General features: G+C 37.5%; 1 long non-coding RNA gene across 1 annotated transcript; it reads right to left on the bottom strand.

Annotated features, from left to right (window-relative positions):
• Positions 1-33,703: 33,703 nt before the first annotated feature.
• LOC134478196 (uncharacterized) lies at positions 33,704-41,228 on the bottom strand. Its single transcript, XR_010050682.1, has 4 exons — positions 41,099-41,228; positions 39,196-39,253; positions 38,704-38,864; positions 33,704-35,031 (listed from the first exon to the last, which is right to left on the bottom strand). It is a non-coding gene; the product is annotated as an uncharacterized LOC134478196 (long non-coding RNA).
• Between the last annotated feature and the right edge of the window lie 30,861 nt (positions 41,229-72,089).

The raw sequence follows: 72,089 nt of genomic DNA, 5'->3' as shown, positions 1-72,089 counted from the left end.
GGAGCTGCCCCCAGAGCACTGCCATTTTGCAATCAAACTTTTAACACCACATTATCATTTTAAAGGACAAATCTCCTGGTTGAAATGGAGAAAACGATTTTCACAACTCAAGGTAATTTTCCTTATGTATTTATTTCACAGGCTTCAAAACATACACTCAACAAGCATTAGTCTCTGGTTTCTACTTTGTAATACATGCCCTTCTCAAGGTACATGTTAAAAATAAAGTTAATTCAGTCTGATTGCTTTTATTCCATTTTGTAATACAGATCTAGTTTTGTGCAATTCTGGGAGTTTACCCCAATCCTTCTGTATGCTATAGTTTTTCAGACTATTCTGTATTATAAATCTATCAAGAAAGAGAGTTATTCCTCTAGGACCTATGTACATTTATTTGCAGACATCATATCACTTTGCTAGTATATTTTCTGTCCCATGTGAAATGCTGGTAAGTACTTTATGAGAAATCTTATTATGCTACTGAACCTGCTGTCATTACTAAATGCTAAGACTTTTCCCCCATGTCTTACCCTCTGTAATTGTAGATGATATTATATTATACTACATCATTTTATTATAATTATAGATGACACAGATTTAGGTAGCCCCCCATGACTTATCCTAGATTGAATTACTTTCTAATAGCAAACACTGTTGTGACTGGATTCTATTGGCATTTGCTCACATTTACAAATCCTAAGTTACATATTCTTTGGTTAGTCTGACAAATCCTGGTCAGTTTAAGACACATCTGAGATGAGCTGATTCCCAAATACAACCTGAATATAGATCTAAATCTATTACTACCCTGGCCTCTTTACTTGTGTTTGTAATCATTTGGAATGAACCACAGTGTAAAACAGAATCTGATGGCTGTGTTTTGAAAGCTCTTTACCACAGCAGGCAGGCTCAAAAGATTCTCACTTTCAACGCTTTTCTTGACATCTGCCTTCTTTGCAGTCCTGCAGCCCTAGAAAATCTTTAGAACATGTTTCAATTGCATGCAGTGAATTGATCTCTTTTCAGTTCTTAAAAACTACATATGTGTGTGTTAACTGCATGTACAGTAGAGATAGATCCAATGCCTTTCATCTTCTTAAAGGTGATTATATAATTTTGTAATTGCCTCTTCATGAATGTGGCTACCTTTTATAGTGTAGTCATTTTATATTAACCTTATCATCCTTTTTTCCTCAACATGATTTTCACAAATAGATATCTTTATAATGTTTCCTCTGAGGTACAGAGAAACTATGGTATGCTAAGGTTGATGGCTGGTGTTTGAACTCCTTTTGGGAGAGAAGAGCATAAGTATGACTGCCTATGCTCTTAACCAGTTCTAGAACATTGAGATGTTATTCAAGATATGTGTAGTTTTGCTTCAGTTCTTAGAAGAATATAGCCTTCTTCTTGTTGGCAAGTTAAGTGAGATTATAAATAATAAATCTCACACTTTAGGATAGAACATATAGTTTGATAGGATAGAACAAATATAGTTTATATTACAAAGCCTGTCTTAGGCTTTCAATAAATATGGAATACAGACCTCTGTCAAATTGAAATTCCAGCATCCTAATCCCTCCATTCACTGAACTCTCTTCATTCTCCAGACTCAGCCTCAAAGCTACATCCTCCCTCAAAGATGTCTACAGCAAAGCTTGTCCATCATCTCTGCTGAAATTCTGTGGTAGTTTCCCTGGACTCGGGCTCATCCATCCTTGCTATTGTCCACAAATCCCCAGTGACTTTGGTCCTTCTTGAATACATTGCTACCCTGTCCTGTGCTGATACTATAGATTCTTAGATCATATCAATCGCCTCTCTATGACCTTCAGCTTTCTGATCTTTCCATCACGATGGCGTTTTCTTAGCCTCTCTTTACCTGGTTGGTGCCCTGTTACCACTGAAATCCTATTTCAAGGCTACCACTCCAGGAGGATTTCTCCTGGAGCTTCTTCTTTTTCCCAGGCCACTCCTCTCTCATCCGTGTTCTCTTCCAAATCTGTGTCTTTTCTTCCAGAAAAGTGATAAAAAAAAAATACAGCTGATTTTGAATTGTGAGCATTTGTGTTGGGGAACAAAAAATACCCACTTGCTTATTCTTTGTCCCTGGAGGTCTTGGCAGCATAATAGAAGAGTTGAGGAGATACAACAGAGACAATCCAGTCCATAAAGCTGACATATTTGCTTCTTTGCCTTTTGTAGAAAATTTATTTTCAACCCCTGTTCTTGATCAAAAGCTCCCAAAAGACAAAGTTAAGTGAAGAAGAGAATTTGGGTTAACAGGAAGTGCCGCAGTACCTGGCATCAAATTCAATCTCCATTCATTATTTAACACTGTGATACTGCATTAGTTGTGTGACATCCCTCTTCCTCATTTTCTTATTGTTCATTAGGGATACCAATAATAGATACCTTCTGATTAGCAATTTGATTAGGTGATTGATTTGATCTAAGAATCTACAGAAGTTTTAACAATTTAATGCCAGTAATATAAAGAGACTAGTTTATGGCACCTCATGAGCACTACAGATGTGACAGCCAATATTTTCAATAATTGATGATTTCCCAGTGCCTGGATAAAAATATATATAGCCAATAAAGATAAAATAAAATAAAATACCCTCTCTTTGGTATCACCATAGTTTATCTAGATTTTCTAATAAGATATACTGTTTCTGTATTGTATTAAAATACCCACTTTCTCCTGAATCTTTCTCCTGAATCATTTGAAAACATGGATTGTTTCCTGTTCATGTGCGAACCCCTAGAGTGGCAACCACCATGCCTCTATCAGCGGTTGTACAATAAGTGACCAACAAGAGATGAACTCAGTGCAGTGGGAGAGATTGCTAATCATTAGTTTTTTAAATTCATTTTTGTTTTGTATTTCTAGAGCAAGTAGTCTGTGGATGAGATTTTGCTGTAGATGGTACAAAGCTGCACCATGGTCCCTTACTTCAAGAATATTGTAAGTTAATAGTGAAGAAAAACTGATCCAAAACACAGACCTGTAGCTACTATTCAACCCAGCAAGTCTGCTAAATGGTGAGATGCTCCAGAGGAGGAAATTACCATACACAACACTGCACAAAAAGGTGTCATGAAATTGCATAAACTGCTGTTTCCCTTTAACAGAACAGTCAGGAAAATAATGCAATTAATTCTATTTTTGGTGGATTGTTGACCACTAATTTTGCTATATTATAAATTAACCTTGTGAATATTTCTACCTAGACTAATAAATCTACTTGTGAATTTGATCAATTTGATGAAGGGGTATAAAAAACCTGGAGGGTTTTTTTTTAAACTTTGGTTTGCTTGGGATGTATTCCTTCAAGATTTTAGCAGCATGTTAGGGAGTGGCTTAAAAATTACTGAAGTTCCTTAATGTCATTAAGATATCAGCATTTAATAAAGCATTCCCGGTTATCAGCAAGCAAAATTAATATTGTGCAGCAAATCTAAATCACAGAAAAGACCAAGGATCAAACTTAATATGCCACCTCTCCTATGAAGAAGGCCTCAGCCAACTGAAATGTTATGATCGCTTAAAATAGCTCATCATATTGGTATGTGTGGATCCCACATTGGCTATTATGGCATGCTCTGTGTGCGTGTGCATGTAGATGCATGCGTGCACGTGCGCGCGCGTGTGTGTGTGTGTGTGTGTGTGTGTGTGTGTGTGTGTGTGTCTGTGATTCCATGATAGCTCTTCACTTCTTTTTTCCTGTGTAGAAATGGTTTGACCCAAATGCAAGCATACCTGGCAAGATGTGTTATACTTCACAAATTGCTAATCAGACCAGAGAATCCAGGAGCACAGCGCCAGCTCAGCTCAGGCTTGCAGTGTCCTGCAATTAACATTGTCAAGTCTTCCCTGACTGTAAACAGTTACCTCACATTACCTCAGAGCATGAGGCTGTGTTTGCGCATGAGAGCTGGCCACTGCAGTCTAGCTTAGCTGAAATGCGGGCTTCTGGAAGTCATTTTCTACCACGTGCATGCTTCAGTAAATCTGCAAAATAACTTAAGCAAAGAGACCCAGTGTGATTTTCCTTCTTTGGTTTTTTTTCTCCCCACCCCCACTCAACTAAGCTGTAAAACTAAGTCCTCCTTTATCACAAAAGTCTCCACTCTGTAATCCAATTGACTTTCAGGGTTTGCTTTTGCACATGTTTGTCTCTTCCTGTGCCACTAAATCGTATCAGCTGCTGTGGATTTGGGGCCGATGGTGATTGCTGAGGTGGGGGAGACGGAGGCTGCATTTGTTGGCTGCTTTTGCATAGACATATGGATCAAGGATTATAGTTTTTGATGTCACTGAAGTTTGCTAAATATATAGATTATTCAGCTCATTTTTATTTTTAATTTGATTCAGATATAAATCTTGAGATCTGGGCACTATGGTATTTCTTGTTTTACACCACACAGAATTTAAAAACATGGCCAAAATTATTGAGTATTGATGCATATATTGAAAATAGTATTATCTAAGCTGAATGGTTTGGGAGGCAATGTTTTGTTGAACATCTTAGTCTCAGTAAAGATTGGATCCCATTTTCCTGAAATGCCCTTTCCCCTTCAATGCAGTCTTGTGCACTTGTATGTAGCATAAATTAGCTTGCCTGGATGAGCCCTAATGACTTGGATTTTAACCCCGGGCAAGCAGCTAACCAGCTGTGTGACTTGGCAAACCACTGAACACTTTTGAGCCTTCCAGGAAAATAGAGACTATGAGATTATGTGAATGTAACATCACAAGTTTTGTTTTGGCTGCATATAACATATGATATACTGTACTTTAAAAAATACTAGGACTACTATACACAAACAAATATTTCTAACTGTCCTGGAACTAGAGTTCTCAGGATTTTCTTCCTTTATGGTTTTTCCTTCATACTTCTTTCTCTTTTCATTCTTTCATAATATCTCTGATTGCTCATTCCTTTCCTGAAGCCAGGGATTGGCGGTTTTTCCATAATGAGATAGATCGGAAGTATTTTCAACTTTGCCAGACACAGAGTGTCTGATGCCATTACTCAATTCAGTCACTGCAGTGTGAAAGCCGCCCTCAATATCATAATTCCATCTAGCTGTGTTCCAATAAAAATTTATGTATAAGATACTGAAATTTGTATTACATGTATTTGTCGTATGTTACGCAATATTAGTCCTGTCTGGAATTCTTTAATCATTTAAAATATAGAGAAAAATACAAAGGAGACTATTTTTTAACTTTTGCTCTTATAAAAACAGGTGATTGCAGTCTTGATTTGGTCTGAGGTTCATAGTTGGCCAACTGTTAGCAGAGAACTGAGCTTGATGCCATGGCAAGGACTTTTAGAAAAGCAATTGTTTGCTTCAGTGCAACATATGAGTCAGAATATGAAAGTGTTCATCCAAATTCCCAGGTTCCACCTCCGGCTGAATTTCTTCATGGATAAATTAATGAGTGTTTTCAAATCTGATCAGTAAAATCTACTTCTTTCAAACTACTAAACTTCAGGCAATGGAAATTCTAGTTGCTATTTTGTACATTTCCCAATTTGGGAGTCTCTGTGAAGAACTACCCAGGTGCATTGAGGCTTTAATGTGTCAGACTAGAAAGGTAATCTGAAGGTCACACCAGTCACCTCCTTTTTTATACACAAGGTGACCGGTCCAGTCAAAGTTGAAGTTGCAAAGAAGCATATTACAGAGAAGGGGCACTTTTCAATACACTATTCCTGGAAACTCTTCCAGATTTAAAAAAAAAATCACACAAAATCTTGGGCTCTCCCATAACTCTACATTTCAGGTGTTGGGTCAGTTATTTCTCCCTCATTTTTGAGTTTGATGATAACACTGGGAATTTGAATAAATGAAATGGCCTCCAGAATAGACCCAGTTTTCTGGTAAAGTTTTTTTTTTTTTTTTTTTTTTTTTTAAAGAGTACCAGAGATAGAACTCATGACCATGTGCTTGCAAGGCAGGCACTTATGCACTGAGCTAAATCCCCTCTGGTAAAGTTTTGAGCAAGCAATAAATAGTGTTGTATTTGATTGCTGTCTTTGTTCATATCATTTATACTTATAATTGTCTATTAAACACCTTTGCACTACTATCATCAGAAACTTGTTTTAAGAGCCACAATCACCCTGAAAGGTTCTTTTTGGTTTGGCCAAGGAGATCTTTCTGTGATCAGTTTTCCATTCTAATCTGGAACCAGGTCTCCCCAAGAGTTCAGAGCTTCAGCATCCGCTCAGGCCACCTTTAAAATCCTGCAGTTTTTCATGCTCATACAAACAGACACCTGGATGGAAAGGTGGTGCATATATTATCCACATCTGTCTGCTACAAATCCTGCTCAGTTTCATGCTTTTAGGACAAATTCCAGGCAAAGGGCCACTGGGAGAGGCTCCATTTCTCTGTACCCCATGCCCAGCTCTGTCAGTTAGGCGGCAGAATAATTTCTTTCATAAGCTCTGTCTTAGCCAAAGAAAACATACCCATGCCCTGTGGCATGAGCCCTCTGAAGGGAAAGGACTGTGTTCTGAATTATACTCCAAAGGGAACTGACCTGAGATCAGATGCCTTAAGACCTGGAAAGCAGTGAGACAGGAATATACCAAAGATGGACTTTATCATTTGGTATGGTTGGAAAATCAATTTTCTGTATATGTAACTACAGTATGGATAAAACCCACCTCTCAGACTCCAGCTCTCCTTTCCCAGTGGTATAAATTAGAAAGGTTGCATTTGTATCTCAGTAACAACACTAAAGAAACAAGCATCTCAACGTTGAAGCCAATCATTGAAAAAGGATATAAAAACAAACTTTTAATAAAGAAATGGAAAGATGTCATTTACTTGCACTGATTAAATTAGCAAAAATATAGACTCTTTTAAGGTGCCCTGTTTTCCTTCCTTATGCATCTAATGGAAAAATTGTTCTGGATCCAGGATTTTATTATTATTGTTATTATTTGAAATGCCACCTTAGAAAAAATATTTCCATTCGATACCCACCTTACTAGGAGAGACTCAGTATAAAAATAAATAGTTGAAAATGTGCTGTGACTGAAATAGTGTTAGCCAAATTAATGCTAAATTTCCATCTGGACTTCAGCACACTACCACCCAGAAACATTTTCTGGATCTCGTTTTTGACCACTTTTTTTTTTTTTTTTAAAAAGAGATTCCACCTTATGATCTACTACGGTAGGATCAGGTGATTGCTTAAAGGCAGATTGTTGCTTCCTCAGACATGTACGCTGATCTACTATCTCCAGAAGGCAGAGATACATCATGTGATTGTCGTGGAAAGGAAAAGCTTCTAGTGGTTTTCTTTTCCCTACATTAGCTGCTGCATATTTTAGCAGTCTTGTCCTTAGAATACGTACATTCAGTGAGGATAGAGCCTTTGTCAGCAGGGCTTGTACATCTTTTCAGCTCTTCAGGGTACCTCATGTAGCTTTGTTTCTATAGCTTTTATGGAAAAACAAATATCAAAACAAAAATAGTATCAAAAAGAAAGTCTAGGCTAACTTGCTGGTGATACTGTAGAATAATATTTGTATCTTAGCATGGCTTTATTACTAGCCCTTCCAAATTGTTCACTGAAGTTTTCCAAGCTTCTTTTGAATTAAATAAACTCTTATATGGAGACAAAGAAAAGACAGAAGAGATGTCATAAATTAGGCCTGGTCCCAAGTTTAAGTACTAGCTTGCTGTATGACATTGTACAACTTGTATAACTCTCTGAGTCTTTAAAAAATAAATAAGTACAAGTAAAAATGAGACTGACAATAGCTGTCTTACAAACTGCTTGGTTTTACTTAAAGTTTCTTGAATATTTGTTAATAGCCTTTAGGAACATCAAAAATGCTTTACAGCAGCAATGCTTCTTTTCCCAGGATGATTAACACAAATTATTTTATAGCATATAGAGACTGTCAAAAATTCCAATTTAAAGATAGTGGGCACAATTTAGGTGCCAGACACCCTAGTGTCTGGTGTTTTATAAATATTGTCTTGAACCTTTACCAAAACTTGAAAAGTAGATAATTCTATTCAAATTTTACAGAAGAAATAAACAAATTTCTGAAGACTGATCTATCCAGTGTTGCATGCCCAGTAAATGTAAAAGTTCTGTAAGATTCCACTGCTGATATCAAAACTCTAGGCACTCATCATTACTGTTCACTGTGTGAACATGTAGCCAGAAGAAAAGCTTCCCTTTTGATATCATTTCAGGGCATGCAGACAGTTTAATGTACAACATGAAGATAAGAAATTTTTTCAGTGGGCCTGAAGACTTGTGTGATAAAATATATTAGTAGTATCTGGCAATAGTGGTTTATTAGCTACTTGGTACACTATAAAAATATATATGCAGGCTGAGAATATAGCTCAGTGTCACAAGCACCTGCCTGACAAGTCCAAGGTCCTGAGATCAAGTTCCTGTGCCCCCTCCCCCCAAAAAAACACAAACAAAAAAATAGGCAGAGATGTATGTGTGTGTGTGTTTGTGTGTTGCTAATAGATAAGAAACTGAAAAAATAGAGGTATAATTTACTCTCTACTTACACATTTTTATTTATTGGCAACAGTTATCACTACTTTAATTCCCCTTCCTAAATACAAGTTCTATAGGAAAAGGCAAGGATTCAATGATAGAGCAAAAAACAGCTTGGTCTCTGTCTTCAGAGATTTGAGAATCCGATAGACAAAGTTAGATTTGTGGGTTATTCAGAAGAAAATGCAGTTTGGGCCAGCTTGGTTGAGAACTTAGAATAATTATGTTCTGCAAGGATTTATCAGAAAGTAGTAAGCTTTCATTATGAATGTATTATGGGGAGGAATTAAGGAAGGCAAGAAGAGTACCATGGCTAACTTCTCAGTTTTAAAGTTTACAACTGAGAAAGATAACTTTAGAGAGTGGTATTGTCTTCTTATAGAATGGCAGTGAAGATTATGTGAATGAAATGAACATTTATGCTAATTTGATGCAAATACAGCCGCTCTATAAATTATTTTTTATTGGAGGGGAAGGTGTTCCAACACAATCACAGGATGATTAATTTGTAAACAGTAGTGGTTTATTTCTTACAGTTATGGAAGCTAGGAAGTCCAAGGTCCTGAATCAGCAGGTTCAACTCCATAGAAGAGGTCACTCACTGCTATCTAAATGGTTCCTTAATGCATCCTCCAGGTTAGAAGCTTTCACTGTTCTATTGCATTAAGTCTTTAGTATTAGCTTTAATTTCATTTTTTTTTTTTGGCAGGTCCTCTTAAGTGAAAAAAAATAAGTGAAATTTACAATTATATCTGAATTTTTCCACATTTAGACAAATTTTTACATTTGTTATATGATACTGAGACGTTTTTTAAGATTTTTACTTTTCCAGAGAAGCTCAAGAAAAAATTAGGTGAATTACTTGGTTTAGGAAGAAATACTGTTTGACTTTACAGAACATAAGTTAAATAATAAAATCCTTTTCCAGGTACAACCTGTGAAGGCGCCTTTAGCGTAAGGACGCTGAAATACACCCAATGCTGCCAGTGAGGGACAAATCCTACCCATGCATCACTGGTTGGCCAAAACCACAGGGTGGGGGTATGAGTCCACAGGTAAGTCTCCTCCTGCCTGAACACCCACAAAGAAGCAGTCAATGGGCTGGGAGACCGATCCAGAAACCACAAACCCAGGGAGTCCGTCAAAGCCCCTTTACAGAGTTTAAATTAAGGGAGGGGCTGCAGTCCTCCTTCACACATTTCCTTAGGTTACACGCTGACGCAGAACTGACATTTATGTGCCTCTAAAGAGGTCTTATTATCAAGTGAGCTTGGTAGCATCCAACCAACTGACAAAAAAGCCAAATTCACCTTCTGAATTACCTAACGGCTCACTTTGGACACTTAACGTTTTGCATTTCCTTTACCCCCAGTAACATGAACAAAAACAGAACCATTCAAGTAACTGGCTTCTAAATCAATGCATTCATTTCTTGGGAAATAGAAGTTAAAGTCATAAAACAATTAAAAGGTCATCAAGTCATTTTCTTTAACAGTAACAGCCAGCTGCTACTGCGGAACTAGATTCTACTGTGCTGGGATCTCAATTTTTCAACCTGACTGGCAGTATTTAAACTGTATTGGAATATATTCAAGGAATCTTTCTACAAGTAAACTATTGTCATACAAGGGGAAAAGGTGAGATTCTAAAAAAGTTTTAGAGGCTATATTTTACATTAAATTATAATACAGAACTTGATGATCATGCATGACTCTTACTTCTTGGCCTTGAGACAGTTTTGATTCATTCTGAAAATCCTGGTAGAACTGGGGATAACTTCAATCTGTACTATGAGTGTAGTTTTGAATATGATACCTCAAGGCTGCTGTCAAAGGAAATTTTCCAGAACTTTCCATGTCATGCCGTGCCTGGAGATCAGACAAAGCTTTCAATGGAAAATTATTCCAGTATCTCTGGTTTCAAGCAGGATCATATGTCTGGCAGATTAACCACTGCATTCTGTATACGCAAGTGCATATATGCACTCACATAAATATAGACACATAAGAATACCTGAACACACATGAGCATACATACACACACACATGCACAGTTTGTCCTGGTGACAAGCCTACATCTTCCATAGGTACAGTCCATCCTTCTAGGTAAGTGACCTTACTTATTTTTAAAACTGTAAACAACTAGAAAGTTAAGTAGCCTCTGCTAAATATTTGTCTTCCTTTTTTCTCCTATCAGAATAATTTGGAGTTCTTAGTTTTCTTCCTAAATTATCATTTTCACTGTAGTTATCTACGGTGCTGCCCACTGGTGAGCAACACAGCCCTGCATTCCCATGGAGATGAAGGAAGCGATGCCTGTGTACCGCGTGTGGGACAGGGAGAGAACTAAAATGCACAACTGGGATCTGTTTATTTGAAGTCTCTCAGCATATCAAAATTTTAAAATAATTTTATCATTTGAAATCCTTCTGCATATGGCATTTAAATTTAGAAGCATTCAAGCATCCATGTGACAACTTTTCTCATTAATTTTGTACTTGACATTTTGCTACCACATGGAGAAGCTTTTCCTGCACATATGGTATATTGTCAAGCTTCTTACAAAAATAAAGTATGCTTGTCTGTGGCAAGACAAGAAAGACACACAGGATTCCTCCACATAAAGCGAGTCATTAAGGTGTACTAAAATCTAGTGCATAAAGAAATCCCAATATGAAATCAGCAAATGCTGGAGTAAAATTTAGGAGGTAAGAACCTGTGCAGCTCAAGCTCCAACAGTAACTTTCCCATGTTACACACGAGCACAATTTTCAAAATACATTATATGGCTATTATTTAGTAATGTTGGTATGGGGAAATACCCTCCATCTGGTGACGAAAGATGTAAAATAACAAAAGAAAAAGTTATTTCTTCAATTATAGAGTTAAAATACACAATTTTGTTTGAGTCATGCTGTTCTATTATTTTTGAAAGCAAAACAAGAATATTGGATTTAAGGGTAGATTCTGTACTTAAGGGAAGGGAAAAATGAAAGTTTATTTACATTTGGGTACCTCCTCTGTGTGTCTTACAGGCATTTTCTTACAACAAAACATTAAAATTCCTTTTCCGAAAATGCTATTCTTGGCTTAGTGTTTTATTGGATGTCGTTTTTCTTTGCAACTGCAGCCTCCATCCATGGAATATAACAGGTAACTTTCGGAGGAGATTGACAGTCAAAGGTGTTTTTAATTGGAAGAGGAAAGGTGGTTTCAATTTAATGAACACGCCTGACTCCTACCCTCCTTCCCCTCCTCAAAACTGACATTCAAAATTGAGTTTGGTTTCAGCCACATGCTTGTCTTCTGCTCTTTCTCTCACACCTGCCATGGGGTAGATAGAGGTGTGAAAAATGTGAGTCCACTCAAGTCATGAAGTTTTAGAAAGTGGTTACGGTAATAGGTGTCAAACAGAGTTGTGATTGTAAGAAAGAAAAATATGACTGCTTCCATTTGAATGTTTGAGTTTTGGATATATATTTGGTTTTTGCCACATGTCTCTGTTTTTCTATTTTGTTGTTGTTGTTAATATCTGGTTCTGTGGGAAGCATGATATAATTCAATTTGTATATATATATACAGTTCTGGAAGGGGAACCAGAATAGACAGCATCTAATTAATTTAATCATAAATTTAATGTAAAATTGAGTCATTAAAACAATACCAATACTAGCAAATACTGTATCAGTCTTTCTAAAAATTATTAAACTTAAAATGATTTTTAAAATGATCCACACAATAATTTAACTAAATTTATTAATAGTTAAATTTATTAATGGTTAAATGTTTTAAATGCCACCTATTTTTTGTTTTATGTTTTTCATTTTTGTTTCTTTGGTAAGAATGAAACAGTGAAAAGTGACCCAGCTTTGCTATTGTTTTCTTATAATATCCCAAAAAACTTTAGATGTAAATTATATACCCTTAGAGTCCAATGAAATTCTGATTGCAATATTATATATTAGGCCAGAGGACTATATATAATAAATAAGTAGATATTAAAACCTGTGGAGCTCCGGCTCACCAAGTGGGCTGCAAATTTCCTTTCACGCTATGTATATTCACATATTTGCATTTGCAAGTGGCTATGCATTTTGTTTGCTATTGATCCAGGAAAAGGCCACAGCAGTGTGCTATATGGCCTGAAACTTTCAAGCTTAGTTAACCATTTAGAACGGGTCTGTTGAACTGAATGGTTGCAGGAAGAGTTGTACTTTTCACATTGTACTCTATTTTTCAAACATGGTGTTCAATGTTAAAAGCAAGGGGAAATTATTGGAGATCAAAGTCTGCATAAGAGTGTGGGCAGGTGAGTGAGGATTCTATACATCTAACAACAAGGGGGGCAGTATGTCTAAGTCAGGGTCCCCAAAGACGAGCACAGAGGTGAGCAGAGCAAGCTGTTGGACTTCAGGGAGGAAACAAAACATGCATTTATCTTTATGTTTTACTCTAAATATGTAAATTGATGCTTGATATTTTTTAGTATAAAAAGGGACATGAATGAGTCCCACGTCCCAAGGCATTTGAAGTTGTATTCAGTGACATGCTATCAGTCACATGTCATGTTTCTCTGAGGCAAGAAATCATGGAAGCAAAAGTATCATCTGCTCTCACTCAGACAGTCATAAGGCATCGTGGATTTTAGATAAGCTTGTGTCAATGGAGTTGCTGATTACGATATATATGTTCAACTAGCACATCTCAGCTAACACAGGGCTTAAGATGATTTCCACGAGGAAACTCAGCGAGCTTGTCTTGCTGTGAGTCTTGGCTTTGCCACATAAATACATGTGTGTTTTGAACACTTGAGAGTTCATGTGTCTGGGCCTATGTAACTTCATCTCCAAAACTGGATAACGGTGTATTCTTCAGGGATCATGGACTGTGGTGGCCATTAGAGGCATATGTAAACTTGTCAGAATCTAGTACACCATTAATTTACTGACGAAAGTAGGAATTAGCAAAAAAGAAATGACAAAGCCAAAACTACTTTTACTATACACTCTGTAAAAAGTGGGATTTTTGGTCTCTTTTTTATGCTGGGATCCAACCCAGAAATGCTCTACCACTGAGCTATGTCTCTAGGCCTTTCCTTTTTTCTTTTCTTTTTTTTTCGAGACAGTTTCATCCCGTTGTGTGGGCTGACCTCACACTTACAATCTTCCCATGTCTGTCTCCCAAAGAACTGGGATTCCAGATTTGTACCACTCTGGCCAATGCAATGAAGTTTTCATCAGGCCTTATATTAAACAGGCTCCTACAGGGGAAAAAAAGAGACCTTTGAGCTGAAGGAATATATTCATATCTATACCACCTATAGAGGCTTATCTTAAGGAGTTGGCTCACTCTGTTTTGGAGAGAGCAAGTCTGACGTGTGCATGCCTATTATTAAAGTTGCTCTTGCAGTCTGAAATCTGAAGGCAGTCAAGGGGGCATAATTAAGTTCTTCAGAGACTCCTATGTCTTTTGTCTTGAAACCTTCAAAGGTTCAGATGATGTTTGCTATAAATTAATATGCTTCACACAAAGTATACTGTAGGCTTAAATGGAAATTACATCATAGAAAATACTTCCACGGCACATATTTGAACATCACGGTTTTAGAAATCTGGCACATAACATCATCAATAAGCTGAGAGTTCTTTTGCTCAACTTTACTAGAAATCACAGATTGCCAAAGTGCAGCTCCATCAGGGGCTGTGAGTTTTGACTACCAGTGTGCTTCAACCATAGTGTTAGAGCTCTATCCTCTCAGTGCTGATGACCTTGACTCCTACAGCTATAGTTTGGGACAGTTTTGTCAATTCCCTAACATCTGAGGCTGGTAAACCCCTTTTGTAGCTTTGTGGAGCTCTTTTAGCAGCTTCTGCTGCCTCTCTGGGATTCTCTGCACGTCACTGCTAGTTTGCCAAATGCCACTGATCTTTAGCTCTGGTCAACACAGATTGGTGCCAGTCAGCTCTGGCTGATGCTGCCAGGCTCTGGTGGTCTCTGTTGCCCTTCGTTTCATTGATCAGTGCTGGTATCTGCTACCAGTCTCTGCAACTCTTCAGGGTTAGCAGCCTTCTATTGTCACTGACTCTTTAACCTGTCCTGCTCTGTGCACTCTACGCAAGATCAGAATCACAAGTAGATTTACAGGACCATCTGAGCAAGGCTTATTCAGACCTGTGCAGCAGCACAGGAAGTCAGCACCCAGCATGGAGGTTTCTTTGAGTAATCTGGAGAATATGAGGGAGTACCATTAAGGGAGCAGCAGGCTGCATGTAAGCAATTTTGTGCACTTTGTGGACCTGTTTGAAAATGTTCATGGTAATGGTGGTGGGAGGGCAGAGCCAGCATGGTGTCATCTCCAGCAGACCTCAGATTCAGGCCTGCAGTGGCCACAAATCTCCTGCAGCAATAGCAGGTTGTCTAGAACAGCTACAGCAGTCATGACCCCAGGTCAGCAGATCTCGGGGAGAAACGACGGCTTAGTTTACAGCTTGTACATCTCTATGAAAATCCCCGCGCTAAAATTGTGACTGTCCTTACTTTTAAGGAATCATAATGAACATGGCCCAGCCATGCTGGTCATGAACTCTGGAGCATGATTCCTCCCTGACCTTTGCCTTGTCAAACATAGTTTCCTAGCCACTTCTCAGAGTGGTGGAGGCGTTGCCTGCAGCAGTGGCATGTATGGCAGCTGTCACCGGACCTGTGTCTCCTGTAAGCAAGGTCTCCAGGGAAGTTGCTGGAGTAATACACAGACAGTGGGAAGTCATACTGGGTTGTCATATAAGGCCCTCCTGAGGAGGACACACAGGGAGCAGGGCTAGCAGAGTAACAGCTGCCAGGTGGGACACATCTCTTCTGGAACTGTCACAGGGTAAGAGAAAGATCAGATAGCACTTCTTTCCCACTTCGATAAAATCCGTCATCCTAGGCACATTGCAATCAATAACTATAAGCCACAAATTGAAACTCATCTATTCAGTCATGCATTCATGGCTCTTCTTTTATTAATATAAATAAGACAATGTGTCAAGCTCTTTCTGTGAGTGAATGTTTTATTCTAAGTTCCAAAAGCATAATAATAAACAGAGATTAATCCCTGAATAATGGAGGGCATATTCCAATGGTGGGAGTGAAAAAATAATACGTGAATGAATAAATAAGGAGAATCTGTATGCTGTGCAGAATAAGAATGACTGCCATGCTATTAGTGCACAGTGCACATCATCGGCAGGGCCTGAGAGCAGAAACCTAAATTAAATCAGGAAACTTTTCACACAGCTAGTATAGAGAAGAACATCCCCCCAAAATGGAAGACAACAGAATGAATATCCTTGATTTATGAATGGTTACCTTGAGATGAGGGCTTGCTCTTAAGACTCAGTAAAACAAAAGTGAAAGAAGATTATGGACAAATTTGTAGACTTTGGGCAGTGGTAGTGGTGACAGGGGTTAGAACACGGTGAACAGGACAAAGACACTGTCGCTTCCATCTTGAGTATCCCTTAAGTGTGAGTATATTAAAGGTTGTCCCCAGTTTGGAGTTTGGGGGAGATAGTAGAAAATTTAAAAGACAGGCTTGTATGCAAAATCATTAGGGCTTTTGGGCATGGTTCTGAAAAGGATTGTGGGAGCTTGCTCTCTTCTCGTTCCTGGTTTGGCATGAGGTGAACAGTTGTGCTTTGCCTATGCTTCTGCCATGCTGTCCTGCGCTCACCACCACCAGAGTCCCAAAGTCACCTGGTGGTCCACCTGATCATGGCTTGGAACCTCTGGAATGGTGGCCTGGACTAAATCCTTTCTCTTTATAAACTGATGTTCTGCTGTACTTGTTAGAGTGATAAAACACATTTCATAGGTGTAAGTTTACGAGCTTCATAAAAATGGATGAGTACAAGTATCATGTGATCTGTGGTAGACTCAGGAACAGCCCGGAGACTATTAGTTATCTGTTATGTGAATTCTTGTGAAGGTGACAGTGATTTGTCCCAAAGTGTGAGCAAGTGTTGAAGGCTACTGCTGAACTATCAGAAATGGGATTTATTGAAGGTAGAATAAAGACAATTATTTCACAGATAAGATACGGTGTGTGAGATTAATGTTGTTGACATAGCTCTTAAATTGAACGAAAAGAGGTTAGATTCGCCATTTGCAGGTATGGTGAAAAATGTGAGAGGTGCCATACGGGTAGGGAATATGGAATTTGGTGTGGATTTGTTAAATATGAGATGCCTGATGAACTTAGATGTGCACCTTCTCAGTCAGTGTTTATCTAGAAAAATCTAGAGTCCATTGAGGAAGACCAGGCCGGAGACATAAAAGCATAAGAGATTAACATTCAGATGGTAAATCATGAGTGTGAATGATGTCAGCTAGGGCAAAAGCGTGTGTTCAGAGGGGGAAGGAGCTCTGATACACCCTGTATAGAGCTCTGTAGGGAAGAGGGCAGGATGGCGGGTAGACAAAGGTCGAGAACATGGATTTAGAAGGGAGGCCACAGTCTCCCGGGGAGTGAGGTGAAGAAATAGTGTCCAAGTCCAAGGAATGGCTGACATCACCCAAGGCTGTGGAAGACAAAGAATTCGCTGATGAATTTAGAACTATCATGAAAGACGTGACTCATGTTCTAGGCAATATTAATATATTAAAACAAAAGTAGTTGTGTGTCTGTGTGTTATGAATGTTTGTATCATTTTAATGACACAATTTTTAAAAATTTGTTACCGATCATATATTACTATTTTGTACTATTTTGTAGTACCCTTGTAATGAAGTATATAAATATTTATATTTTAAATAAATAAAAATGCATTGAGAAATAATATCAAAACATATTGTTGACATTATTCATAGGTATACTTCATCCCAGGAATTTGTACACAACTATAAATTATTGAGTATGACTGGAAGATATTTTAGTGACAGGATTTAAGTTGATAAAAAATTAAAATAATTCCAGAGAGTAACTTAACTTTTGATAGTTAAGAAAATCAATTTTAAAATCTTTAAAATCTGATCAGGAAATTTTATACAGTCTTATTCACATTTGGGAGGTATCAGGGTGAAGAAATGCCGTGATAAGATCCCATGCGTATTTGAAATGCTTTCTCTTAGTGAAGGTAGGAAGCTTTTAAAGCAACAAGAACAGAGGATGGAGCACAGAGGAAAGAAACAAGCAAGCAAGAAAGTAAAAAAAAAAAAGGTGACGAAGATGTGTGTGTGTGTGTGTGTGTGTGTGTGTAATAACAGTAAGATTTGGCAAGGAAAGGACAGATTAAAAACTATAGACAATCATAGTGGTGTATGTTAAGAGAAGCAATAAAAATTAATTTGACAGGAAACTGTGGAAGGAGTAGAGAAGAGGGAAATGATTCATTTATTTTTGATATATTTCATTCAAAATTCCTGTGGCCACCGCTAGTAGTTATACCAGCAGGCAGGTTGTGGAGCGCACATCTGGAACCCAGAAGAGAATTCTAGCACAGAGATGTTGGAATCATTAGTCTAACTTGAGAAATTGTATTCAGACCCTGTGCTGAAGTTGGCAAATGATTTTCTTATCCACTTTATTCTACTATTACTACATATTCATAAGTAGCAACGTTTTATTTTTATGAAAAATTTTTTAACTGGTACTTTTATATATAATGACTTTGATAAGATATATTAACAATTAATATCATACCAAATATATATATATATATATATATATATATATATATATATTTCAGAGCTTGATCAAATATAGCCAATGAACCAAAATTTCACCCACCACACACAAGTTACTGTACAGCATTCAAACCGGGAACATTTTTTACATATGAATATTTGCAATCAATTCAATGATAGAAAATATTAACTTTGAAGCCCAATTTAGTAACATCACATTCCCAAAAGTGACCTCTGTTCTCATTAATAGACATGTTACCAAGTAAACAGACACACACGCATATGTAGAATTTCTATGGTTCTATTTTGTATTTGACCCTATAAAATTTGTGGATATTTTCTTTCTTTCTTATTAGATAGCCAATTACACACTGTTCTCAACTCACATACTGGCCAGTAAAGCCAAGAAAATTTAGTCTGACGACCTATTTAATTATTGTTGATAATTAATGCTTCTCCATTTAATAAGTATCTTGCTATTTATCTGTTCATTATTTAACAAATAGAAATTCTGTTGTTTTCTATTTTTAGCTTTAATAAAACTTGTATTTGCACAAATTATTAGTGCATATACCCTCTAGTTTTCAAAATCTGTTTTTAAATCTATTTTTCTGTGTTCTGCATTTTTAGTTGAAAATTAATCTAAAAATTAGTATTTAGGTTGTACTAAATACTAATTTTATATGGTCAATATTCATCAGAATGCTGGATATTATTGAAAAATGTGTTTTGCAAATAAGTCTTCTACAATTAAATCAATCAATTATATTGTTGAGCTTTATCATCTATTTTTCAACTATTTTATTTTTCCCTATTGGGTAAAGACATACATAATTGACAATCAGATTTCTCCATTGTTTCTTGCCAATAATCATATCACATACTTAGTTATATTAGTAGATACGTATTGACTTAATGATGTATTCTTATTAAATTTCTCCATCTTTAAACCATGGCTCTCATTTTACCCTAATATCTATTTCCTGATATTAATAGTAGTGAATTAAATCTCAGTCTGTTCCTATTTCCTAGGTACTTTTTTCTCCCTGACTTTGCAATATATTCTATCTTCTTATGATGTAATCCTGACAGCACATCTCTCAAATAGTGCATTATGGCTGGGTCATTTCATTATTCAAGTATTAGAACCAGCCTTTTGCAAGAAGAGTATATGTATTTAGTTAGTAATGTGCTTACTGAAAATCTGGTAGATGCATGAATTTTCATATTACGCTTTTTATATTCACCATGATTCTTAGTTTGTTTCACTTTCCTTTTCGTAGCCACGTAATATTACTGAAATCAGTTCATTTTACTTCCATACATACTTTAATATGCTTACTCTATTTTTAGTATTCATAGCCTATTTTTAAATTTTAAAAAGTTAATGTGCTTTAGTATTTATTTGTTACTAGTTATTTTTATATTTGTAGAATAACAGGAAAGAGAAAGTCCATGCACCTACCTCACACCATGCCCTGTGCAGTATCTTATTTTTTAAAATTAAGGCTCAAACCTCTGTTATAGAATGCTACAAATTTTGACAAATATATCATGACATTCATTCACCTTTACATGTTCAGACCAAACAGTTTTCACTTGTTTTTCTCCTTTTACCCCTCCTTCCACATCCTTGACAGGCAGTGATCATTTCATTGTTTCTATATTTTTTGCTTTTTCTGATATGCATTACTGTAAAAATTATATATTATGCTGTCTTTTCATACAGCTTTCATTCACTTAGAAAAAGCTTAAGGTACCATTCTTTTAGTGCATGGCAGTTTATTTCCTTTTATTGATAAATAGTATTCTGTTGCAAGGATGGAACCTAATTTGTAATTCCATTCAGTTGTGGAAAGAAACCTTGGTTACTTCCAATTGTATCAGAGTTCACTAGAGGAACAGACTTAACATAAATATATATGTGATCACATAGAGGAATTTCAAGGTAGCTTTCCAGTGCTGCCTGTGGAACTGAGGGTGAAAGAGTGAAAAACATTAGCCCACGCCTTAGAGAACTGGAGAATCACGTCAGAAGGGGAAAGCCTGGAGTTCACTGCAGAATGAGACTGCTTTGCCAGTCTACAGTGAAAGCTAAGGCGTCTGCACCTGCACTGGAAGCCTGAAGGAACTGGAGATAAATGTCCAAAGACAGTATGAAGATTAGATCTCCTCTACAGCAGGAAAAGAAAGACTTCCTTCTTTCCTTCTCATTCCATCTAGGCTGCAAGCCTATTGGCTGGTGCCACCTGACTGCAGAGTGAGTCTTCCCTCCCCACTGTATGTTAGTTGTTCATGGACACACCCAGATCTGCGCTCCACTCATCCACCAGGCATTTCTAAATCCACTCAAGTGTACACAGCACAGGTAACAATCATGCTGGTTAAGAACAATTGTAGAAACTGTTTTCTTTCTCTCTCTCTGTCTCTCTCTCTCTGTCTCTCTCTCTCTCTGTCTCTCTCTCTCTCTCTGTCTCTCTCTCTCTGTCTCTGTCTCTCTCTCTCTCTCTCTCTCTCTCTCTCTCTCTCTCTCTCTCTCTCTTTCTCATGCCAATGGGGATTTGACTTTAGGGCCTTTAACCTGAGCCATGCCATTAACCTTATTTTTTAATTTTCTTTTTAAATTTTGTGATGGGTCCTTGCTAAGTCATTATGTTCGAGGCTGGGCTGGAAATGAAAATCCTCCTGAATCATTCTCCAAAGGTGCTATAGTTACAGGCATCCATCGTTAACTCCAGTCACATATTTAGATACTTGTTTTGTGGTTGTTGTGATTTTTATTTTAAAGAGAATAAAACAAAACAAAGCAGAACAGAACAAAGCATATCAGAACAGAACAATGCAAACAATATAGGACTTCAAAACAAGACAACAGGAAATCAGCAGTGGCTACCACAATGTCTCTTTTCTTCAAATTAACTGTCCATACCTTCACACATATTGAATTTAAATAATAGAAAACAGACTAAAACCAACCAAAACAAAAGAATGAAAGCGTTACAGAACTTTCAAACCAGACAACAGGAAGTGAACAATGGTTACTATTATGTCTCATTTTCTTCAAAACAGTCTTCCATGCTATCATAATAATAAAATCACACAATAAAATCAAAACAATAAAACCAATGAAAATAAAAGAATAAAAGCATTATAGAACTTCAAAACAAGATGTTATCAAATCAAGAATGGCTGCTATAATGTCTTATTTTCTTCAAAATAGCCATCCATACCATCACACATAATAAAATCAAACAAAACAAAACAGACAAAAAATTAAACAAAAGATTAAAACTTCTGCAGATGCAGTTCACTGTGATTTTAAGTAAACAACAAGAAGCAAGATTGCTGAATTATATAGTAAGAGCATATTTAGCTTTGTAGAAAATACACAAACTGACTCCGAAAGCAACTGTGCTACTCTGTGCTCCTACTGGTAAGGAGTGAAGTTTCTGCCACTCTCCATCGTGGCTAGCATTTGGTAAGACCAGTGTTCAGGGGTTCATCTACTCTAATACATGTGCTCCTGTTTTACTACTGTGTCAGTTTGCTATTCTGTAATGGCATACGTGGAGAAAGATTTTTTATTGAAAGACTTCATTTGGGAGGAGAGCATCTTTCCTTTCCTTATGGATATAATTAATTTCTTTTGGGTTCTTTTGGGAGAATTATTTCCCTATCCATCTCAACACTGGATGACAGCTTTTCCTGTTTCAACTTCTATTATTAGGTGGGATTTTGTTGTTTCTATTCCCAATATCTTCCAGAACTTTGGACTATGGAGGAGTCTCACAATCAACCCTACTCAGTGGCTGCAAAGTTACGTACGGCGTCTGCTTTGGGTTGGCTTCTTTACCAGCCCTACTCCTGTGTTGATACAGTATTCCATGGTTTGATTTGCTTCACCTTCTTACTTTCTATGAGTTGAACTTTCTGGTTTTTCTCTTATCTGAAATATTTGTTAAATAAAGCATCCTTTGAATGTAGTCACATTCTGAAGCTTTGAAATTACCTGTTTTTTCTTTTTGTTGAAATTCTAAAATTTTAGTTTTGAAATTGTTCTAGAAACATTCTGTTATAACTAATAAATAATCTTCTAAACTTGGATTAGAAAGGAAGAAAAATTTAAAATAAAAATTCATGCTATCATCTTAAAAAGCCAAGTAGAAAGAGACAATTGAAACCAATTGAGCAGAAGAAATAAATTAGTAAAGATATGATATATTTTCCCCAGGAAAATGATACAGAAAATCAATGTGATGCAAAGATGAATTTTTTAAAAGTTACAAAGAAAGATTCTAACTCTAATCATCAAAACATAGAAGAGAAGCAATACAAATCTGAGAACCAAGAATGAAAGATGAAATTGTACTACAGACTAATACATATAGAAGCCATTGAAAGAACAATAAGAGAATATGAAATACTTATTACTGTAGATTGACAACGTAGATGAAATTGACCCTTTGATACGCTCATTGAAAAAATACTACTTTGATCTACTTTAAGGCCTCAGCTAAGATATCTATCAATTCCCTTTCTTGAAAAGCAAATTAAGTGAACATTACAACCACTTTCTTCATTATGTTTTAATCTCTTATTTACTATATACTTTTTTTTATTGTCCAGGATCAGATATCAACTAGGAACAGTCTCCAGGCCCTGGAACCTATGAAATAGTTATAATTATTCTCTTAAAGAGATAAACTACTAAAACTTGTTAATCGATAAATTAACTGAATTGTGCTATTACAGCAATTTCATACATTGAAACTATAGTTTAAAATCCTTCCATTAAAGAAAACTTCAACCCTAAATGGTTTTCTTAGAAAATCTGTAAACCATTTAGAAAAGAAGTAACTCAGTACTGTACAATATCTCCCAACAAGGCGGAAAAGAAGAGTAAACTTCTCAACCCATTTTATGAGTTCCATAGTACCTTGGCATCAAACTCATACATAAACATTAAACAGTATAAGTCATATTAATAAATATGTCTGATGAATCCATATGAAATAATTCCCAACAAAACATCACACATTAATTGCAGCATGCATAAAACATACAATATACTGTCCCAGATGAGATTTATCTCAGGAATGGAACATGGTTCAGCATTCAAATATCTATCAGTAGGGGACTGGGGATACAGCTCAGTGGCACAGCACCCACCTGGCAAGTGTAAGGTCCTGAGTTTGATTTCTGATACCAAAAACAAAAACAAAGCAAATATATATATATATATATATATATATATATATATGTATGTATAGTGTACTCATCAGATTAATAAAGTACAAGGAAGAAAATCAATAAATTTATCTCAAAAATGTGGAAAATAGATACAAATTTAAAGAGCTAAATATTCATTCATGTTTTAAAAATGGTTTGAAAGCTAGAAATTTTAGAGAACTTCTAGAGCGTAAATAAAAACCATATATGAGGAGAAAGAAAAGAAGTTAGCATTGTCCTTAATGTTAATTAAGACTTAATTCCTGTGCATTTGCCTTGCACTGGAGATAAGAAAAGCAAGTGCCACCTTTTGAGGTGTATTCATAGCAAACTGCATTACAAAATGATGATACTACACATCAGAAAGGCATGAAACATGAGTCAGCACCAACACCTGTAGGTCCCAAGCACGGTGAACACATAGAACAACTGTACTTTGTGCACTTTCATTTAGTTTGGTAATTTCTTAAAGACTTAAACATATAATTAACATGTGTCTTAGCCGCTTTTCTGTTGCTGGGAGACAAAATTACACCCACAGTATAAAGGAGAGAGGTTAATTTTGTTCAGTGCCTGCTTGGCTGACTCTCACGGTGGGAGAGCAAAGGGAGGAGGAAAGTTGCCCAACTCATCGCAGCCACTAAGCAAAGAGAGCAGAGCAGAGCCCAGGACAAGAATACCTGCTTCCAGGTCAAGCCTCTTGCAAGCCATCTCCATCATGTCACTCCCCACACCAGCATACTCGGCTAATAAACTCATCAATGGATTATGAGTATGGCCTCCCCCACAATCCAATTCATCTTCATGTGACATTTTTGTATAAGCCATGACACCATATAAGTCTGCAAACAAACACCTATATTTTTCTTTAGGAGAAACAGTCATTTGAGACCACGGAAAAATCTATACACAGGTAGTGTTACTGGGTTTTCTGGTACTCCTCACAAACTCAAAACAAAACAAACCAGAAGGCCTTCAACTTCTGAAGGAATAAACAAACTTGGTGCACACATACAGTGGGATATTACTCAGAATTAGAAAAAACATTGCTACATGGAATGACCCGATGAATCTCGCATGCATGTGGTACATAGTCTTAGAAGGCCAAGCAATACACTGAAATGAAATCCTGGTGAGAGAAAAAGTGAAGGGATAGAGAGATGATCAGGGATTGCCAGGGGCTGGAGGTGTGGATGGAAGCTGGACATGAGGGAACAGGACTAGAGCGTTGTCTGAGATTGTGTCAGTGTTGTTTTTATTATTTGTGGCACAATCCCATGAACTTTTCTGTTTGTCAGATTTTTAAAACCAATTGAACCAAAAAGAATAGATTTCACTATACATAAGTTTAAAAATAAAACAGTGTATGCATCCACGTATCACTTCAAAAGGTCAGTATCCCCTTAAATGTGGTGTCTGGAGTTTGTATCATTCCTACCTTCCAAAGGAGAATCCAATATTACTCACTGTGTGAGTCAGGAAATAAGGGATGGTCTGATTCATAATGGTCATTCTTGGATTCTGAAAACATCAATTTTACATCCTTTAAATCTTTCCCCAAGATGAATGGCTCCAGTAATTCCACACCTCCCTCATGCCATTTCCAGTAACACTAACATCTTAGGTTTCCCTGTGTCTGCCCCACCCTCAGGCAAAGCTCCTGTGAAGACCAATTTCTCCTTGAGAATAGGATGTTTCCACCACCTCTGTATATTGACACTCGATATGCTTCTGGCCATAAATCACTTGATGACATCACATTGTTGCTATAAATTCATGAACAAATAAGCTGTCCTTCCATTAGGGAACATAAAATGGTCCATTTTCAGACTCTGTCTGCACACTGTTTATGGGTTGCTTGCTGCTTTCAGGCTTTTTACAAGAGCACATCCACTGTTTCTGGCTGGCTCTACTCCAGAAGGCTATGTTAATATTGCCCATTTTCCAAGATATTTGATGGGAACAGAGCATAACGGACCCACATTTTCCATCAGGGACCTGCACCACATTGGAGTCTCTATTTCCTAGACAAATTAAACCCTCTGTTTTATGAGCTTTTTCAAAAGAGCCGCGCAATAGCTGATGTTATTGACTATGAACACTTCCACTCAGAAAACAAATGGTAACAGGGTGGGGATGGGGACAGAGTTTGCAAATTCTAGAGCACGCTAGGTGTTTACTGGGGTTTAATTCTGATTATTTGACTTCCTTAGAGAAAGGGAGACAATGGACCATGATACTGGAATTGAAAGTCCTGTGACCCCAGATGGTTCACCCTCCTCCAAGGTGGTAATGATAATATGAAATCGACAAATATCAAGCACCAAGAGGGGATTAGATGGTCATGGATGGCTTTCTGTCTTTGTTTGATACAGAAAATGGTGCGCTAGTGCCAGCACCTTGATATCAGCTCTGTAGATTTTCTTTCTGATTTCAATGCCATGAATTGATTTAAGATTGTCATCCAGAATATGTTGAAGTGACAGTGAATAAGTGGCTAATCCCTCATTTCTGCTCAAAGGAAGAGGTATATAGATGGCTTGACACAGATATGTATATTTATGTATACATATTATATAATTTTGGAAAAATACAATAAAACAGAATTTTTATATTTTTGCTCATTCAGTGTTTATTGATAGGTTATCAAGGTCAATTACTGTTTTTTGTTTTGTTTTAGTTTTCTTGTTCCCCAGATTGTTTTGTTTTGAGACAGAGTCTCACTCTGTGATTCAGCCTGGCCTTGAACTTACTATGTAGCCCAGGTTGATCTCAGACCCAGCCCTCCAAATGCTAGTTTTATGGGTGTTCTCCACCACACCTGGCCTTGTTCCCCAATTGAATTAGTTGGATGGAACACATTTGGGGCAGTTTTTTTATTGTTTTTATGATTCTTGTTTCAGTATTTGTGTTAAAAACTGCGATCTGAGTAAGAATAAATAAACTAGGCCAATTTTAATTATGAGGAGTACACAACATGTTGAATGTTTTCTTCTCACATTTTGCTGGCCGTGTACTATTATATTTTGCATTTTGTAGATTAGAAAATTCAGCAGTAGGAAGTTAGGCATCTAATTGACATTTTTCAGCTTGTACAAGAATAGCCCTGATTTCAAATGTATATTTATCTGATTTTAAGGAACATTCTTTAATAATAATCTATACTGTCACCATTTTACTCTAAGTTTAAGAAGAATAATAAGTAATTTATAGAATATTTATTGAAAATATAAAGAAATTTACTATTGGAGAAAAATGTTGATGTGCAATATTACCCCAGACATAGTTTTATAATTGTTTTTGTTTTTATTTTTAAACAAAAATCAGTAAGGAGGGGGCCAGAGATTTAGCTCATCCACGTAAGTGCCTGCCTGGCAAGCATGAGGTCATGAGTTCGATCCCCAGTACCCAAAAAAAAAAAAAAAAAAATCAGTAAGGAACCAGGTGTGGTAGCACATGCCTACGGTTCCAGCAGTCAGGGGCTGAGGCAGGAGAATCTCTGCAAGTTCAAGGGCAGCCTGGAATACATAGTTAGTTCAAGACCAGCCTGAACTACATGGCAAGACCTTGTCTCAAAAGAAAAACAAACCAACATAATAATAATAATGACCAGTATAGTAAGACATCTTTCCCAAGAATCAATATAGCACAGAATTTAAGATAAATGAAATTTATCAGTGGGTCTGAAAAAGAAATCGTGTGATATTTCATGGCGATTTTACCTAGTACTCCTATCATGACAAAATTGTGTTTCAAATTTAGAATATCAGCTTTAGTCAAATTTGAATTAGTGATGATTTAGGGAAACGCTACTCAGTTGAGAGTCTTCCATATTTAAGAAATCTCGCAGTATGAGACCCACAGATACACATGTGAAAGGACCTGACTGAGGAACAGCACCAAAGGTGGGGGGCTGTCCTCTGACTTTCACAGGAAGCTCACACTGCTTCAAGGGAAGGAAAATATTCCCTGGCAACCTTGAGATTGATAGAGATCAGGAGCAAGTAACAAACTAGAATCATCCCCAGACTGAAAGGCACTGAACGAATACGCTGTTGAAACAACCAAAAGAACAAAAAGATCAAGAGTTCTGGTTCTGGTAGACCAGAGTTCCTGGGTTTCTAAAATTGAAGGCAGTCAAATGTGTGTATATGTTTTATTTTTAACTTTTTTATTAATACATGTTTGCAGCACATGATAATTGTATGCATTGTGGGAAGTTGGTACATGTATATGACACATCTGAATTTTTTTTGGCACTTGGGATCAAACTCATGACCTTACACTTGCCGCTGAGCTTTATCTTCAGCCCTGAATTCATGTTTTAATCCTTATCCTCCCCCTTTTATCCCTTCCACCTCCCTCCGTCCATCTCCTTCCCTTTATCAAGGCTCTATCTCTTTGCTTTCTATTATCTACCTTTTATCTTGACCTTTTTTGTACTTTAGATTGCTTAATGGTTACAACATTCTTTCAACACTAAAATTTGAAGAGCAAGGAAAACATAGGTCCAGATTAAGTATATCCAGTCACCTTTACAAAGCAGCCTCCAGTGCCAGACCTGCAAAGACATAGCCTAAAGCTTCAGGATACTTTGGGATCAGAGGAACACTTGAGAGAAAGATAAGAAGCAATTACTCTAAGAATGGAGGGGGAGTCTTCCTAAGTCTAAAGAGAGGTGTCACTCTAAGCCTTTAAAATACAAATTGGTGTGTCTGTGCAGCACTGAAATGTTTAAGTTACACACACATACACCATGAATGACGAAAGCTGCTAATCACCCTCACACAAAATTATCCACTAACATAATTTTTTGTCTGTTTTGCTGACTTCAGATGGTCAAGAAGTCCATATTCTAACATGTTGAGCCTTTGTAAGATAAATTAAAGTCTATTTTTATCTACTTCCTTTCCGCAAATTATTCTTCTCTAAACAATATTGTATTTCTGTTGATGTTACATATTTGCAGCAATAAAACGACCATTAAACCTTAAAGGCTACTGTAGATTATGAGAAGTAAAAGTGGGCAGTACATAATACAATTAACTTAAAAGTACCATTTTCACTTTGCATAGATGTGTCTTTGTGTAGTGGTGGGAATATCAGCAAAATTCATTAAATATACAGTTTTTAGTGTCCTCTCTTATAGGAAGACTAAACTTTTCCCGATTTTAGTTGTATTTAAATGATTCTTTGGTACATTCTAGCTTCTAAATCTATGAAGATTATTACTAACCATTCATATTTCACTGTGCGGTGTGTGTGTGTGAGTGTGTGTGTGTGTGTGTGTGTGTGTGTGTGTGTTGGGAATACTGTTCTCCTTTATGAGAATATTAAAAGAAGGATATAAAATTCCATGACATCCAATTCCTTTGTAAACTTGCACTGCAGAAACTGAGGCATTGTACTGCGTTTAAGGTACAGGTGGGACTTGAGGTTATGGTTTTCAGTGAAGCTTCAGTGAAGAATAGAAATACATCATCTGTTTCTGATACACACACCACCACAACTGCTAAAACAAAACAGGATGAAAATACCAAGGACATGGGAGCAGGAGGAGGAAAGGAACAAAAAAAGGAACTAAAATGTATTAGTTATATATATATATATATATATATATATATATATATCTCAAATCTCAAAAAATATATATATATCTCAATATAAATATATATATATATCTCAAATTTGAGATATATATATATATATATCTCAAATCCACACAAGGAATGTAAACATTATGTACTGGAATCATACACTCACAAAAAATACCAATAAAAATACCAAAAATTCCACTAAAAATTGCTAACAGCAGAAGTATGAAGAATCTTAGGTAATTTCAATATATTACAAACATCACAAAGCTGACAAGTTTACTCAGATTGTCTTTGAAACAAGTAGAAATATAGTGTTCCTAAAATATAATTTGAAGATAAGTATGTAACAGAAACATTGAGGAAAAGTACGTGGATGAAATTGGCTTTTAAAAATATTTCCAACAGTAGATTTCACCAGCAATTACAAAATGACGCACAGAAATAGGGGGAAAGTGTTCAACTGTGACAGTGACACCAAAGAGATTAAAGATCAGGATTCACAGCTGTGACAGCAAAGAATGGGAATTCCCAAGGAACAGAGCACAACACAGCTGGCAAATCACTGTCTGCAGCATTCTTTTCCTAGGATACTATTAATAAAGTTTTCAGCTTAATTCGAAGCATGATTAAATCACAATCACAGTTCTCCCTGTGTTTACCACGTGGGTAGATTTTGAAAATCTGACCTTGCAGAGGTACCACTGAGTGTTTTTGTTTTGTTGTTCTGAATGTGACAATACCACTGATTTTAATTAAGCATATCTTTTAATTTACACACAAAAACTTTAAACATGAATGGAGCCCTCTGTGAGAATGTTTTTGTTGAAGTGAAGAACGTTCTATAGTATACTATTACCACAGGAAATTCTGTGTAGGTAGATTTCTGAAGCCATAGATGAATTTTTCTGCATCTCATTTTAAAACAAAATTGAATGATCACAAGCAGTTCCCATCAGGTATGTACCCAATTTTAAATTAAAATGTAATTTTAAATTAAAATGTAATTCAAGGAGGGTTATTTTTCAATATTTGTAGACAAAAGAAAATGGCCAGAACACTAGAAATGAGAGTTGCTGTTTTGTTGCTCACCAAGTTAGCTGCCGTCCTAAATATACGCCACACTGTGTTTTCTTAGAAGCACCATTTTGGCCTAAAATTTTGTTCCAAGACCCTAGGCTTTCAGCAGGAAAACCTAATATACCAATCATCATCAAGGAAATACAATTATTACTAAAATTAAAGCTGGTACTATTAAATCTTTTCATTTCAATTTGGAAATATAAGATGAAGAATTTAGTATTAACTCTGTCAGTTTCAACTAGATGGCTGGGTATTACAACTAATAGCATTAAGACATCACTAATGGGGCTCCTCCAAAAACAAGTAAAGTATTATAGTACGTCTAAGTAGACATACACTATAAGGAGTTGATTATATTTATATGTTTTCTTGCAAACTCCAGTGGTATTTCTCAAAAATTTTTAGGTGTCAACATATGGTTTCAATTTCTCTGAAATATATAGCATAGCTTGTTCTCAGAGAAAAAATGATGCCAAACAGGACTTGTAAATGTATCGTGAGGTAAAACTTAACATCCCGTCTTTCCTATAAGTCTCCTTGGCCAATGCTTGCACAACCATCTCAGATGGAAAATCCCACCATTACCCAAATGAAGTTTGCTCGAGAAACAGGTTTCCTTTCTTATGCACATGGACCTACACTCTAACTGAATTTTGAATGTAAAAATATTGACATTTGACATCTTCAGAGAATTGCTTTTATTATCAGTATCGTAGCAATTTAGACTCACAATATTGGGATACTGAAGTTAAAAATAGAATAGTTTAAGTACAAGCATTCTTTAAAATATCATTCTAAATCTTCTCCCTGCTATTCTGTTGTTGCTTCCAAACAAAAAGTGCAAAAAGTTGCATTTGTCAGAAAATTTGATTATACTGAATTTCCTGGTATGCTAAATATTTTTATAACATTGCTTATCTTTAAGATATATTTCAAATTCACTATCTGTGTGCTTTTACAGTACATTCAAAACTTTTGTTCATCATTACTCTGTCCTGTGTGTATACATACATAACACAAAAAGCACTGAAATAGGCAGAGTTTTGAAGACTAAAACTGAATTGTAAATTTAAAGACGCAGTTGGATATCTGTATGTTTTTGTATGCATTATAACCCAAGTCCAAATAATGTATGAATCCATTTTTATGCCTAATACATTCTTGTGGACATTTTCTCAAGTTATAAATTCTCAGAGAACGTGGAGTTTGTTTGGGTCACTGCTTTTGTGTTACATGCATCCCTGGGCAGTATGTTTGTACTGATTGCCAGTGATGATTCAATATGGATCATGTAAGGAAATGTGAAAAAGGTTTTTTTTCTTGACCTTTATGTGAAGAAGAAGATAATAGTGGTGAGAGAAATAAAGATTTTTTCTATGAAAACTTCACCGAAAGCCTAAATGATTGTCTGGAAGTCATAACGTATCCAGCAGTCCATTAAACTGTATTCCAAAATTACTCAAGATTTATATGCTGGGCCTCCTCCACATGATTATTATTTTGTCTCATACCAACAGTGTTTATAAAATATGCAGATAGAAACAGACTAAATACTGGACAACGCTATGCTTCAGTTACAGCAGTGCTTGTTCAGTACATTCTTTCATGAAAGCAGAAAAATGCTCCAAAAAGACGAAACTCTATTTACCTTTATTTACTCAGTACTTTTCCTGATTATAAAAGTTAAAGATGGAATATAAAAAAAATTAAAAATGCAACTCAATAAAATAAAACTAAAACGTACCTGAATCACTACACTAAATTGTATGACTATTTGTGCCTCTGTTCTTTTAACATAAATTTAGCCCTTAACCTACAAACATTTGCAGCATAGGAAGATGGCTCAAGAACATCTTTCTATAATAGGTAAATACCATTCATTGTTTCTATATACATGATATATTTTTGGAACATACTAAATCATCTTTATGAAATCTGAGTGATTTTTGGGTCACTAGGCATTGTGTTTTTATTCCTCTTCTTATAAAAGACTCAAAGTAACAAAGACTACTATTTATTGGAAGTCTACTATGTGTTCAATAAATCTTAGTGCCCTGTATCAAGTCCAGAGTCTGGCAAACTACACTGCACCGCTAAATTCTCAGCCCACTGCCCATTTTTGTAAAGCTTTCGTAAGTCAGTCACATCCCTGTTCTTGTGTGTCACTTTTATTTTCATTGACAATGATAGAACTGAGTCTTTGCAACAAAGACTATGTGACCCACAAAGCCTAAGATATTTCATTTCTCATCTTTTACCAAAAAAAAAAAAAAAAAACTATTTTGACTTCCAAGATTGGTCCTATAGAATTTTGATGATGGGGATTTCTATATATGTGGTAGACATGTTCCAACCATGACTACTGAGCACATGAAATGTGACTAGTGTCACTGGAGAACTTCTAATCTCATCTCATTTTGATTAATTCAAATTTGAACTTACATGGTCATACGTAGCCAGTGGCCACTACACTGGTACCATCAAAATGTAAGCCTATCATAGTGGAAGCCAGTTCTCTTAATAAGGTTGAAGATTAAAAAATTCTGGAAGGTTTAAAATGCAGTAGCTCCAGATTTAGTAGCTGACTTTTGCAGTCATCGTTATTTTATAATTTAATTTCTATTAATTTAGCTCTACGTGGCAAAGTATCAAAATTGTTCTTCAGTTAATGATGAAATTACTTAAGAAAATCGCATGAATGCTAAACAAAAATAATAACTTTCTTGAGTGAAAGGAGGAAGTCATATTTTGTAACACTCACATTTTTATTTCTAATTGACATCTGCTGCCTATATTATTTATTAGCAAAACTGAGTCACAAAGGCAAACAGCGCACCTCTGAGTTTCTCACAAGAGAGAAAACAGCAGACATGTGAAAGCACTTAGGAATTATCTCAATTTTATAAGAAAAGTGCAATTGTTTTCTTAGATTCAGTTACCAGTATAATTGATTATGAGGAATAAAAAGCACACAGATGAATAGTTATTTTCTCTCATCATCAACCAAGGGTGAGAAATGACTTTTATGAATCCCTAGGTATATTGACATAATTGCTTCCTTCCTCCAATAAATGAAGGAAAGATGGGTGGGCAAATAGGAGGAAATGAGGGAGAGATGGAGGCAGAAGGAAGGAAGGAAGGAAGGAAGGAAGGAAGGAAGGAAGGAAGGAAGGAAGGAAGAAAGGAAGGAAGGAAGGAAGGAAGGAAGGAAGGAAGGAAGGAAGGAAGGAAGGAAGAAAGGAAGGAAGGAAGGGAGGGAGGGAGGAAGAGGGAAAATAGGGGGAAAAGAAGAAAAAGGGAGCAGGAGATAGGAAGGGAGGGAAGAAGGAAGGACCCAAGGAAGGACGGGAGAGAGGCACAACTTCATTTTGCAATTACAATTAGTTCGTAATTACATTTTATTAAATCATATAGATTTTATTTTTTCTGATTTCATAAACTCAAAATATTTTGCAAAGTTCTGGTCCTGGTACCGTATCTCCTGAGACACCAAAGCAGTGTAGGTCATGTAACTTGGGCTGCCTTTTGGGGATCAGCTTTTATGAGCAGCACTTCAGCGGCACCTCAACCTGCAAAATCTTTCCAACTCTGAGTAACTGAGTCCTCTTGGATAGCAATAAATAAACTCTTTAAAATGAAGATACTTCAAAAGCTTACACAACCAATGAAAATGATTTAATTATGATTAATTTTAATCATCATCATAGCATAATTGTATCCGGTTACTTCTAGAGAATGACAGTGAAAATGGGTGGCTCCACCACGGCTGAAAAGCATCAGGGACAGATAGTTTTAAGAGTCAAATATGGCAATCTTGTGTTTCCTTCCACAGCTGGGAGAATGCACACACAACTTTTTGTCTTATTCAACACTTCATGAGCAGTTAATACGCTGGGAAAATCTTTGTGCTGCAACTGGTTATTCCACCACAAACCCTGGCTGTCTCTTTTCACAGCTGTGTGACTTGATCACAGTGACACAGCTTGCAGATCCTGTGTTTTTGTCTGTGAAACAGGTATTAAAGCGCCTGGTCTCACCTGGTCTTCGTTCAGGTGTTAGTGAGTTAACAGATAACCTCTCTTTGTGAGCAATGCCTGTGTGAGCTCCCACTGTCAGTAATGTTCTCTCTGGAGGTAGATGAATCCCACAAAAGCTTTGCTCTTGGGGAGCTCACATCTGCTAAATGGGTCTTCGTTTCATTCTCACTGCAGTTGGATGCAAGTGGTTTTTGGGGTGATTGTGAAGAATTCTTTGATTTTTACCCAAGTCCAGAAAAAAAGAAAAGAATCCCTGACACTAAACAAAAGACATTCATATAATCAAATTCTGGGGTCAGAGATGCTGTATATTGAGTGGCAAAGGTCTACTGCTATGTGACTGTATGACATACAACAATGCCTAGAGAAAGTGTGTGTGGAAGTGGCCAACTGATGCGCGTGGGATAGGCGAAAGCAGCGGGGAGATCTGACTTTCTAACAACCTGCTCTAACGGTAACTCATCTGTTCCCATTAGAGCTGCCTCACTCCTACAAGAGCTAACTCAGTGTCTCAAGAAAGACATTAATTCTATTCTTAATGCTGATGTTCCATGATGTAATCACCTCCCAAAGGCACCACAAGTTCACAGTGCTCCACTGAGGAATTAACTCTCAACTTGAGCTTTTAGTACAAGACTTGTCCAAACCATAATATAAGCACAAAAGAAGGCATTTTCATACCCACATGACAACACCAAAATAGAGTGCTGTGGAATTTGAGAAGAGCAGGAGCGTGGAGTCCTCTCTCACTCTGCCCCTACTGCCATCCCCTAAAGCAGGGTGCCAAATCTCAGACACATACTTGTGTACCTTCTCTTTTCTTCTCCCCTGAAGATCCTCATGCGGTAACTGTCTCGCCTGTGCTATAAGAAATGTCACACAAAGACCAAAGGTGAATAGATGTGTCTTACTAAGTTTTCCCGTTTTTTACTGATAAATTAGACTCTCATGTTCTCCAATTATACTTCTGCACAACTCTTTAGAAATTCACTCTTTCCCCTGCGTCTTTCAGTTTTCATCTTTAAAGTCCATTATATAATGTCAAACTTCCATGAAATGAACTTGTGTGCTTATCTGTTCTTAGTCTGTCTTTTGTTATAGAAGTGAACCCTACAGTGAAAAAGGATATCATGTCCAGTATGTCATGTCTCTTTCCTACTCTGTTAAGATGAAAGAAAAACAAAATCAACATTTTGGTTAATTGTTCTCACGAGTCAATGATGTCCCTAAAAATATTAGTAAACAACCTAAGGTAAATTAATGCTCTTTCTAATGGTTTATCTATATATTTTCAATGAAAATTCAGACAACAGTTTGATGCAATTTGGACAGACTTTTGTCCCAACCAGAGCACTGATCTCTTGGATTGCATAAAAAGGAATAATGAAATTGTAAAATGGACATAAAGGCGTAATAATTGAGAAAGCATTGATTAACTATTAAAAGAAGGACCAGATTTTGTTAGACATATATTTCTTACTCGTCGTTCTAAAGTTCTATTCATACTGTCTATTCCTTGCAAAAAAAAAAAAAAAAAAAAAAAAAAAAAAAAAACACTTGACTTTACAATGATTTGGAAGCCAGTTTCTGTTTGGTACAATCTGTCACAAGCAAACAGAAGCAAATAAATGTTTTCTAAATGAAGAATGACAAAAATAGCCTAATCCATCAGACCAGCCAATAACAAATGTGGTCTCAAGGTAGTCATTTACAAAATTACTGACAATGCAAATCTTGATCAGAAAAACAAATCTATAAGGCACAATTCTTTAAATGTAGCCTGTCCTACATAAATCTGTGAAGTCACCTGGCCTTGAATATATGCACACATGTGCAAATCTTTATCAATCTCCTTGCACGCCTCCGTATTTCATTTCCATATACACAGACATCTGCTGGAACCTTAGTGTTCTGAGCATACTTGAATTATAGCAAAGATTTAGACCTTTCTCTTTTTTTCCATTTGAAAACATGAAAAATGGAAAATTCAAATTGCAAAATTAATACTATTTAAATGGATTTTTGCATGAATAACTACATGATTAAATAAAAATTTGAAATTTAAAATGTATTATTTAACTACAACAACTATGTTCCATCTTAGCAATAATTTTTATAGGTGAGCAAAATAAAAGTAGCATTTGTTTTACCCATAAGGTAAAGATATGATTGAGTTAGTCTATATTATAAATTGATTTTTATAAATTATATGTTTTTATACATTTATAATTTTTTTTTACTCAGTAAAGCAGAGGTTTCTACACATACAGTAAGCTTGACATGGTCTTAAGAATGTTAACTAGCAAGAATAGTTATAAATTTAGACATTTTTGTAGCTGTGAGAGGTATCTAGGAATGGCAAAGGGGAGGAGAAAAATGTGAATCTCTTGTTTGATGTAGGAGAACTCAAGTTCATTCTGAGAACAATTCAGCAAAAGGTCATTCTAATAAGTTCCATTTAAAACTGCTTTCATTATCTTGCTTTATGATTTCACTTATAGAAATAATTTTAAAAACAACCACATTAGGGTAAAAGTAAAATATGTATACTTTCATCTAAAGTTCTACATTATTAATGTTTATACATAGTTCTTTTAAAGTAATTTCTTATTTTTGTAGAGTTAATGTTATTTTGCATGTCATTTTTCATGCTGCATTTTTTATTCTATCATGTAAGCAATTTCTTATGCCATCAAAACAAATTAACAAGTGGAAATTAATTTTTAAAACAGAATTCTGCCCCACAGCAGAAGTTGGCCGAGATTTCTAGCAAGAGGCCACATAGTAGATAGTTTCTTCGTGAGTCATGATGCTTGAGGGCTCCAAAGTACTAAAATTAGTACTCCTACACATCAGTCAACTTGGTCAAGAAGGAGGCCTCTGCCTTTACAGGACTCAGCAGTGGCTTCTTCTGTGGAATTTGGTTTCTGGAGCAGTGGCTAAGGGATGATTCTTAGAAAGACCATTCACTTTTATCTCTGAAAGAGGCTGTAAGAATTAGTGGAGAGGTGACCTCCTTTTGTCGAAAGGTTTCTGTGATCAGCAAGCATCGCTGGAGCAATTTGGAATCATCAAGAACAGTAAGAAAGAAATGCTAAGGGGCCACTGCAGTGTGCAAGGGAAGGAGAGCTAAAACAGAAACAAACGTGAGAGTCATGGTGGAAAATCTATAGTTACGTTGTTTAACAGCAATCTATTATGGATAATTCAGATTACAGGTACACTTTTAAAATAAATCTACACGTTAGCATCTCTATTACTTGGCTTATTGTTAATGTGACAAAAGCATAAACATTGTGCTGGTTTATTCATAAGATGATAAACTTACAGATGTGTCATGATTAGGAGGTCTCTGAACAAGTTGTGTTCTGTTCTGTTTTTTTTTTTTTTTTTTTTTTTTTTTTTTTTTTTTGCTAAATTCTCCTGATCCTGACAGTGTCCACGGCCCAGCTGCAGAAGAGCACTAAATCAGTAACTGTCTCTACCTTAAGGCACCCTGAGCTAATTCATGGTCATTCAGTAAAGGCCCTCTCTGGAACATTTCTATATTATGGTAATGCCTTTAGCTGTTCTCATTCTGGAAGAGGCCTTTTTCTGGTTCCTGGAGTGTTTCTACTGCTTCAAGACTAGCCTGTCTGTCCCTACATGATTAAATGTACATAACCAATCATGTAACTTTGGTCACTTGCTTTGCACCTCCCACTTCTAATACTATACAGACTAAACCCCTTCCCCATTCAGGATGGTTGCTTTGGAGGAATTCTGCCTGCAACATCCACTGGTGTGAAATCCAGGGGTAAAGATTGAATGCTGCCTTATCTCCCGGTGCAAAGATTTTCTGTTTGGTTTGGATTGATTTGGCTTTGCTTAGGAAATTTCCCATGAAATTAATACTACAGAAACTATTCCACTGATTTGACAGGTTAATGTAACAAATTCAAAAGCAGTTGATGGGATCTAAGGTGTGAGATCTTCTGTCAGTCATTTTCCCCAAATAATTAAATAACAGTACCAGAAGAGTCTTGCTAAAATGGAGAATGACTATATAACAGGAGAATTTTCCTGCGCTGGACTTGTAACAACAGCTATAACCTTAATTTTATAGATGAAGATGCTAAAAGTTGGAGATTTAAGGGACTTAGATCATACCCTGGGTGGAAGTGGGTATCTGAACTTCAGCATGTCTGACCACTACTCTATTCTTCACTATGAAGCTACAAAAATAAGACTTGCTAGTTCCCCACAGTGACTAAAAACTACTTACATACTGCAATGGATAGGTTTTAGGACACAGTATCCCTAGAATATGGCATCTTGGCTTCTGCAAAAACAGCAGAATCCGGAAGTTCTTTCTGAAACTTCCTCTCATCCTGTCTTTGAAAGGGGCTCTAAAGACATCTTGAAGAGATGGCCTCCAGATGGCTGAAGCAAAATAATATCTTCTTCCCAGAAGACACTGGGACACAGAAAAACCTGCGCTGGCAGACCTTGCTGTGTTTTCCAGCACCCCACCCTTGGCATGCTGTGGGCCTTACCCCCATTTCTTTATGACTGTCCTGTCTTCATCGAGTCATTAGAGCGCACGCATTTCCTGGTTTCTTCCAGAGGAGTCTTCATTTCCTTAGAAAGCTCTCTTTGTCACTTAAAAGTTTATGTTATGTACGTTTGTTTTGTCCTAGGGATCCCAGCCAGGCACCTACAATGGGTGAGCAAGACATACTTATTTTTCATTCTCTACAAGATCAGATAAGCAGAACCCAATTTCTAGAAAAATTTTATTTTTTAGCAAAATACTTGGCAAATGTGAAAACAACAGTGACAGTTTCCCAGTGTATTTGAAAACCTTTTTGCACATTTACTATTTTTTTTAACAAGTCCCGACAATATTCTTAAAGAATAAGGTTCAATTTCATTAAAAAGACCTGTGCTTGAGAAAAGATACATAAGGAGAACCTGGAGTCACCGTTTCTTTCCCCTGCAAGATTTTTCCATTTAGGTTTGTTAAGAGAAAGGGGGAAACAACTTACCCCTGGGAGTATACTGAGACAACACAATTTGCATATCTGAACAGCCTCCCATGGTGCCCTGCAAGCAGAGAACAGTTGAAGGATATAGAGTTCCTTTTACAAAGCATGAGCAGCGGAAATTACCACTGAGGTTAATTTGAAACAGAATGAGATAGGCACAGTGCAGTGCCTTGAGGACGCTCACAAAGAGGGCCTTCTGTGGTTCACAAGGTGCTGACAGTGTGGGAGAGACTCCATCCTGCGCAGCTGATGTAAGGAATGGCACATCCTTACATCTCAACACCTGGACAGAGCTGGGGAGATCTGAAAAGAAAGTTACACAGCCTGCTTCTCATAATGACACTGCAAAAACTCCCAAAGGCATCTGCAGCTGGTTCATTTAGGAACTGCACTCTTTAATTTCTTCCTTTTTTTTTAAAGAAAGGCTCATTTACCAGTACAAAGTGAAGCTGCTTAATAAATCCTTTCTCAGTTGCCATTTGGGGTGGATATAGTTTTGCCTATTGCTATTTCTGGGAGCTCCGAAGTCTTTGGTTGCCAGACATAATAATAGGGTAAATCGACTCACTTTAATCATATGCAGTTTGAGCAGAAAAAAGGAATTAGTTCATAATTAAACCAATTAACCACCCCTGCCACAACTTCAATTTCTATTTTTTTTTTTTTATCATTAAAAACATCTCAAGCCTTAGGCATTACTGCAGAATATACTGGGACTTTTAAACTTCAGCATTTAAAACATAGGTGTATTTACCCTTTCAAGAAAATAATTCCACCATTACTTTGCTTATCTTCTGAAATAAGCAGATGTTTTATCTTAAAATGTCAACTGATTTCTCAAAGGTCTGTAGATTAAAATGCTGGCTCAGGAAAATACAAAAGTATTTTCCTTAGCGACAAAAGGTATACCAAGGAAATGGCACAGGGAAGAGTACTTACAATCTTTGGGCAGAATCTGTTTCTCCCCAGCCCGTAAAACAGTGACACAGAGCTTCTTCAGACATAAGACCGGCATGGGAGTAAGCACAATGAATGCAATATAAAGGGATTTGGTGAATGTACAGTGCAAATCCATTCATTAGAAAATGGTTCATTATAAAGTTACCTGTGTGCTTCCTTGGAAACCACCTTAATGGTAACAGTAAGGTTAGTTATGTGAGGTAACAGTAAGTAGAAAATAGTTTTTGTATGTCATGAATTCCTAGCCTATGAAATATATGCACATCAAAAGACTATAAAGAGAAGGGAGAAATGGAGAGAGAGAGACAGACAGAAAGAGGCAATAGACTGAAGCAGAGAGAAAGGAAGAAGTGAGAGAGAGAGAGAGAGAGAGAGAGACTGAGTTTGACTTTTAGTCTGAAAGTACTTGTTTTGGGGTTAAGTGTAGGCATAGACAGCCATGCACAAGACTATACCTTTGTCTAGAAAATTCTACCTTGACTTGATATGCATTGTAATTTTTCTTCAAAGAAACAAACTCCTTAACAGGATTTAAGAATCTTACAGAGTTGATAAACAGATTTTGACAGAATGGAATGTGTACTCAGGGGAATTAAAGAGAAGTCCAGAAAGGGGGGGGGGGACTGTAAGATTTGGACATGGAAAGCAATGGAGTACAGACATTTGTGTTTCTCCACAGTGGGAGATGGAAAGTTAATAAAACTTGTTACATAAAGACATGGAGTTTGTCACTAAGAGTTAGAGGGTCACTGGGTGGAGCTATTTTTGTGAGAAATATATGCTATTTCTCCCTGAATACTTGTGTGCATTTAGCTTGACATAACTGAAGTTATATGGAGTGGTAACTACCGTGTTTGCCCCGAGTAGCACTACTTCGTTTTTTTCTGCATTGTTGCAAGCAAACTATAGGAACTTTAAAAGGAAAAAGAAATTCAAGTGGTACCTGGAGTTACCAACAGGATCTTGGCTCCAAGAATGTGTCTCCTTTTAATATTAGCTTAGGATAAAACAGGTACATTGCAACTAAGATGAAGTCACTTTTGTCCTGATCCGTATCTATATCCCGCTTTCCGATCCAAACTCAGGGGATCCAACTGGTCTTGCTGCCAACCTGTCTTTTCTATTAAAAGACTGATTTAAACACTAGCCCACCCTAGACTGTCCTTCCCCACCCCTTACAGAGAATTAGGAGAAAGTGCTGCTGGGTTTACACTCTGGGAACGTAGCTGCAGGCCAAAGATGGTTCGATATTTAAAGACTTTTTGTCCCCAGGCCTTCTCTTCCACTCTCCCTCCTCCTCTATAATCCTTCGAACTCTCCCCTCCCGCTTCTTAAACTAGCCAACCGCCATAGACTACAAGCCTTTGAATTCAACCAATGACTTTAGAGGATACCTGCTTCCCAAGTACAAGGGCTTAAATTCCCGCATCCCCATGCTAGGGGGCGTGGTACCTCCTAGTTGCAGCGTTCTGCACAAGTGAACTTTGAACTTTGTGTTGTGGTATCCACTGGCTTTCTTTCCAGCACTGACAATTTGAATCTGGGAGCTTATTTCCAACACACCCAGGGTAACACTTTCACTTAGCACCTCCAATAAACCATACCCTCTGTAACCCTAGATAGGCCTGCTTCTCCTTCTTCATTCAGTCTCACAGCAGTTTGGCACTGGTCCTTAAATGGACCGTGCTGTGTTAGAGGACCGCTGTCACGGCTACCTCCTGTAAGGGCACTGTGTTTGCTGCTTAACATATTCCGACAGTGGCCCTAAGCAAAATGCCCCTCAGTGTGGTTCATCTAGTAACCAGCAACTCTCCTGGATTTGACCTCAGGTCTAAAAACTTTCAAAGCCATTTTATTCTGCATCCAATATTTGTCTTCAAATATGGAAGGCTTCCAAGATGCAGCTAACAGTGGAAAGTTAGGGAACCAAATAGATGAAGTTTGCTAATGCTACTGTCACAGATGCACTACTGTTGCATGATTTTGTGACAGGTTCTTGTGCTTGTTTTTGTTTTGCAAATGACGCAGAAGCTTACAATAGTATTGCTGAATGCCTGTCTTTCTTAAGAATTATGCAGTTCTATCATAGCCTATTTGTTTTTGTTTTAGAATAAGCCTTTTTGCAGTACCATAAGGCATGCATTGTGCTGGAGAAAAAGATGAAGTGGGTGTTTCCATAAATATTCCGTGTATGTGAGTCATCTCATGCCTGGGCCTCGGTATGAGAAAAATACCAGTGTATCCTATATATTTTACAGTATGAGACATAGCTCTTGTTGCAAAAGAAATTTCAACATCATATTAGATAAAAGCTTACTGTGCAAGAAAACTGGATAACATACTTAATGGCACATAATCAAGTGGTATTATCAGGATATTATTACCATTACTGTTAATGAAAGATTTCTATAGCAAAGAATAATAAGAAAAACCTTAGGTTAAAAAATATGAGGGAGAAATAGAGTCATAAAGATTTAGTATTGCTTTAGTATGTACATCATCACATAAGCATTTTAGTTATTGATAAAATAAGTAGAAGAATGATTCATACCAAGGAGCCAAAGAAACAAGCTACGGAGATAACATTATGTGAGACTATGGCTGTAGCTGGAGAAAAAAAGCATTTTTATCAAATTAGTATTTGCTAAATATGAAAGTCTTTGATAGCCAAACTAAAACTCAAACAAACAAACGAACAAAAAAACTAAAGGTGAACATGGCCATCTCTATTATTATATTTCTTTCAGAGAATCATTCTGAAGCCAAGGTTCACTGATCTGGGATTTTATATAAATTGCAGTTTCTTTAAGTAGAAATAGTTTTTCTCCCAAAGCTAGTTAAAGCAGTGAGCACATACCCAACACCTGCTCTGGTTCACAGGAATAATCATGAGGTAAAAGGGTGAATTACTTGTGAACAGTTTACTTAATCATGTTTTGTTTTATTTCTGTCCAAAGAGAATTCTCTAAACTTTTTTTTTACATAAACAAATTTTAAAAGTTGGGAGAAGTTGTGCATCTTCAAAATGTCAAGAGAGAACGCTGTATCACTCACAGGTTCAGATGTAAAGCTCTGAAATTCCCACATAACTTGGTTGATGGGGAAAGAAAAGAGGTCCTCAAAAGCACAGAAATGCTTTAGTAGCCCTTTCCATGCATGCTCTGAAATGTTTGCACTGAGTGTAGCCAATGTCTATTGAAATAATGAAGTAATAACATGAATGACGGGAACCAAACCATGTGGAAAATTCTTAAGACCTTTGTGTAACTTAATAGTTTAAATTTATTAATTATGACAAAATAGTTTGGGGACTGAAACAAAGAAAATAATCAAAAGGAAAAAAGTGTCAGTAGCCTGCGTGTTGGACAAAGTTTTCCTGCCACATCTGTCCAGCTGAAACCTACACTTAAAATTATTGTTGTGCATAAAATGAAGACAATAACATTTAATTACTTGGCTAAAAGAAAATGCCACAGCATGGGAAAATAAAACTTCACAAAAGAAGGATTAGATTAAAACCGTGGGGTAGCACCCACTGCTCCTGTGAGCTCCGACAGCTTTCCAATTGCTTAAGTAGTTAGTAAGGTGACTGTAACATTGACCAGCAAATGACATAAATCCAGAATTAATTATAGGGACTTAAATAAACAAAAAGAAAAGGGAGCCGTGGATCCAAGTTTATTGTGAGATGTCGGCATAATGAAATTTTAATCAGTTTGTTTATTTAAGGAAGAATTAATAGAATATCATATTACAGAAAATATATCGGTATAATAAAAATTACCTGACTTCAGGCTATTATTTAAGTGGATCACTTGCATCTTAATTTTCTTAGACAATTTATATAGTCTTTGGTTTTTATCAGGCTTGTTTCCAACTTGTCACAATGACCAAAATTAAACATGCTTAAGGAGATCTCTTGAAGGACCACTATCATTCTATCTGGAAGGGCACATCTTCATCTCCATGGCTCCTGAAGGGTGACTCTTGCATCTAATTTGAAATAGGTCACTATTTGTAGACCCAGCTTAATTTATGAAGTGGTGAGAGCATTTATAGTTAGTTGGATGCCCCTGCGAAGGTCTACAGATGAGTGGTGAAGTCCTCCATTTACTAATTAACTTTTAACCTTCTCTGGCTGACAAACCATGATTGATTTTCATATAAAAAAATGAACCTAACTATAACAACATTTTGAGTACAACAGCCTGAGTACGGTGCAGCTGAAAACCAACTGTTTCCTACAAATACAATGTGAATTGGAGTTAGTGCTTACTGTGAAAAGAAAGTATGGGGCATTGATGTCTGAAGTTGGAATATAGATGTTTATTGTACTCTACATTGGTAACTTTCAAATCACTTTCTAACTGTGAAATGATTATTTTAAGTACACATTGTAGCTTAACATAGTGCTAAGAATTTCTTTGCTACCAAAATATATTCCTTGCTGGAATTTATCCTGAACTTTAGTATAAGAAACAATAGAATAGAATGACACACAATAAAAGCATTTTGCCTTCTGAGAACAGAATGGCATACACTGTTGTATAGATTGTTATTTGAACTCTCCAAAAATATCCACCATTGTATTAGATATTATTTTTGGTCAAGAATGCAACATTGCATAATATCTTTGTTACTTTTCTTATTTCTGGGACAAAATATCTGACATCCAGAGTTTAAGGAGGAAAGATTTATTTCAGCTTACAGTTTGTAGAGGTTTCAGTCTATAGTTGGTTGTCCAAAAGCAGAGTGACATGGCAGAAGGGCATGGTGAAGGAGGAATAGATCATGACACAGGAAGCAGAAGAGGAGAAGTGGGGAGGCTTCCTTTCCCTTTTTATCCATCCCATCCAGGCTACAAGCCTATTGGGTGGTATCATCACCACCCTCAGTAGGCCTTCCCATTATCCACACACAGGATTGTGCTAAACCAGTCAGTAGACTAAATCAGTTGTCACATACCTTTAACCACATGATCTAGCTACTCCCCAAAACCCCACCTGGGAGTTCCCTGAGGCTTTGGGAATATTTTAAGTAAAACCTGTAATACACACCCTCAGCATATTCCACTAAAGTTAGTCAATGATGGTAGGCACTGTTCTAAGTACAGTAGATAGAGTCTATGCTATTTAATCTTCCAGGTAACTTAATAAAATAGTATTTATGCAAATTACATAGACAAACTAATAAGACTCTAAGAGTGAATAACATTATGATAGTATAGTTGCTGGGAAGCTGTACACTGTATTAATCAGGTTTGTAAAATTCTCCTATATTTCACAATGTTTTAACATCTTGACTAGCAGACCAGGATGTGGGGGCTGCCCTTCAGAGCACTAGCCAGCTCCTAGAGAGAGTAAACAAATTGCTGGGAAGCACATCTTTGATACACAAACCAACCATTTCAGAACTCTTATTTGCAACCACCTCCCTTAGGACATTTTCAATGGAGAATCCCATGCTCCCCATGATGTGAATTACCCCATACTCACAGGTAGCTAAAATCCACTTGTCTTCCCAGAGTCTTCTAAAATAGCCTTATTAGCCCACATCCTGCTGAGCATCGTACTGTCCCTCACCTTTTGCTACCCACGGAAACCATACGAGAGACTCTGGCCCACTCATGTTTTTCTCCTGTCCCTTCTGTTTCTTGATCAAACCCAGTCCTTCCTAGTAACTCTGTATGATGTGATGCATCTTCTATCCTGAGAACTGTGAAAAACAATGGCTTTTGTTTCCTGATCTATTGACCACACGATACCAACATAAAAATGGAATCTCGGGTACATTAAACAATGCACATCTGGAGTTGAACCAAAGTCCTTTGCATAACCTCATCCTTCTTTTAAAACCCAATGGTAATGGTTTTCTCCTCTTCCTTGTCTTTCTCCTCCTTCTCCTCCTTTGTTTCTTCCTCCTCTTTCTCTTTCAACTTTCCTCCTTTTTTCATTTAGTTTTAATTTTTCAAGTAGTTGCAGAAGTCACAAAGTAATTTTCAAGAAAGTGTCAAGCAACGTTTTCCCCAGGCTTTCTCAGTGTCTACATCAAACACAATTATTACAGTATTTTAAAACTAGGAATTCAAATGGGTACAGTTTAGATGATTTATTCAGGCCGCTACTTAGGAATATGTTTTTGCATGTAATGTGCTCTTATGTGTAGCTCTTTGCAATTTAATCACATCCATATCTGTTGGGAGCCATTGAAGCTAGAAAGTGACCACAAGCACAAGACTGGGGTATGGCCATCCCAAGAGCAATGAGCGCCTGGGGCAGCCACCTGAAGAAGCTGCTTCAGCCCAGAGAACACCTAGCTCCAAGACAATCTGAACAGTGAGTTGCTAGGACAGCAGGGTCCCATATGACATTAAGTTGCTAAAGGTATAAATAAAAGCCCCTGCAGTGAGAGGGCAGTTCCTTTCCTCCCATCAGGAGAGCAAGGACTCCACCTGTCCCCAGCTTTGTCTCTTCTTTATTTTCTCATCCTCTAGGTGCTCTTTCTTCACCTAAGAAATTTTAAAGGCTGCGTGAATCAAGGCACATGTTTTCCAGAACCTTCAGTGCAATGAATACATTCAATGGTGACATAACCTAAGGCTCTTTCCTGCCACATCTCCCCAGTTCTTAGCCTAAGCCTTTGAGACCTTCAGCTTTGGTCTTTTTAGCCATGAGCTACACTGAAAACCAGCATTGCAAGGAAATCCGAGCTCATCACAGCAAGCAGTTTAACAAGGAAGAACAAAGAAACCTAGATGTTTGTCTGTACCAGGGGTTCTGTTAAGAGACGCAGCTGCAGTCCAGAGCACAGTCAGCCTCAACCTGCTCTGCAAAACTGAGTCTTCAAGGAAGTAGAAAGGGAGAAAAGATGGAAGGGAAAAGGAAAAAGGGCAAAAAATGCAAGTCAGTTACACTATTAGCATCTCTTAGTTCATTGAAAAGGAAGGTTTGTGCTGATATCAATTGGAGAAATTTTAATGCCCGTATCTTGTAATCTAAATAACTACTTTAAAGATAACAATATGCTATGTTAACGATATGCTGATATTAACTATTGTTATTCTCCTCTTATTTTATTATGAAATTCTGTTTTACTTTTTTCCATGTAATAAAACAAACATATAAACAAAATGGAGTCCTCCTTTAATGAAAAAAAAATTGCACAACCAAGTAATAAAGTATGACAATAGTTGTTATGCTATGTATGGTTATCTTCAAAGTAGTTATCTTCGAAGTAGTTACTCAGTAAAGACATACACCAAAAAGATTCACCCAAAAAGGAACAATCAGACAATAACTCACAATTTTTTTACAACCAACTAAGACAAACTACAAAACAAACCAATAAAACAAACTAGATGCACAGTTTATAATATCTAGGCTTTGGAAACAGTGTATATGTCCACAATAGATGAATTGATGGCGGAATACACAATAGAGTACTACGCTAAAATAAAGATAAATTTGAGACATTTCTAGATAGATGGAAAGCTGAGTTTTTAAAAGTAAATTCTTAAGTCATCTTAAATCACAGAATTGTGAGCAAATAAAGAAAATGTCTAGATTTCAAGTCACTAAGTTTTGTGACAGAGAAATGCATAATTAAGACAATGTATATCTTGGTGTATAGTATGCCTTCAATGCATATTAGTGTCTTCATTAATTTGCTAATATTCTGATCTTTTTTGCAGATAAACAGTTATAAATTCATGCATTTAAATAGGTAAATCACAGCCACATGAATTATATACAGCATAAATATGTTTGCTATCTGGATATCTAGAAAACTCTACAATGGGGGTTAAAGGTTAACGTACCTCTTTCATTATTATGCTTTGATTATCACATGCTATGGGCTTTCTCGGGATCAGAAAAATAATAAATGTGAAGCAACCTTTTACATTATAAAATATTAAACAAATATAGGATATTCTCTAATGAGCAGGTTTGTTGGCTGATATATAGGTACAACACAATAGACATTAATTGTATTTTAAAATATTGATTTTACACCATCATTTTACTGTAAAACTCTTATAATGTGTTTATATATTTTACAGTGTTATTGTTATAATTCCACTAATTTGTGTAGGAATTTATTAGCATCATTAAATTCCATTTAATAAATTGGACAGAAAATAAACTTTATATTAATCACAAATGACTAGTAAATTACAGCTCATCTGAATTCAGCATAGTTTCGTGAAAGATAATTCCTTTCTATTTTATCAGTTTGATAAAGACAAGAGAGAAGAGAAGAATTAAGCAGTGCCCAAACACTCCAGCGGCAAGTTCCAGGTGTCTTCATTTCTCTTATTTTTTTCTGCCAAGCGAGGGCAGTCTACCTTGGTGGCATCTGATAAAAAAGCTGACATGCACTTTCCAATTTTGTTTCTGACTGATTTTTGACTTTCTTTCACTATTTACTCTAAATTGCATGGCAGTTGATGTGTTTACTCTTTACCGGGCCTACTTAAACAAGATAAGCCCAAGCAGAAGATGGAAATGAAACTTTACATCAAGCTCCATTCTGCTGCATTCTTTGAAGCTCAGTGGAAAGTGTGACCGCATTGCACATCCTAACTTTTCATAAAATTAAACTAGAATATATACACACGAACCTGGGTAATATGTGCCAGAAGAGGCACTTTTTTTCCTAAAGGAGATTCTTTTTCATGGTCCACAGAAAAAGCATAATCAATTGTGCTCAAAATCTTTTTTTCTTAATGTCCGTAACGTGAAATTAAAAAAAAAAAGAAATGTTTCTCTTTGGATGTTTACTGTACTAGAGAAACAATAGCCAACTTTTTGCCTCATTTCTTTCCCAATTAGTTTGTTCCCTTCACAAATGTTGATCATCCTCAGAGCAGATTAAAAGTAAGTCCGCAAGGGAGCATGGATCAAAACATTTAATCCCATTTGGTAAGAAATTCATTTCAGAAGAAAACCATGGTCACCACAAATAGATGAATAACCAAAGACAGTAAGGAAATTCTTAAAAGGCTGCCACCCGGATGCCACTTGAGAAACTCTTGACTCCTTGGCTTCGACCCTTAGGATCCATATAGAACTCCATTTTAGAACTCTTCTGCCAAATTAAGCAGTTTAAAATTGTTTCTGTTTGGAATTTGGGCTGCTGCCATTTAAATGTCTCTGAGGGACCTAAAGATTAGAGTCTATTTTTTTTTTCAATTTATAGTGATTGTAAAGCTGAAATTGTAATGGAAGAGGTTTTAAAATATTTCAATCTGAATTAGAAAGTTTCAAATTCATTTCTCAAGGTATTCTTAGAATAGTTCAATTATGGAATGTTTAATAGCCAACTTACCTGTGCTACCACATGGTAATCAAACCAACCTCGGACCAAACATACACATTGCATCACATTACTCAAGCTAAATAGTGAAATATGTATATATGTTTGAGTTCAACCAAAAGGCATGGGCTAGCACTTGCTTAGATATGGTTGCTAGCGAATGGAACAATCATTGACTAATTGCTAAAGTTGTCTACTTTTAAACTTTATTTTTGTAGATATATGACTCACTACTAACTTATTTTCTCCAATGCTGTCAGAAAAATGTGTCTCAAATGACTATTTTTAAATGAGAAAATATAGTGGTGAAACTAAAAGGGGAAAATTCTTAAGTTGCAGTAATATTCCATTTATAGACCTACAATGCTAATAGACTCATATAAGCCAGTGGCAGTGAACCTATAGCATGCAGGTCACAGGGGATGTTCATTTCACTGAAAACTAAGAGCTTCACTATCACTGAACTATAAACATTGATCTTTTAAATATTTCTCTCCCCCGCCCCTGCCTCTGTGACAGGATCTCTCTATGTAGTGTAGGCTGGCCTTAACCTCACTTATAGAGCCCAGACTGGCCTCAAATTCAGAGCATTCCTCCTGCCTCAACCTTCCGAAGCATGTGTCATCATATTTCAGATACGTATTTAAGGCTTTTCTAGATCTATCTTTTGCAATGGGCTCACTAGTTTCTAAGTGATTGTACACAGTATATAATGTACAGTATGTCGGTACAAAGTACGAACATTTGGCAAATAAATAGTCAAAATTCAGACAGGTGCATTTAATGTAATGAAACTACTTGGAAAAATCAAGCAATTTTTGAATAGCCAAAACTACTTTGTTTAATTTTTTAAAAACTTCTGAAATAAGTTTTGCTGGTTTTTAATCTTAAAAATTCTGGCTGTAGAGTCTGTTCCATCCCTATGATTGTCAAAAAGCAAAAGCTGAAACAAACAGGAAACTACTCACCAGTATTTTATTCAGATCAATTTGTATCTTTACTTTCTGCATTTACTGATTTTCATCTTGAAGTTACTTTAGGTAACTGAAGTTTTATTTGTCTGTGCATCAATTTTCCTACTTCTATGATCAAATAAAACCTTTTCTCAGTATTTTGACATGTCACCTTTAGCAGGAACTGTATGGAACACCTCTCTTGCCACACCACAGATTTCCACCCTATCTTGTATTTGAGTGTTGCTGCAGTAAGCAGCTGACTCTAATTGGATTACAATTTGCCTTTGTTTATAATCTAAACTGTCCCTTTCCGTCCCAGCCCTTTTTCTGCCACAATTGCTAAGGTGTTTGGTAAGATCACTCAGCCAATATGATGAATCCTGCACAAATTTAGAAATTCAAATTTACATCCTTGATCAAGACAACCAGTGACTAATGTGCCACAGGAGACTGAGTTCCCTGGCCCTGAAGGTGAGGATGTCCTCCATGTGTCCCCATGGGTCATCGGATTATCAGCCAGAGAAGGGCTCCATCCTCCGACCAGCTTTCTTTTCTCTTTTAGCCTAGTCTTCTGGCTCCTTGGTTTTAATTTTTCTGAATGATTCCCCACATCTAATTATCTGGCCTCAGCCTTACACCTCAGACTAGTTTTGGACTAAACATAAATCATTATTTTTTTTATTACTACATATATGTAGAAACAATATTTACACTCCTCATGTGGAGTTGGTACACATACATAACACATCTTAATTCTTTCTTTTATCCGCTTTTTCTTCCCTCTCTCCTCTCTTTACCCATGTCTTGCGCTCCCTCCTTTCATTTATGTATATTTGCAGGACGCAATGTTTACACTTCTTGTGTGGGAATGGTCATGGACACATGCATCTTATTTTCTTTTTTTATCCCGTTCTCTCCGCTTCCTTCGCCCTCCTTCCTTTTCTTGATCTTCTGCTCCTTTGAAAAAGACCTGCCTCCCTATTTCCTATTATCTACCTTTTATTTGTTCTTCATTCATATTTTATTTATTCTTAATTCTGTCTTGGTTCTATTCTATTAATTCCATACCATTAACCTATCCTTAAATATTAATTGATTGATTCATCGATTTCGACTTTTTGAGGCAGGTTCTCATCATGTAGTTCATACTGGACTTAAAATCACTAGGTGGCCCAGGCTGGCCTTGAACTTGGTACATTTGTGCTGCCTCGGCTTTCCAAGTGCTGGGGTTTCAGATGAGCCACCACTAGATCTTACTAATATTTTTCCTTTATTTCTTTCTTATTGTGGGGAGATTTGAACCTAAGGCCTTAGGCATGCTAGGCAAGTGTGCTACCACTGAGCTATATTCATAAAAACTTCTTTCTATTCTAATACTTACCAAGACAATTTTGTCTGCATTATTCTTCATTTTCAAACAAGTTTTTATCTTTTTCAGTTAACTTTGAAGTACTGAAATAATTTCAAATGAAGCCCTATAAATTTTTCATATTAGAAATAAATTGCAGGGTTTTAGTCAATTTTGCAATTTCACTTACCATGTGTGAGCTCAAGTGGCTTTTACCATTATCTCCAATAATAAAATGAACAAAATAAGTCCTTCTTAATCAAGTTAAAAGGAATAGTTATATGCTTACACCTGTACACACCCAATTTCACACATGCACACACACACAAACACACACACATCATCATCATCATCGTTACACAGAGCCTGACACATGGTAGAACCTGAACATTCAAGCCATAACTTGTGTACGTGCTGACACCTTTCCTAATCTAGAAACATACTAACTCCATTAATGAAAGTAAACTTCATGTTTTATAGCAAAACAATACTTTCCTTGTTTGTCATGGCCTTCAGTTCCCAAAATTTTCCATGAAACCATTTTAATTTTAGTTTCCAACTAACTAAAACTGGTAGTTTATGCTTATTAATCCTTTACTGAAAGAGTTCTGTTGTCTTCTTTGTGCATGTTTTAACCGATGCCTTCTTGCAACTATTTAAAATAACTATTATCAGCTTCATTTTACATGAACACTGAGAGGTTGAATAGATTCCTCCAGGGAAAAAGTAACATCCCAAATTCAGTACACGGCTAACCATGGTTTAAGGAAGCAACTCAAATTTCTATAGTTTGTCTTACTAGCCACCACTTGTTAACCCTAAATATTTGTTTGTTGAGTCTCTTGTTAATAAAACAAAATCATGATAATTTCAGCTTCTTCTTCCTTTCAAATGCTTATCTTTATAACATTTTGATGTTATAAAGATAAAACCCCATGAGTGAGTTAAGGCAATAATTTTCTAGCTCAGATTTTAAATTGTTGCATTCCCAAGAGACAGATGTTCTCAGTACAGTGTGTATAGCACATTACTAATTCTAAAATATTTGGGTAGGTTTGCTTGCCAACCCCTAATACCTAGAAGTGCTCCATCACTTCTTTAAAAATAAGATACAACTGTCACCATGTAATTGTCTCAACCTCGACTTGTGGGCATTCTCTATGTTTGATTTGTAAAGGCAGACTCTGGGATACCCAGGAGCAGAAGGAAGAGAAAGGCATTTGGGGAACTTCCTGAGAACATGGTGGACAGACAGCAGCAGCTACTGAAGGCTCTCTAAAGGCTCGGCTCAGAGGCCAGGAATGATGCGGACTAAGGAGATACGAACCAGTAGAGATATGCTCTGCTGACTCAGGAACGAACTGGGCTGTGAGAATCTAACTTAGAATACAGTCCTGGCGCTAAAATAGGAACAGAAAAATCTCGGTGTGGAGGCTCGACCGTGCGCCATTGGAAACCGCGGTTTGGATTTCCCGCCGCCCGGCGGCTGGCTGCCTCCACAGCGGCTCGGCAAGGAGAGACGCGCAGAAGCTCAGGAACAGGAGTCTGCAAACGGAGTCGGAAACAGGACGGACAAGGAGGAAAACTGACTGGTGGCAAGGTGAGCAAGAAACTGACTCCCTACCACAGTTTGACTCCAGCGGAGGTTTTTCTGGGCTCGGGCAGTCCTGTAAGAGCAGGGCGCGGTGACAACTCCAGCCGCACATTCCCCTCTCGGATGGGATTGGTGAAAGGTGCCTGGCCTGAGTGACGCTGCTGGCGGACTCCCTAGGCTGGCCTAACCCAGATCCCAGAGCCTGATGGTGGCCCAGAGGAGCTACCGACTCCCGAGTAGGCTGCCTCCTCCGCAACTCCCTGGGGCACAGCGGTGGGCGGGAACAACTAGCCAGCGCAATTTGATCAGGCTGTGGCTGACAGGCAGGGAAGCCGGGCCTCCTATGTAAGATTACATTTTATAAGGAACAGAAAATATGGGGAAGGGAAGCAACAAAAAAGGCTCCTCGGCCCCCAATCCTGAGAAACAGGCAATAGTGGACACCGCACCAATATACATTAAGTGCCATCTAGAGAGCCTCATAGACCAATTCAGGAATGAAGTTATCAATGACCTGAAGCTAGAAGTATGCAGAATAGTTAGAGAAATGCTAAGCACCACCCGGGAAAAAGCAGATGGTGGAATGGAAGAACAGAAAAAGAGGGGAGAATTGCTTGATGGAGAAAACAGAGAAAGCATTGAGTATGTGAAGCAGGTTCAAAGAGACTATCAAGAAATTAAGAAGTCTATCCAAGAATGGCATAACAGCTTGAAGGAAACTAAGGACAGACTATCTGAATTGGAGGGCAGACTTGAAACATGGGAGAATGAAATGAAAAACTTCTTAAAAATAACAAAGAAACACACAGCAATAATACAAAGACAAGAAGATGATAAGAGGAGCCATAACTTAAGGATTAAGAACATAAAAGAAGAAGTAGGGACACAAACAAGTGAACTACAAAAGCTACTCACAGAAATAATCCAGGAGAATTTTCCTAATTTAGCAAAAGGTAAAGATACTCAGATGTATGAGGCATACAGGACCCCAGCTACCTACAACCCTAACAGAGAAACACCCAGGCATATAATAATAAAAATTCCAGAAATTCAATACAAGAACAGAATATTAAAAGCTGTAAGAGACAAGAAACAGATCACTTACAAGGGAATACCCATCAGAATTACAGCAGATTTCTCTTCACAAACCATCAAATCACGAAGAGCATGGGGAGAAATAATTCAAGCTTTGAAAGATAATAATCTCCAGCCAAGATTGAGATATCCTGCACAACTGTCCCTGGAAATTGATGGAAAAACGAGATGCTTCCAGGATAAAGAGGAACTGGGGGAATTTGCAACCACCAATTCAACCCTACAGAAAGTATTGCAGGATATTCTAAAAAAAGAAAAATACAAAGAACCCAGAAATAGTGGCGGGGAGGCCACAACGAATGGAGCAGAGAACAAAATGAAGAAGACAAACTGACAGCTACTGACAGAAAAAGAGCTCAACAGAAATGAGACAGAGAAGATTGGATGATAGGAACAGCTTTTTTTTGGAGAAAATGACATCTTAATAGGTAATGCTGATTTAGTACCATCTTGTTTTGAAGTCTCATCTAGCTTTTGTTCTTCTGTCTCCAATGGTCTAAACAGGTTGTATCTTATTGGATTTTGTTATGTACGATAGTATAAGCAAAAACCTTTTAAAGACAAGGAGATTATACAGAGACCATTGTTCATTTTCTGTTGGTCGATTCTAAATACTCTATAATGCTGTCATTCTCTTAAATGGTTTTACATTGTTTTGATATACTTAATGCTACAGTATATGAAGTTGTACTCAAAGACTTCAGGGAGGGAGTCAATATGGTAACTATTTTTGGGTCAGGATTATCTGGTGGTGAAACACTATTCTGCTTAAATGGTTATGTTTTGATCTGCCCTGTTTCGCTGTTATGCCCTCTTTTTTCTCAATCTCCACTCCATTATTTACTTTTTTATTTTTATCCATTTAATTAAAGGGAAAAATATAGCAGGATATAATATAGTAACCCGCTTTGACTTTCTATTATCTCGATTTGAAGCCCTGTATTACTCTCACCATCTTGTTTTTGACTGAGGTTCCTCTATTCTGTTTTGCTGGATAGTATCAGGTTCGAAAGTTTAGGCATCAGCTGAGAAGATAATGAGATTCATTATAACGCCCATTCTCGTTGACTTTTATCTACTTTTGAAGACCTACAATATCTCCAATGTTTTGGTTTTGTCGGTTTTATTCTTTACGGTTTTGTTCAATTGTATAACAACTAATGATATAGGCAATTCTATTAGAAATAGCGGGAGGCATTATGGTAACCATTGTTGATCACCTTGTATTATGTTTTTATATTATCTATTATGTCCACCCTTTTGACTTGACCGATTCTGTTCTGTTATGTCACATTTGGTTTTACTCTCTTCCAAAAAAGCAATAAGAACCGTGGGAGCAATGAAACCCAAAATGTGTAATAGTCATTGTACAAAAGAGAGGAAAAGAAAGTGCTCTAAACTATATAACTGCATGTATATTTAAATGTATAAGATAGAAAATGATATCACAGAGTTTTATTGGATCATTGAACAGAACTGTTTGCAGTATCATTGTTGGAATGTCCACTCTACAAGCTTTAATTTTGTGACTTGAACAATTATTTCTAAGATGGCAATATGTAATCCATTAACTAGTGATTTCCTACTGTGCATTTTTTCTCCTGTAAATCTGTATAACTTGTACCCCTTCACTGTTTATTTTTCTTTCTTTTCTTTTCTCCTTAAATTAAAAAAAAAAAAAAAAAGAAAGGCATTTGGAGTTCCAGTTAACCACCTTTCCCACTAAGAGCTCCACGTCTGGTTGAATGCCGCCAGATGCCTCACACAAACCCAAAGACAGGAACCTGGCATCCAAGTTCTGAGTGAGCAGTTTAATTTTGAAAGGGCACATGGCAAAAAGATGGCTTAAATTTTCCCATAAATTCTCAGCTTCTGATTCTTTCTAATACAGACCGGGATATAGCAGTGAAGGCTTTGCACTGTGATACACTAGTTTCTTTTCTTCAGCTCGGTTATACCTCAGACCCTAGACAGCACACCAGTAAGACTGTTCTTCTGATGAGCCAAGGAAAGTGAAGATCGGTAGCCAAAGTCAAAGAAGGAGATTTGCCTGGGCTACAAACCAGAGGGAGAAAGAATGGCCCTGGCAAGAGAGAGGCCAGCCAGCCATCAGGTACTTCTGTGATTGCACCATTGGAGGGTTTTCCCTGACTATCACCTCTGAGGTGGTTGACTGAACTGGGGAGCCTGCATGTCTGTAGTGTTCTGCATAGAGTTCTAGGGTACTTCCCTGAAGTCCTTTTTTACACTGGCATGATAAGTATTTCCACACCAATGAGAAAGTAAAATGTGTTTGTGTAGAGATTTTCTTTTCCCCTTCTTTTCACTAGTATATGTTTGTAATATACAGTAAATATACCCATTGTGGGAATAGATAGATAGATAGATAGATAGATAGATAGATATAGATGATAGATAGAGATAGATAGATCCTTTTTTAACTGCTTCCTCTCTTTTACCTACTGTAGAATTTTTGAATGAAAAATAGTTTTTCTTGCACTAAACTTTTTCAAGTGACATGAGACAAGGATAATATCATAGGACTTCTAGGTATTAAAAACAAATACAGATATTGCCTGCCTGTATATGCATTCTGTCTTCTCGTAGGAGCCAGTATTACCCTGGTCTCATAATGGTCAGTGCATTATTTGTAAACCTTGAAATAAAGTATAAAAAGTCAATTTTATCCTACTAGTCTATAGTCTCTCTCTGACAAGAGAATCTTGTTCTTGCGTGTAATAATTGCACAGTCAGTGTACATAAAAAAGAGCAATACAGGAACTATCCACTTGATATTTTTACTGCAAACTCCAAGACTTGCAATTGTACTTTTTAAAAAGTGAAAGTGAATTATCTGACCAGAAGTTTAAATAAAATATCCATTTTATTCTCTTGCAAAAATAGACACCTGAACTATTTGGGGGGAGACCGATGATGCTGGTCTGAGAGGTCAGGGAAGGCAGAATGATCGCTCCAGAGGGGACCAGGAAGGTGGAGAGGGAGGAACCAGGCACAGCTAACAAGAGGGCCATGCGACACAAACAGGTTAGAGATAAGTGTGTGCGGCCACGCGATTTCTACCGAGGAAAAGATTTTTGAAAGAAACAAAGTACAGAAGTGACTGCTGTTGGTTTAGGAGATGACAGAGGCCCAAACTGAATAGCGTTCCTGAGTCTTTTAAACGGAGTGACTCCATAAATGAAGTTTTCAGAAGGTGGGCATCACACTAGGTGGACCCCCGAGGCTGAGCTGAGGACCTCCTCTGCAGGAGGACGCGGCCCCTTCCTTCTCACCCTCTGCAACAGAGCCTCAGCCGTCAGCGTGCACACACACGCAGGTGTGCAGCGTGCGCCTTCGGGCACACTCACACTCACACTCACACTAACCAGCCTGCTTTCAGCAGTGGCCCCGACCAGCGCCCCCAGGCGAGTGCGGAGAGTGAGTTCAGGCTGCAGCCGGGACGCGCGTGGACGGAGACGCCGAGTCCCGCCGCAGCCGCAGCCGCAGCCCTGCCGACCGCCTGTGCCCGCCGCGGTGGCCTCCTCCCTCCCGGGCTCCCCAGAGCCGTCACCTGCGGAAGCCGCCCGGCCCGGCCTCCGCACCGGCCGCCTGGCTGCTGGGGTCCCCGCTAGCCGAGCGGAGCCGGAGGGCTGGTCCCTTCGCCCCTGGACACAGCCTCCTTTCACCACCTCCCCTCTATACAAAGACTGGCTTATCCCGATTTTTTCCCCTGTTGCCTTTGCAATGAAAAACTCCACGCGCAGCCTAATAAAATTCTACGCCTGCCCCACCCCCACCCCAAAAATGCCTGCCAAAAAAAAGAGAGAGGGGAGACTTAAACCTGGAACTCATTTAGCTAAAGGGACTTTAGTTAACAAGAAAGTTACCCATCATGAACTGCAGGTAACACCTTCCGTGATTCTAAATCCATTACCTGGAGACTTAGCCCGGGCTGAGTTTGATTTTATGAACTGTGAGCTTGCGATGTTGAAAGTCTGCAAATTGGACATAAATTGGACGCAAAAGACTTGGGGAGCCGAGTGATTTTCTTTCTAATGGTGTAACGGGCTTTGGCTCCTACCAAGAGATTCCTGTGTTCAGAGCAGAGAGAGGATGAAGGCCCGCGTCTACACGGCTCTTAATCCAGAAAGCCCCCGCCGCAGAACGGTTTCCCTCTGACTCAGACAGTTTTCTCTACAACAGAGAGATATTATACTGCAAATTGCTCTGAAGTGTTCTGCTAAGCAATCCTTCCATGTGCATGTGTGCGCATGTATGCACATGCTAAGCACACACACAAGTACATGCATGCACGCATGCACACACACAATAGTCTACGATCTGTAATCAAAAATGGATTTTTCTCCTACTTGCCTCTGTGATTAAGAACACCCTATGTTTTTCTGATGACCCCTTGGAATTCTTTTACAATTATTTTATAGAGAGGGAGACTGATATCATGAACAGTTTCATGATCAGCTTCCCAGGGTTAAAGAAAATCTGGATATATATATATATATATATATATATATATATATGTGTGTGTGTGTGTGTGTGTGTGTGTGTGTGTGTATCATAATTCACACATAAAAACAGATATAGATTCCTAATGGACTTGAATTAACAAAATATAGAGGAAAAAAAAGATAAAATGGTACTGAGGTGATTTTTTTTTTTAAGATGTGAAAATCAGTGTTTAAAGATTGAAAATTAACATTGAATAGTTCGTGGTATATCTGAGTGTAAGGGCCTGATCTGCTATGTATAGGGAAGCAATAGGTAGTGGATAAAAGGTTGAAATGACTCTATCTTCATGCCAAGTGTCAGGCTGCAATTTTAGGTTCTATACCTATACAATACCAGAAATTTATGGAATACTTCAAACACTAAAGTATACTAGTGTTTGAAGTATTCCATAAACTATGGTGAAATTTTCTCAAATCCATGATAGCAGATATACCGCTGTCTTTAATGCCTAAATTAACTACATTTCATTTTAATGATGGCAAAATGTGTAATTAAAAATAACTAGGTTAAATGGTTTTTTAAATTGAATGCAAAACATTATAAATAGAACTTGGCCAAAAATTTTTAAAAGCAAATCAAAACAGTTTTCGTGGGAAAACAAAAATCCTAGTTATGTAAAATAGGTGTAGTATATTATTACTAAAAATTAAAATAAAAAATCTTCATAGACTGAAATAGATCAATTTTTGGACAATAATTATGAAAAAATAAAAGAGAAAAAACATAAATATGCAGTATTTTATTTCTTAAAATATGAAAATATGTTTGCATTCATTACTCTAACCTGAGCTAAATCAGGTCTATTTTGGCCCAGGGTTTTAAAGATTCAATTCATGGTTTCTTGATCCAGTTGTTTTGGGCTGTAGCAACAGAATATACCTGTGGAAGCAGCTGTTTGCTGGGAGAAAGAAAAGAATTGGAAACCTAATATCTCCTTCAAGGTCAGACTCCCAGTGAACCAAATTTTTTTTCAGTAGGCCCCACTTCCTGAAGATTCTACCACCTCCCAAGGAACACCATAGGCTGCTGACCCTTTGGGGAACAGTCAAGACCCAAGCTACTGCAAAGAGTAAAATTGGAACTCTATGTACATGTACTGAAACTTAACTCTTATCTGGGTGGTGAATACACTTTTCCCTGGAATTCAGGTGTTTTGTGATTTGATAATAAAAATTCTGCCACCTCTGTCTTGCTACATCATTATATAGTATTTGAGCTTTGTCTACAGTTTTCTCCTGTGTTTCTCAGTCTTGGGAGTGCTTCACTGGACTCACACATAATATTCTGCGTGGCTAGTGGTGGCCCGTGTGCACAGCCAGCTCCACAGGGAGGAGTGGAGGCTGCTTCACTGTGCCCCGCTGTGAGCCTTGCAAGGTATCAGAATGGTATTTGTTTCCCCTACAACATGTGGCTCACTGAATGCCACCCCGGCCCTGGTGCCCTGTACCTCCTTTGCTATCTGGCTAATTTCTTTAGAGGCAAACTACCAAGTGGAGCACTCACAGAGCTCTGCCTGTGTTTCCAGCTCCCTGGAAGCATACTTTAGTTCCAAAGCCTGTCATGCACTGTAGAGAGGCAGGGGCAAGCAACAGTCCCCCTTGCACAGTCTACACCATTGCAAAACACAATAGCAATGATCGTTTTTCCCTTGGAGTACACACACAGTGGTTTTAGTAAACTCTTTCTTCTACCTGCATTTTGTGCCATTCTTCTGGAGGAAGACAGTAAGTTCAAAGGCTCCTGGCTAATCTCACAATCTGCTAACTCAGATTTTCTGCCTGTTAAAACTCCACATTTTTTCCCTTCGTTTAAGATGAATTTCTCCTGAAAGGTTTCCTCTGCTCTCTGCACAGTCATTTTCTGGTCATCCACAGACACTGGTTTAAATGACATGCCCAGAAACAGTGGAAGCTCAGGCTGAGTTCTCCTCTGCACAGGAAGTTTGTCCTGGCAGAGGCCTGTGGGACAGTCTAGAAACAGGAAGAGGCTGGAGTCAGGGAGCCGGTGGAGGAGGAAGTTACTGCACACAAGCACATTTTTATTTTCACATTCAATCACACAGGGCGGTTTTCTTTTGAAATGAATTGTGGATGCTCTGCAGTGAATACATAATTTCTTAGACATTGCAGTGGTGTTTTGGCTAGTTCTTGAAGGCTGAAAACCGGTGTCCTGAGAAATTGAATGTTTATATAAATATCTCATCAGGTCACTTGTAGGATACACTCCAACAGGCAGCCATACTTCAAATCCTTCCAACTTCCTTTTCTTATTTTGTGACTCTTACCCTAAAATATAACTCTTGGGAAGATAAGGGAGAAACGAGGAAGAAAGAAGAAAAAGATACTTAATTTTGGAAATACGCTGAGTATTAACTTTCAGCATGTCTTTACAGGCAGAAGACATTCATTGCTTTTTCTAGCTATAGCTGCTGATTTTAAAACCAGCTGAGGAAAAAGCAAACAAAAATTTTTATGGGATACACTTATCGCTTATTAATATCTTGAGTTTTAAGAGCAAAATGCTTTCAGGTCTCCGACATAGAATCTCACTGGTTTTAAATAATTATTGACATGATTTAAGTAAAGATGTTTACATGACTTATGCAAAGAAATTGATAAAGTTTCAGCATTCCCTTGAAGTGGATGAGTAATGTCATTTGCCTTGTTTCTCTTACTACGAGACCTAAAGATTTAAGATGAATTTTATGCATTTTTTCAAACTCGTTAACAAATGAATTGGATTTTTATAGTTTTGAGTTTCAGATGTTTGCCTGCAAAATTTGGAACTTAGTATAGGGCAAGTGAGAAAATAAATCAGTCACTGAATGGAACATAGCACAGCACATATCTGAAAGGTCTCTGCATTTTGTCGAGTATAAAAATTCAGTCTTGGCTGGGCAGGGCAAAGAAAACAAACTTTTATCCAGAGGATTTGTGCTCAAATATTCAAATAGGATGGACAAAAGAGGATCATGTGCTGACTTTCAGTCTTGGGCATATTTGTGTGAATAACACAGACCAAATATCACTATGTCTTAAATGAGCTAATTGCTATAGAGCAGAATATGAAAAAGTTCCTTTCCTAATTTGGTAAATTACTGTCACCACAACTGATACAAAAACAACAGATATTTCAAACTAGTTTTTGCATAACAGATAGCACTGTAATATCATCTTAGGGAGATGGTCTTTTTTTGATGAGTCTTGTTTTTGTTTTAAACCTTACAAAAATGAAAGAATTTTATCTGCCTGGAACAAGAAAAACCTTCAGACATCTTTCCCCTTGAATTGGACATAGCCAAGTCTGTCAGTAAGGTGAATTACTGCTGACATCTTCACTGCAAGGAAAGATAAATCAACTTGGGAAACAATATTATTCATTTGATGTGTGTGTGTGTGTGTGTGTGTGTGTGTGTGTGTCCCAAATGCAAAGATAAACCACGAGGCACTCAGGGTTCTAGAAGTCAGGTCTGTTCTCTTCTCCCTTCACAGAATAAAGTTGGGTGCTATTTTTACATAAGATCATTTTGTTGTAAGAAATTAGTATTTAAATAACAATTAAATTTCTTCACAAGAGCTGGATAATTATCTAAACAATCTGCTAAAATACTGATAGAAGCAAAATGGAATCTTATGCTGCTGGGTAAAATCTGAGTCTCTGGTGGCACTGGAAGGTGTTTCCCTTTGCTTATTTATTGATATTTACTGGAGACCCTCCTATGGCAGAAAAAGCCCGAGGGCACAGTTTTGAATGATTAAATGTGGTGGCATGAAGGTGCCTTTTCTCTATTTATTATTTTTCTTCTGGTGTCTTATAAGGACATGTAAATACAGGAGAAACTGTATTGTAAGTCAGCTGTCGTTTTCATTGCTTGAACTGCATTATAGTCTGTTGATGTCTATATATGTGGATTTTTCATCACCTAAACATGCGAGGGGCCCACTTCCATGAATACATTGTGTGTTTGATTGAGATGTTGTCTTTTATTATCATGTTCCAGGCTGTGCTTACTGGCTGAATTAAGACAGAAACATTAATATAAACATGTGTTAAAAAAGAAAACATAAGCAATTTTCCTGACTCCATTCTCTCTTTTCTGTTCATAAAATTTGGTCCCTTGGAGCAGTCTGAAAGAATTCCATATGATTTTTAAATTTATAGCTCCAGAGCAGATTATGGAAATATAAGTATACTCACACTAGGACAATACAATAAGGACAAGACGCTACATGGCCTTCAATGAGCAGGACACAAGACCACTCAGGCGTAGAAAATCTTTCTCTCAAACTACATAGTTTTACAAGTAGGGCTGAGACTCTCTGGGCTCTAACAGGGATGTAGCAGGCAGTCATACACTCAGCCTTAGTCGGGCAGGTTTTCTGGTGGAAATCTGCAAGAAACAAGTTTGTGCAAAGTTTACAAGGGAGAGCTGTGGAAAAGTCCCTAAAAGCACAGTCCTGAAGGCAAAGTATTTATTTTTTAAAAATCAGTCACAGAAAGATGCAAAAGCACCAAGGTAGGGAGGGTCTAGCGGAACTTCCTGATGGCCCCCACGCTTTGTCAAACTGCTCAGTGTCTGTAGCAACAAACCTGTGAGCTCTCAGCGCTGAATCTTCTTGATCCCTATCCCTGCTTCTTGACTGCCTCATTGCTACAGAAAGTTACTTCACCTCACAATCACTCCCAACAAAGCATGTTTCATTTTTTCCTGATGAAAAAGTAATTCCATGATTTATATGTAATTTTGAGGGAAAAGTCACTAACATGCTACTTTCAAAGATATCAAGTGTGGCTTGAAATACGTAAGTCTTACGAATATTACAGTCTCCATACAACATACACATTAATGTGTTTCAAAATAGCTTTCAAATTAATTCTGTATTGTTCACTTTTTCTCATATACAATATTTTCTACAAAAATGAGTTTTCATATGAATGCTATTTAATTTAAGTAGGTATAATTTCGAGATTATGAATTTTTGGCTAGTATGACTTACAACTTTTAGGAATATATGATATGCATCACAGCTTTTATTTCTAAAACTATGTATCAGAATGTAAGTCATAAGATGAAGTGAATCTTTTTGTAAGGTCTTTGATGAACCCTACAAAACAGCTCTCCAGAAATATTTTGTACATTTTATCCCTACATGTAGATCTTCTTCTTTCTAAGGTGCTCATGTTGATTTTTTAACAAATATACCATGAATGTTTTGTTACAAAGCCCATATAGAGCTCTGCACCTTGGAGCAAGCCTATAATCCCAGCCACTCAGTCTGAGGTCAGACTGGGCCACTTAGCAAATACCAGTGTCATGGTGAGGATTTGGAACACGGCCCCCAAAGCACTCAGGTGCTCAGAGGCAGGTCTTTGGAGTGGTGCTTGGGTTTTGTGGGGAGGGGCACTGTACCCATGGGCTGGCTCTTCTACTGGAGAGGAGTGTGGGGGGTCACTGAGGGTGTGACCCGGAACCCTGTGTCTCCTCCTCCAGCTCCTACTTTCTTCCTGCTTTCTGGCTGCCGTAACATAAGCAGCTTTTCTCTTACCAAGCCATTTTACCATTTCTGCCCAGGAGCCACCCACGATGGACTGAATACGTGAGCCAATTAAACCTTTCCTCTTAAATTGTGGATGTCAGGTATTGTGTTCCAGCGACAAGAAAGTAGCTAAGATGCCCTGTCTCAAAATAATATGTGCTGAGGGTACATAACGTTCTGGGTTCAATCCATAGTTTTTTTTCTTTGGGGGGAGGGGGACAGGAAAAACAAAAAAATTACAGAAACATGGAAATAGTTGTTTGTGTTCTGTCAGTTGTTTTGCAGTTCACTAGAGGATGATCTCCTGAACTAGCAATGTGGTGTGCATCTCCTTCGGGACTGAAACTTGGCATTTTCCCTCACTAGGGAATCTATTTCTAACTTCTGAAACACATGAACAAGCTGGGCTATTTTTGTTTCTCATAGCAGCAGGACAATTATGAGGTCACAGGTAACAGTGTACAGAGTCACTGCACAGGATGTGTGATGTTTACAGGAGGAACATGACAAGAGAGAGGGACTTGATTTGGAGAACAATGGGAGGATTCTGGGCACAGGGTGGAGTTCAATCTGCGAATAACTCTGTAGGGCGAATCAGATTGACATTAGGAACTGTGGCCCTTGAGGGGAATTTCTTTGCAACTATAGAGAAGAATATTGAAGCCTAATATGTCAAGCTGCCATGAACTTAACACAGACTGCAAGCTGTCATCTTTACACATAGCTTACATTTCCTAATTTATAAAATAGAACATTAAAATAGTAAAATAAGCTATCAAAGGTGAAGTTTTTCTTACTGCAAAAAGTTCAAAGCCAACATGGAAGAGTTCAGCGGTGTGCTCAGCATTCTTCGATGAGCACGAAGCCAATCGCTGCCCTCGTGACACTGCGGGAAGGAAAACACCCAGCCTCACATGTTGGCAGAGCCAGGTTTGAGTCTTACCCTTGCGACGGCATGAAATTTTTAATTTCTCTGCGCCTCGGATTTTCAGTACATTGAACGTATACATTTTCCTTTTTCTTACTCATTTTCTTTATTCTTTAAGGATTCATATGGACAAAGTACTTGAAAGCCTGAACTGACACTCAGTTTTCAACCATTGTATTTATCAGAATTGAGTGTCAAATCATAGGAGAATCCTGAATAGGAATGTATTTTCAGAGTTTGTTAACCATACTCTGAAAATTCGAAGTTTTAAGGCCATGGCTGGAGTCAATGCACAGCATAATGAACAGTTTATTCGTTTAGTTGGATCCAAGTCCTAAGTAATGATAACAGAGGTACTGGGCTGAGCAGAGGCTCAGGGTTACAGAGACTAAGCAGTTCACTGCGCTACATGATGAGTCAGTGTTTCTAAGAGAAACGAAATTAGTCTACACCTAATCACTGCCCAAAGACTGAGAGTTGCTTCCATTTCTGGTCATTCAGACCATTCTCAAACTGACAGTCAAGTACTGCCACTGGTTTTGCTTCTTTCCACAGTTAATCCACCCGATCATTGGCCTTTCCTCACATGGAAACTACTTATTTCTCATTTTTCTGGACAACTCCTGGATTTTGTACATGGCCGTGACTTTTATTTTGAAGGCCAGTATGCCCAAGTTGCATGGCCCACTCCCATGGAGAACCATAGAAAGTAGATTCCCGAAATTAAGCATTTATCAGCGTTTTTCTTTTAAAGTCATATTCACATTTTTATTCAATCAGTAAATTACACACTTTGTAGAAACACATGGGATATTTACCTAAGGTTAGACTTTTTTTTTTCCTCTTTTTTTTTTTTTTATTGGTACCGGAGATCGAACTCACGATCACACACTTGCAAGGCAGGCGCTTATGCGCTGGGCTAAATCCCCGGCCCCTAAAGTTAGATTTTCACGTAGAAAAAAAACATGGAAAGCCAAAATAGTCCTCAAGAAAGTAAGTGTGAAAGAACAAGGTTTGCACAAGACTGCTTTCTGTCAACTTGGTGGTTTAGATAGACCAAATGATCTCAGAAATTGTACCAGTAAGTGTTTTTCATAGAAATGAAAAGAAAAGCCAAGCACAAAAGCAAAATAAGAAAGGTGACATGGCCTCATTAGACTTCATTATATGAATCAGTAACTTACTTGAAGAATTGAAAAAAAAAGATTCATACATGTTATTGCTGTCATATTAAAATAAGAACCCCCTAAACCAAAAAGAAACAATTTGAGAATGATTCTCTCCAGAGTCAGTCATACCATCTGTGCACAGCGCCTTCTTGTTTTTAATCCATTAGTGAAATTACTGAGAGTTGACTTAGAGCATTCAAGTGGGATCTGGTTCAAGACCATTGCTTTCTTGAATATATGAATGAATGAATGAATGAATGAATGAAAATTGTAATGAACAATGACAAGGAAGATGGACAGTCCTGCCTTTTATTCTATGACAGAAGACAGCATTACAGGGTAAAAAGAGGGCTTTGCTATTTTAACTCGCTTATTGTAAAAGGGATCAAAATGGAAGAAATTGCCCATTTCCCCTTAAATATTCATTCAATTCTTTTAATATTGAAACATTATGTTGAATAAATTTACTTTGTAGATGTTTGAACCTGGTTCATTTTTTTACAGTATGTCTTGTTGTTTTTTTTTTTTTTTTTTTTTGGTATAGGGAATTGAACTTACCACCTCGCATTTAGCAAGCATAAGCTGCTGAGCTAAACCCCCAGCCCTACAGTATGTCTTTAGTAAGAGAGAGATTGAACAGATCAAAAAAAAAAAAAAAAAAAAAAAGGAAAATTTAAAAGTACACACTTGAATAATTAACAGAAGTAACATAATCGGATCCATTGATAGATGAGGAGTACAGCCCAGTCCCCTAGAATTTTGAAAAGAAAATGGGAAACACTAAGATATTTCTGGTAAGATGTGGGTTTATAATTAAGTTAGGAAGGACCATTAATGTTATACAAGGAAACAATGAAATCCCCCCACAGCATCTCAGTTCTCCTTTGGAAGCCATTCCAAGGTAAATCCTATTCCTTGGCACTGCCTCCCCAGCAAATACATTTCCAAGAAATCGGTAGCACCTTTTCCTAAATTTCCAACATCATCTGCTGAAGAAACTTCAGTGAAATCACACAGGTGTCACTGCAGGATAACAACTAGGTCCACAGAGAGTATTTTCTGCTTGGTCAGTTGAATGTATTCCCATGTTTCATATCAGCCAAAAGCTGTTTAATATAGTGTCTAGAGATAAGATTTTTCCAGCATTGAAACACACTTTTTTTTACTGACTCTGCTCCCTGACCTCATCCCTCTTTGTCTCTGTGTCTGGCTCTGTCCCTCCTTGGCTTGTCACTTCTTTTCTTAGCTCTCTTCATGCTCAGTTAGTCTTCTCTCTCTGTTTAGAGGTGAAACACTCCTGTAAACCAACCATCAGACCTGTGGGCATTTCAGTGTGGATCGTAGCTTATTTAGCTTGACACTGCCATTGAACGAAATTAGAGCTGGGTGTGGTAGCACGTACCTGTAATCCCAGCTCTCAGGATGCTGAGGCAGGAGAGTCTCCAGGAGTTCAAGACCAGCCAGTACTATAAGTGAGTAGCAGGAAGCCAGACTGAACTACATAGAGAGACCCTGTCTCAAAAACAAACAAATAAAATTACCTGTGATTATATCACATATGACTGTTCTCAGTATAAAACCAATAAATGTTTCTTGCTCTTATTTAAGGCCACTTGCATAAGAGGGTTCCATTTCCCTAACCCTTCTTGGTCATTCACTCCTAGAATCTTCTTTGCTCTCTCCTGTTTTCACTGCTCCTCTCATTCTAATTGTTCGTTTCAATAAGTGTTCTGATGTTCCCTAATATCATCCGTCTTTATAAAATATTTCCTTGATCCAAGCTCACCTTCAGTTATGGTTCCATTTCGGAAGCAAACGTTTCCAAGAGGACTCTGAAATATTTGCTCTTCTCTGAGCTACCAATTTGTCCTCAGATCACTCCAATATGGCTCCACTCCTTAGAATGTCTCATATATAAAGTTATTAAGAACAATCATTTGAATGATGATGCCCAAGTGTTCTTAATTTTAAACCACCTGTCAGTGTCTGTTCACGAAACAGGCCAATTTTCTTTCTTGACCTTGTTTCCTAGGATGGTTTTTCAACAGCAACATCCATCTTCCTTGATTTTCTATCTTTTGTTATCATCCATTTGTCTGATATTTACTTACTTTTCCTCTCTTAATAGGAACTAAAATATTAGAATGTCACACAGGTTCAGAATTGGGCTCCTCTTGTTTTCCAAGCTTGCATAATTTTTCAAATTTTATTTATTCTCCTATTTTTAAATAATTCAATTGAAGTATTTAAAGTAAACATTACAATATACTAGAACTCCATTTTTGGAATTCCTTTGTTTTTCAGACTTACATAATATTCAGAAGATTTTATATGTCCTCATGGTTTTAAATACTGTAGAGAATTTCAATTGTTTTCTGCAGACTTCTGCATTCAGTAATTATTTATCTAACTTCTGATCTGTACTGAGTAGCAGAATGTGATAAGAAAAAGTAAAACACGAATATTGATTTTCCTCTACAAATTTTTTCCAAATTTTAGTAAACCACCAAATATTACTGCACCTTTGCCATTTGGAAATGATTCTGCTCCCTCCTCATGCAAAACATCTACCTAACCAATTATTGATACCTCCTCTCAACGCATCCTCAAACTATTTTGTAAATCTGAACACTTGTACCAGTACACTGTTAAGATTAGAGTACAAAGTCAGAGTCATCTCTTTCTTGAGTTATTCTGGGAAATTTTTTCTAACTCTATCCTTCTGTGTCCATCCAGAGACATCTGCCTTAGCATTTTCTCCATGTAGCAGAATAAAAAGGATATATGGATCTGTTGTCTCGGGACTTCAAATCGACTGTTCCTCTGGCTGGAGTATTTTCTTCACTGTAACTTCCCTGGCTTTTTGTTGCATCCACTGAGATCCCCAGTTGCAAATAACCCCCTTACTGATGCCATGCCTGACACCTTAGCTAAAATAGCCATTTGATCTCCATCTCATAACCCATGTTTCGTTTCCTCTGTTTTTTATTTTAAAGAGGATAAAACAGGATCAAACCAACCAGTGTAAGTGGTACAGGATTTCAAAACATTATGAAATCAACAACAGTAACCATAGTGTCTTTAATATCTTCAAAATAGCTGCAGATAACTTTGGACATAGTAAAAATCAAATAAAACAGAATAGGATAGAAACAAAATAAGAAATGAATGAAATAAAAGACTTCAAAACAAGCCAATAGTAAATCCAAAATGCTACTATAATGTATCTTGCTATCTTTCACATATTTGCTCCTGCCATTGGATTTGACACCAACAAAACAAAAGGGAATAAAACCCACCCCAGCAAAACAATGGAAATGACATCGGACTTCCAAAACAAGACCACAGGGAATCAACGTTGGCTGCAACCCTCAGAAGGCAATCCTCTCTCCATGTCACACTGTGCACTGCCATCCTCTGAACCTACAATCAGACCACTGGCCCTAGACCTGCAATGCTGGTGAAACACCAAAGCACCACAGGCATCCAATTGCATTTCACTTCCATAGCTATCATCACAGCCTGTATGTCTCTCCATAATCTGGTGGCTTATGGTAGTTCTGTTTGCCTGCCCCCATGCCAGAAGGGACTTTGGGCCCAGCTGTTCCTAGTCCAGTGGTTGCTAGCATATGGTCCTGGTTCCTAGACTGTCTTCTTTACAATGTGTGTTAGTAACTTGAATTACCGTATTTATTTTGTGTTCAATTTTAGTATCTTTTGTACCCAATTGAAAGACAAGCTCTTGTAATATTTGTATTCCAAAATCTAGTAAGAAAATTGCTATTCTGATTAAAATCTATTAAATCTGCTCACTGGACTAATTATTCCCATGTCTATTAAGATATAAATTTCTAAGTACCCTTCAGAAATTAGAGCAAATTAATGCATTCTCACCACCTGATTGTAGTTAAATGACCATAGCAAGTCTGCCTAAGGTCTCTGAAAGAGTTCCCTAGGTCAGTGCAGGTATCTCCACCTTCCCCAGCAGCCTGAGTCAGGGCACCTATTCGGACAGCATGCAGGAATCAAACCACAGCCTCCAGGTTTCTTTCATTCCCAGGGAGCAATGATGGTGTTCACATCCATGGAGGAACTCGGTGCCTTCAGGGACTTTGGAAAACAACTGAGTCCTATGAAAGACTTCTCTGTCCTACCTTTCCTGAGTGTCAATCTTTAATTTAGAAGAAAAGAAAATTACAGCTCTTTATTTGACTGTATTAATATTTATGGGCCAGCATGATTTCCAGGCTGCTGCTCCAGCCGGGCACTGCTCTGATGATGTATGCCTGGGACATGTCACCAGCAGAGCCGGGCTCTGATGATCCATTGCGGCAACAAGTCGTTTGTCATACATCACTGCCTCGACAGCTGCCCCCCTTGGGCCTCTGCTGTACACGCCAGCAGGGAGTCCTGGCTCCAAACAAGGTCCCAGGACTGTTGTGTTCACCAGGTATTTCTTACTGCTAGTGGGAGAGAAGAAAAAAATAGTGATTAGTAGAAAATTCTATGGGGTATATTAAGGCTTTTAAAAGTAAAGGTTTGTACATTCTGATGCCATAAGCCACTAACAAATGATGATTTTAGCAAAGTCCTTTTATGCTTTCAGAGAACTTAGGCAGACTTGCTATGGGACTTACCTACAATCAGCTGGTGAGAGTGCATTAATTTGCTCTAATTTCTTAAGGGTGCTTAGAAATTTATATCACCCTGATACAAAAATAGTAGGATGTTGTTTTGTAGCATGCATTCTAAGAGTTTTATATGTGTGTTGTAGTCAGGGATTGTGGGGAGAACAGCTAGAATCAGGACACAGAATTTATAATATTGTTTTATGATGGTCACCCAGAGATAACACAAGAAAGTGCAGGAAAACTCTCCACAGCACTAAACACAGAATATTCAGCCAAGGGCCTGGATCCTACAGTAATGTCCTACATGAGTCCAGATGAAAACCTAGAGCCCATGACAATGACTCCCACGAGTCCAACTGGAGGCCTAGAGCCCACGAGGACTCCTGCCAGTCTGTTTTACTGATTTGTGCTGGCAAGGCCCGAAGGTCAGTGGTAGAAGCTAGAAAGTCTATGCCAGTGAGGTGAAAGAGCTGTGCTGGTAGGTTGAGGGTTCTACACTGGAGCTGAGAAGTCACGCTCAAAATAAGAATCAGGACTGTCCTGAAAATTACCATAGCCATCTTCAGTGACATGTAAGTCCCAGCTCCTCTGACAATAAGAACAGTTGAGTACATGCCAGAAAGCCAGAATGATGAGTTTCTCTGGGAGATTAAACGGCACATGTCTTCCCCTCTGGAGCCAGCAAGTGATGCTTGATGTAAGGACCAGAGAGCTCCCCAACAAGGTTCTGAGCTCCTCTGATTACAATCGCGGAGCTCACACTGGGAAAGCTAGTCATGACAAGCGCCTCCAGGAGAACCAAGGGCTCAAACAGCAACACTTAGCGAAAACTAC

This window comes from Cavia porcellus, unplaced genomic scaffold (assembly GCF_034190915.1).
Source record: "Cavia porcellus strain 051 isolate PalLab524CR breed Dunkin Hartley unplaced genomic scaffold, mCavPor4.1 scaffold_12, whole genome shotgun sequence".
NCBI lineage: Eukaryota > Metazoa > Chordata > Mammalia > Rodentia > Caviidae > Cavia > Cavia porcellus.
Note: the sequence above shows the minus strand (reverse complement) of the source record. Positions and strands in the feature narration are given on the sequence as shown.